The following is a 67850-nucleotide window of genomic DNA, read 5'->3' as shown; positions in this document are numbered from 1 at the left end:
AGGGCTTGGTGTCGGGCAGTTGCCTGTATTCTTACCTCCTATGGGAAGATGAGTTCCACAGGTTTGTTGTGGAAAGCAGGAATGACAGAGCGGGAATGGGCCTCCTGAGATCATCTACAGGAAATCCTTTTACAGAAAGAGAAAATGAGTCCCTGGGGGCTATGTGAACTGCTGAGGGTCCCAGGAAGCAGTTGGTGGCAGAAGAGGAAGTAAACTTCAAAGCCCCCCCCCCCCCAACACACACACACACACACACACACACACACAGACACCCCTTTCTGGGCTTCCCTCTGGGGTGGGGGAGGGGGTCAGGTCCACCTCATAGAGCCCTAGGCTAATGTCAATGCCAGTCAATTAAAGACACATGGCGAGTGCACAGAGCTTTACAGTTTACAACGATCTTTTGCAAACTTGGTCCAGTGGGAGCCTTACTCCAGCTGTAGATAGTGAATCCTGGAATGAATACAGGGTGGGGCAAAGTAGGTGTTAGGGTCGCTGAAGGAAGAACACACTCGGCCAAAAGGGGTAAAGAATTATGAGTTTATTAGGTCATCTGGAGACCAGATGGGCTGAGCCCCCAAATGGCGCCAGCATCCAGGGACTGGGGAGTCAGAGGTTTTAAAGGACTCCAGGTGGGCTTCTTCGGGGCAGAGAATTCTCTTGGGCGGGTCCTGAGGGGAAGGATAATGGTCTTAGCAGCTGGAATGTGGTCGAAGCAAAAAGGGACTGTTGTGAAGTGGCTAAAGGTCGGTGCGCAGGGGAGGGGGATGCACTCAATTGACTCATTATTTGATCAGACCTAACAGTAGGTTTACAGTTGTAAATACACGAAACCCAGAGTTTATCCTTTTCAAAAAATATATTTTTTATTTATTTCAGAGAGGAAGGGAGAGGGGAAAACATTAATAATGAGAATCATTGATCCGCTGCCTCTTGCAGGACCCCCTGGGGATGGAGGCCACAACCTGGGCATGTGCCATGACCAGGAATCGAACCGTGACCTCCTGGTTCATCGGTTGACGCTCAACCACTGAGCCATGCCAGCAGGACCGGAGTTTATTCTTGTATTATTTTTTATTAATTATTGTATTACTTTCCAGATGAACGACTGTAAATCTACTTTTGCCCCACCCTGTATTTCATTTCACAGAAGGAAACCAAGGCCCCCAGGGTGGGCTGGTACCCAGGCCTGATAAGTGGAGGCTCAGAAATGCCTTGACTCCTCTGGAAGGTGAGGGCTGTCCTCTTCAAAAGGGGGAAGTCAGGTTCCTGTAAAATGGCCGACGCCCTCTCTGCCTTTGGAAAAGTCCTTCAACTACAAAGAAGTTAACTATTAACTCCAAGTAGGGCAGAAAGGCAGGCGGTTGCTATGGCAACATCTTCGGCAGCCTATCTGTCTTCCTCCGGCTTCCAGCAGGCTCCTGGTGGGGGAGGGGAAGGCCTAACGCGAGCCCAGCCACTGCCAGCGGCCAATCTCCTGCTGGGTGTCAGTGGCCAGAGGACGGCGGCAGCCAATGAGAGGCCTGGAGCTGGAGTCATCGGCCTCAAGCCAGGTTGGAAGAACAAGGAGGCCGGCACACGTGACCGTTTCCATGGTGACCTCCCTTAGCAACTCAGGCTGGTCCTGTTTATGAGGACTGGAAAATTCCACCCAGCCTTCAGCCTGATTTTGTTACCTTCTCCGCCTCCTTCCTGCTTGAGGGGCCCAGGATGAAGTCAGGGCCGGTGCTTAACCCTTTCCTAGCGGTGCCTGGCCCCAGGGAGCGGGAGCATGCTCTGTCTGCACCGTGCGTGGTACTGGAGGGGGAGGAAGGCAGTCCATGTTGGTAGTGACGGCATTTATAGCGCAAATCTGAGCCCCGCACTGTACCAAGCGCCTGGTAGCCTCACACCCCTGACAGGAGGGTGGGGCATAGAACATTCCTATTTCACTGAGGAGTAAGCGTGGTTCAGAGAGGTCAGGGAACTTGCCTGTGTCACAGAGCATGTTGAGGCAGCAGGCTTGGAGGCGGGTGCGGCACTCCCAGGCCATTCTCTCCTTGATGGCTCTAATGCTTGCGGTGAACAGGACCAGATGAGGTGGGGGAGGGGTGCAGAGGGGGGCGAGAGCCATGGTTTTCAGGGGAGCTGAAGGGAGGCTTCACCAAACAAGGAGGGTGACTTTGAGGCTGAGGGGAAGGATATGGAGCTGAGGGCTGGTGGGTAAGGCCAGACCGGCCCAGTCCTTGTTTCATCCTGTAGAACTGGCTGTGCTGGGCAGGGAGGGAGTCAGGCCTACAGACATGGCTGCTGGCAGAGCCAAGAACCAGCAGCTGGAACCGGGGGTGAGGCCAGGAGCAATTCCCCGGGCTGGGTAAGCATGTGCAGCGCTACTCTGACCTGAGGCGGGGCAGCAGGAAGACCCCAACTCTGTTTTCAAGGATGCTAAATGACAATAACAAAGAACAGAAGTCATATGCCATAGCTTAAGGTCACAACAGATGAGTCACTGAGTGAAGGGTGTGGTCACAGCAGTGCTGTTGAGGTCACTGGACCACAAAGGCCACAGGCGTCTGCAGGAAGGACTGGCCGTTGAGCAGCCTCCTGCTGGAGGAAAGGGCTCTGACCTGGTTCGTGACGGGTAGGCTCAGGAACCAGTTCCCCATATCCTGTGAACTAGGGATCTGACAGCAAGCAGGGCTAGAAAGAGGGGACAGAGGGACAGGACTGGTTGAGCTTTATGGCCCTGGCTCAGGGTGGGACAGCAAGTGAAAAGCATCTGGGACAATGCGGAAGGGTCACTCAGTGTGACTTCGATGGTCTGTAGCCCACTGGTCTCTGTCTAGGCCAGAAGGTCTCAGCTGAAGTCTTTGCTGAAGCAGAACAGCCATGGAAATTTCCACCCAGGTTCTTTCCCCAGCGCTGTTCTCAGCTCCACCTTCCTCCCAGGCCCTGATGAGTCCAAAGTTCTTTTGCTTGTGTGGGCCGCAGCAGGCTGGAGAGGCGAGGGCTCCCCCAGGGACCGTGACAGCCACAGAGGTGGTCAGAGCTTCAGGCACTCAGGCACTGTGCCATCTGGAAACTGGAATTGTCACCCCAACTGACAGGCCCCAGGATTCCTGCTCCCAGGAAGGCAAAGGGAGGAAGGGCAGCTCCCACCATGTTGTCAGGATTCTGAAGCCAGGCCAGTTCCTGTGCCTGTGCCTCCCAGAGCACAAGGCCTCGGGCCCAGAACTAGCCCAGAGGCACCTAAACGGGGAGTGCACCACGTCTGCTCAGTTCTCTTGGGGGGAGCATTTTGTATATTTATTTCCCACAGCTCCCAAGTGGAAGAAGTGACTTTGTGTGAGAGGGGAGCTGGGAAGACACCAGGAGCTCTCCCCCTCCCCACCCCCACCTCTCCTTGCCCAGGATCTCAGCTCTGCCCACCTCCAGTTAGGTTCTCCCACCACAGCAACAGCTGGGGTGGGGGCCAGATGGAGCCCTGGCCTTAGGGCAATAAAGTGAGGTTACCAAACAAGACAAAATGACATGGCTATGGTGTCTGCATCCTTGTCCACAGCTGGAGGGAGGGGGGGGGATCGCCCTCAATGAGGTTGATATAGGTCACCTCTCTCATCTCTGGGCATGAGTGAGCCTGAGGTTTCTCTGTCCACTTTCAGGCTCCAGCAGTGGCACCTCATCCTCCCACCAACCTGGCTGCAAACCCCACATTCCCACTGGCCTTCAGAGGAGCCAGGAGACATGTTAACAACACAGCATCGTCCAGGAAAATAGAGGCTGTGCTGAGACAGAGGTGAGATAACTAAGGGGTGATGATGCCAGGGGACCGGATATGCTGGTCCGAGAGGCCCTTGGAGGGGAGTGCAGTCTAGGCTGAGAGAACGAGTCTCATCTGAAGAGTAGGGGGTATATTCCAAGCAGATGTGTCATCAAGAGTAAAGAACATGATTCTGGAAACGCCAGGGGTGCCACAGAGGCCAGTGTGGGAAGCTCAGAGAGCCTCAGGCAGGTTTTCTATACCTGTGTTCTGTCCCTTGTCCCATGGCCACTACCCACCCCAATCCAGGCCTCCATGACCTCTGGCCTGCCTGGGCTGCAAGAATGGACACACCAGTGCCCTCCCCTCTCCCACCTTCCCCCCCTCAGCCACCTTGCAAAGAGCAGACACGGCATTTCCCAAAGCCAGGCCCCCTCCCAGCTCAGGAGTCATCCTCTGCCCAAAGAGTCCAGTTCAAGCCCCTCTCCAGGTAATTCAGGCCCTGGCAGACCTCACTTTAGTCTTCCCTTCCTGCGTCCCCTACTCTCTAGTGGGTTCCCAGCACGTGATGAGCTTTAAGGTCCATTCCACCTCAGCCACTGTACAGGTCTACTGTGACCTTAGCCCCAGGAAGGACCCATAATGCTATGGGCTTCTGTTTTTACCTGGCATATGTTGAGAAATACACCACTGGCAAAGTTCCTGGAACTGGGTGACCTCTGCCCCCTTGTTCTACAGGACTTGTTTCTGTGGGGATGTGGGCCACAGTTGTGTTGAGAAAGAATGAACACATACGGAAGATGTGAAATGTTTAATGAGCTTCCTGCTGTGTGTGCAACGCGTATGTGATGCTGACACAAACATCTGCCAGGACCTCAAAGGGGGTGATTGAACAGATCACAGGTGGGGATACAAGAAGGTCAACATGATTCACTGGGGAGCCTCCCTATTCCTTCAGGTTATTTCTGAAGGTCCACTCAGCAGGCCTCAGAGGGTGAGTAACTAGAGGCCCCAGCACAAGTGAGGGCTGGACACTGCCTCCCCTCCGTGAGTCACACAGCGGAATGACAGCAAGGCCCAGCCTTCCCCTCGCTCCCCTCCCCTCGGGGTGAATGCCCAACTGGAGCTCCATGGAGCCCTGAGGCGGCCTTCGGGTCTTCTCTCCTGCCTTCGCGGATCACAGTCTGTCTAGAAGTTCTTCAGAGAGGAGCAGTTCCCCCTTTCTTACTCAGTACCAGCTCCACGCAGTCACGCCATCCTGATGGGCAGTGCGTTCATATCAAATCTAACTCACCTTGTTCCTGTAGAGTCACCTCAAATTGTGCCTCATCACTTCCTTCTTCCTTACGAGCAATACTCAGCACCATTCTCCAGGACTTAAACACCACAACAACCTGCTGAAACCTCCCTTACCACTGGGCTTACCGAGACAAGTGTCTCTAGGACATCCCAGGAGGGGGGACCCTGGTTCCCTCACAGCCCCTTCTGCGCTGGCTTTTGGGTCGCTCCGTCACGCTGCACCTACTGACATCAATCACCAGGCTCTCTTCACTGTTCTTCTTGGGTGTTTAATCTCAAGACTGTGCGCCCAGCACTAGTGATACCAAGACAGACCTCCTAGGCCTCCGGTTCCTCATCCCTCTAAGGCAGCGGTTCTCAACCTGTGGGTCGCGACCATCGGAAAACACATATAGCAGATCAGATATTTACATGACGATTCATAACAGTAGCAAAATGACAGTGATGAAGTAGCAACGAAAATAATTTTATGGTTGGGGTCCCCACAACATGAGGAGCTGTGTGAAAGGGTCGCGGCATCAGGAAGGTTGAGAACCGCTGCAGGGTAACAGCAGCGTCCCCTCACAGGGGGTTGGGAGGACTGAGAAGAGATCATGCACAGCGCTCTTTACATGTCACAGAACAGAAAGCTGTATGCTGGTTTACGGTCCTGCAGACACACCAGGGCAACGGAGGGGCCGAGGAAAGCCCGTGCACTCTGTTCTCTACTCGGGGGAGGAGGTCAGCAAAAGTCTCTACTGTGATGGGGCTAAAGCTGCTCCTCGGAGAGCCATGCTCTGGCCACTGCTGCCACTCTCCTCCCACAGCTCACGGTGCTACAGCTGCACTGCCACACCCAGGCCTTCTAGAAAGATCCACAGAGCAGGCTGCAGGGCCAGCGCCAGACACTTTCTGTGGGGAATAAACGAAAGAAGGGAACTAGCAGCCTGGAGCTCTGGGGCTGTGGGTGGGGAACTGCTCTTGCAAGATACCGTTGTCCCCTCCCCAGAAGTGGATCCTGTCACACAGAACCCTTCTTCTGAGTCTTAGGGGAGGTGCATTTAGAAGATGGATGCTTTTCTCAGGAAGATAAGAGGAAAATGTTTCCCTTATTCTTCTACCTAGTGCTGCCCGGTGTCTGTGTGGGAGAGGCCAGGGCTGCCTCTTCCTGGCAGCATTTTGGGGGAAGACCAGGGTTACAGCCACTTCTAGCCCCCCTCCTTCTTTTTCTGTTTCATGTGATTTATTTTGCTGGAGGGTACATTTGATTTTTTCTTCTTTCCAGATTCAGCTTTTAGAATGACTATTTTCACACATCAGTGTTTGTGTTCATGGTTAAAGGTTATTTTTAAGGGTGGAATTTCTAACACTGTACATTTCGATCATATTTAGGAATCCTTAACTTTTATCCCCTGGGGTAGAACAAGAAACAACGTCAAGAATTATTTCTGGACTCTTCCCAGCCCAACAGGCCCTAGCGTGTGTCAGTGTTTCAGCCAGTGAGGCAGTGAACTGTTGACTCCTGACATGGGTAAGTAAAATGGAATCTCTTTAACTTTTTTGTTATTAAAAGACGAAACTTCCAGGTCATTGTGAACGATATATTCTTGAGGTCAGGTATTCCTCGGCCGACAAAAGGTAACTTCTTACTTTCTATATCATCTCCCAGTGCTTCTGTGTAGTGGTTAGTCCCCCTCACCCTCTACTTCCTACGCAGCACTCAGAGGATTATACTGCCCTCCATCCCTCCCACCCCAGACCTGTTTTCCATAGCACTTTGTATATATCTTTGTTGTAGATATCACACATACAATGATCACATTGCACTGTGATTGGCTTACATATCTAGCTCACTGGACTATAAATTATTTGGGATTAAGGATGTTTCTCCTTTAGCCACTTCTAATTGCTGTTGATCTCTCTTCCGCATAATGGAGCTGTGAGCTGAGTCATCCCTGGGTTTTTTCCTGCCGCCGGATCTGGCTGCTCTGCAGAGGAGGAGCTGAACGTTTTGTGGTCATTGTTCCAGAGATCAGCTCTGGAAGGTGGGCGGCAGGAGGGGGCTGGGAACGCCGAATTCCTAGTCTTCAGAAAACAAGCAAGTTGTTTCTTTGGGACACCCATTGCCTTTTGAGACATGCATTTCTAGAACAGTCTCTGGTAAAGCAGGATCAGAAAAAAACCCCACAAGGATGAGATTAAAAGCAAACAAGAGGCCTGGAGGGGATCCAGGTGTAGCTGCAGCCTCACCCCTCTGGCCTCTGGACCCCAGACCCAAATACGAAGGGCCTCAGAAGCTTCTCTCTGGAGTAAGCCTGACTGAAGAGGGAAGGATCGGGCATTTTCTGGAGGTTTCTGGCCTTGGGGTGAGTCTGGGGGATGAGGTAGGGCCTTGCTGACAGGAGGCCCTGGAGCCCTCATTCTAAAATCTTGCTACTTTAGCCCTTTTCAGGGCCCTACCGCCTTGAAGCCAAAACCAGGATCTGAAGTCCCCCATGTTCTCCTCCCATCGCTTTGTTTACCGCATTTTATAGAATCAGCATCATCACTTCCGTCATCTAACCTCCTCGTTCTACACCTAAGAAAATTGCTGAGAAGGTATTTGGGCTAGTGCCCAAGGTCACACTGGCCTTCCTCCCTGGGGTGACTGCCAGAATCCAAGGACCTCCTATTTTTAGCCTCGGCTTTTGGGGGTGGGGGCAGGGAACAGGAGACGCCAGCCAAAATGGATTTGCCCTCTAAATTTGTATCTTCAGGCTCCAATGAAGACCAGGTTTTCAGGCTGAGGAGGACATGAAGTACCAGCGGGGAGAGCAGCGGCCATCAACCCGACACTGAAGTTAACAGGGACACGGGTGCAGGCAAGGGGGAAAAGCCTTGAGAAATGCAGTTTTATGCTAAAGATCTTCTTAGATCAGAGTTGAGGGAAGGCACATATTAATCTCATCAAAGAACATGGTGATTTTACCATCTTGTTTAAATCACTATATAAAGGAGAGGAGGGTGGGAATCAGAATATTTCAGAGACTTTTGTGAAGCAAAAGCTAGGAGAGATGAAGGCAATCAGTGTTTGAGCCCGAACAGTAAAAACAGGAGTTAGTGTCCATAATCATCTCTCAGATGTTTTCATTTACCAACCAGAAAAATTAGAATTTTCTCTCTGGCCCTGGCAAGCCATCTCTTAGCGCAGTGCTGAGCTGCATTCAAATCCTCTGTTCCTTTTCCCAAACCCCAGGAGAATTAATCAAATAATATACAGCATTTTCACAATATAAGAAAAACGCTATAGTCTGTAAAGGGGAGGGGACTAGTGTAGGGACAGTCTGACAATTATTTGAAGCTCTTTCGGGCTCCTGACATTCACCTCCTGGCTCCAGGGTGGGACCAGACCGCCGATCCCGAGGGGCCCGCGCCCTCCCGGGCTGACAGCGGCGCCATGAAGTCCAAGTTCTGGGATTCGAGAATAGGTTCCGGTACTAAGTAGCTGTGTCTGGTTTTAGGGAAATCACGAACTCCCCGGGCTGCCGCATCCCCATTGGTAAAATGGGGTGACCGTTTTCCTCCTTCCGGCCCCAGCGCAGACATCCGCCCGCATCTCAGTGGCACCCCCTGAAGGGAAGGGGAGAAGCTGAGGAAGGTTAGACCCGGCCCCGCTTGACTGGGTGCGGGCGGGGTCCCCGGAGGCAGCGCCCCCACTGCCAGCCCCAGGCGGCGCCCACCTCCACAGCCGCCGTCAGTCAGACAGGAGCCGAAGGGCTTTAATACACAGCTCCTCCGCGAGCTGCCATTCTAACCTGTATCGGGCACTAACCTCCATCTTCCCCTCTTGGAACGTCCTGCCTGACCTGGCGCTTTATAGACATTAAATCTGTGGATGGCTCTGACAAAGGAAGGAAAAGCAGGCCTGGGCTGAGAGCGGACGGCGGGGGAGGGGAGAGCAGCCCGCGTGCAGGGGAGGGGGGAGGGGCGGCCAGGAAGCCGGCCGGAGCCGCGCCCCTCCCCCAACGCCGCTTCCCGGGGCGCGCCTGCGCAGTGGCGCGCTGCGCCAACCGCCGGCTCCCGGAGGCGGCTGGAACCGGCTGGAACCGGCTGGAACCGGTGACGCCCGCCCGGAAGCCAACACCTCACAAAGGCAGGCGGCGGCTCACTGCCCGCGTATCCCTGCGCCGGGCGGCGTGGGTGGGTGCCGCGCCCCTCCCCCAGCCTGGTCCCGGGCCGCGCCGGGCCGCCGCAGGGTGGGGAGCCTGAACTACGGGGAGCGGGGCCCCCCCCTTCACCCTGGTTTTGCCTTCTCTGTGCAGCCCCGTTGGCTGCGTGGAAACTGCGGGGAGCCTCCGGTGCCGTTGTTCCCACTCCCTCAGGCCTCGTTGGGGAGGCCGGGCTCGTTGCTGCCTGGGCCCCGGGTTTGCAGGTTCCATGTCGGGAGCCTAACCCCGCTTTCCCTGTGGGGAGAGACTGAGGGGGCGGCCAAGAGAAAACCAGACTGAGGGAGAAAAGGCTTTGTGTGAGTGAGTGCTTTCCTCACAGCTCCAAGCCCGAAGGTGTTAGAAGGCAGCCAAACCGGAAAGGGTAGCGTCTGTACAACACGGGCCAGAAAAGCGACCCCTGAGCTCTGACAGGCCCGCCTGCCCGGCCGCCCCAGGTCGCTGTCTCCGGAGGCAAAACCCTCGCGGTTCGGGCACTTTACTGAGGGCGCGTCCCCCAGCTTGGCCAGCGGGTTTGGGTGTTGATAATGCGAGAAAAGCCTAGGAACACAGAAACCAGGCTTGATGAAAGGCTCAGCGGGCACCCAGAAGCATAGGGTCTAGCCGGCAGGAATGGCAGAAACCGCAGGGCGTTCAGCAAGTAAAACCACAGCGAGCCGAGCCGCAGGGCTGCCGCAGGCTGTAGGCGGCTTCTGAGACGGGCCGACTCCGTTGCGGAGACAACAGTGGATTGTGTCTACCTAAGACACGTTCTGTTAGTGGATTCTCACAGTAGAATTAAGCAGATAATCCAGACCACTGGATTTCTCAAATAAACGGGTAATCAAAACGTGGTGTAACCCCAGAATCCACTCACAGGACGTGAGCAGTTTGTGTGTGTGTGTGTGGGGGGGACCTCACCACTTTGCCACAGCCAAAATGGCTGCGGTCTCTGTTACATAATGAAAATTAAGGCCTTTAGCAAACCCGTATTAACCTGCCTCCAAAAAGCACTAACTGGTACCTACTGAACTTCGAGGAAAGGTATTTTCAAAGCTGCTAAAAGATTCCCCAGCAATGGCTCTGAGGTTTTGTGAGCTGTTTGATGGTGGACTCAAATGTGATTTCCATGGATTTTTGCCTAAATTTTCAGCTCAAATCTACTTGCTAATGAGTCTTAAATATTTCTGGGTATATGGTTTGCAATTATTTTGCATAAACGGTTAGAAAAAACCAGAAAAGCTTGTAAAACAGGTTCTATTTTTAACCTTTCCTAGGAACTACTTTTGCTTCCCTCACAAAGGCTGCGGAGGGTTATTGAATGCCAACAGCGTGAGTTGTCCTTCGCCCATAAATACGCCTCTCCCGGCTCTGCAGCAGGCATTCAGGCAGCGAGCGCAGAGATGACTGCTGAGACCGAGGCACTACTTGAGGAAACCAGATAAGTTTTTCTATTAAAAAGAGATAGAAAATAATATTCTTTAGGAAATGTAAATAGCGAAGGGAGGTACTTACTGAGATACTGCTTAGCATTAATATTTTAACTTTTGTAACAAAGATCTTATTTAAGGGAAAATATGATGAAGACTTACTTAAAAAGTAGTTTCAGAAAGGAAGAGAGAAGAAAAGTACTTCCAGAACATGACGGAGATTAAGAGATGAAACTTCTTTACGAAGTAAAATAATTTTCAAAGAAATGGCTGATAGGACTGCAAAGTCTGAACTCAAAAACGCCTTAACTAAATTGAAGGGCAAACTTTAAAAATGCCATTAAACCGTAGGTGACATAAATAGAACGTAATTGTCATTTAAAGAAAGTTGGAGGTGGTTAAACTATATATTAAATGCCGTATTTAAAAGAGAAAAATTGATTTAAGAGAGGCCTTCAAATTCATGGCGCAGTAAAGATTGTGTCATTTGAAGCCCAGTTGCTCTTACGGCATTATTAGCTTAAGATGGGCAATTGTTAATTTAGAAATCATAGGATAAAATTTTGGAGAAAGATTAGAAATTTGAAGTGGAACACTTGGAAGACAGAAGTGTACAGGAAGGTGAAGAAAAAGACTTAGAGAAGACAGGAAAATAGAAGATACAACATGCATTTTAGAAAGCCGAAGAGAAAATATTTAGGTAAATTAACCAAAGCAACTAAGGGCACAGATACAAATGTAGTAGAAAACCAGAAGATAGAAAACGAGAAGATACAGATTTAATAGAAAAGTAGAAAATAGAAAATGAAGATACAAATTTAGTAGAAAATAGAAGATAGAAAAAGATACAGATTAAGTAGAAAAATAGAAGATAGAAAATCAGAAGATACAGAAAAGTAGAAAAATAGAAGATAGAAAATGAGAAGATACAAGTTTAGTAGAAAAATAGAAGATAGAAAATGAGATACAGATTAAGTAGAAAAATAGAAGATAGAAAATGAGAAGATACAGAAAAGTAGAAAACTAGAAGATAGAAAATGAGAAGATACAAGTTTAGTAGAAAAATAGAAGATAGAAAATGAGATACAGATTAAGTAGAAAAATAGAAGATAGAAAATGAGAAGATACAGAAAAGTAGAAAACTAGAAGATAGAAAATGAGAAGATACAAGTTTAGTAGAAAAATAGAAGATAGAAAATGAGATACAGATTAAGTAGAAAAATAGAAGATAGAAAATGAGAAGATACAGAAAAGTAGAAAACTAGAAGATAGAAAATGAGAAGATACAAGTTTAGTAGAAAAATAGAAGATAGAAAATGAGATACAGATTAAGTAGAAAAATAGAAGATAGAAAATGAGAAGATACAGAAAAGTAGAAAACTAGAAGATAGAAAATGAGAAGATACAAGTTCAGTAGAAAAATAGAAGATAGAAAATGAGATACAGATTAAGTAGAAAAATAGAAGATAGAAAATGAGAAGATACAGACTAAGTAGAAAAATAGAAGATAGAAAATGAGAAGATACAAGTTTAATAGAAAAATAGAAGATAGAAAATGAGATACAGATTAAGTAGAAAAATAGAAGATAGAAAATGAGAAGATACAGACTAAGTAGAAAACTAGAAGATAGAAAATGAGAAGACACAAGTTTAGTAGAAAAGGAGAAGATAGAAAACGAGAAGATACAAGTTTAGTAGAAGATAGAAGGTCGTCAAGAAAAGTATTTCAGCTAGAAGATAGTACAGGAACAAAAGGAGGAAATTAAATTTTTAATAATTTAATAAGAATTTATTATAAAAGCCCGTAAGTTTAATTTCTGGTGGTGCAGAAGTTAGCTTTGAGAAGACGAGGATGTTTAAATTGCTGTAGAACAGGCCTAATTTAGAAGAATATCCGGAAGAAGCTAGAAGGGAAATCAGCTAAAAAAAAAATAGCAAAAACCCACTAAAAGGACTGAAGTAATTTTAAAACTAAGGGTAGGATGTTTTTTGGAAGACTTACAAAATCTTGAAAGGCCTAAATACATTAGCTTAGTTCTCTTTGGAAAATTTAAAGGACTTTCATAACTGAAGTAATTGGAGATCAAGAATAATCACCAACCTAAGGCTTTTGCTTTGGACTGAGCTCAGATGAAGTAAAACCTGAGGACTTAGCGTTAATTGTCAGCTGACCAGGTGCCACGCAGAAGTGGATTCAGTGACGCTAGGACGACAGGAGCGGCAGACAGGATGCCGGGAGCCGGTGCGGTGAAGCTAGGACTGAGCGGCAGCGGCGGTTGGCGAGTAGGCGAGGAGCCGGGAGCGGTGCGTGTGGAGGCAGCTAGCAAGAAGGAGCGCTTGGCGGTGAAGCTAGGAGAGGCTTCCGGGGAAGGAGGCGGAGCCCGTGCGGCGTGCTGACGCCAGCGTGCGACCGGGCGACCAGGCGACCAGGCGGAGGCGGCGAGCAGGCGGTTGCAGGATAGATAGAGGAGCCTAGAGCAGCGGGCGCCGGCGCGAGGCCGCGGGGCAGCCAGTGGTGGTCAAGTCCGGGAGCCGGCCGCGCCCTGGTTTTGGTAACGAGTATGGTAACCTTTACTTCACTAATGGTAATGGGGGCGCTGTCTTAAGCGGCAAGGGCTTTCTTATGGAATGTAGGCCGATTTCCGGGTGTTGTAGGTTTCTCTTTTTCAGGCTTATTTTCTCATGCATCTTGTCTGAAGCTTTTGAGGGCAGACTTCCAAGGCCCGGAGGAATGGTAGATGGCAAGTTTTATGGTTTTTGTCTTTTAACCAATTTGAGGGAAACATGAATTGAGACAAAATTAAGGCAAGTTTTTTAAGCGGCTGTTTTTTTTTTTTTAGCTTGGGGTAATGAAACATTTGAGTTTTGTGAATGTCAAGTTTGGGCGTGTATGGGGGGAAGTTTTGGGGGGGGGGCAAAATGTCTTGAGTTCTTTTCCCCTTAGGTCTGTCTAGAATCTCAAAGGCAAATGACTCAAGGTAACAGAAAAAAAGAAAATCCAGTATCAGGATAATCAGAACATCACAGGTTTACAGTTTCTAGAAATTAGAGCACGAGCAGTTCTCACTTTGAGGTCTGTGGAGGAGCGCTGTGCATTGGAGAAATGGCTGGTAGTTATTCTTTTTTTCCACCCCATAATCAGGTTTTAAAAGTATGTAATCCTTAAAAGTTTATTTGAAATATTTTGGGGTGTTCTTAACAGGGAAAAGGGTGGGGGGAGCAAAATGTTTTTTTCTAAGATTTTCCACAGATGCTATAGTGCTATTGACAAACTGGGTTAGAGAAGGATTGTGCCGATATGCTGTTGGCAACACCGCCGTTAGGGATTGGAGCTGCTTCTTCTCTTGGAAGAGTATTCCCAGTTGAAGCTGAAAGGTACAGCACAGTGCAGCTTTGGTTCACATTCAGTCATCTCAGGAGAACTTAAGAAGATCTTGGCTAGGCCAAATGTTAAAGTTAAGTTTTCAAATAATATGACTTTTAAAATAACCTTTTATTAAAAGGGGCGGGGCAAATTTTGGCAGCCTTTGGCAGTAGCTTGTTATGGTTGGGGTTGGGGGGGTTGGGTTTAGGTAATTGTTTAGTTTATGATTTCAGATATACTCATGCCAGAGAACTTAAGTACTTAGGATGAAAAAACTAAGGAATCTCAACTTCCATGTTGGCAAGTAACTCCCAATCTTCAAGTTTTTGTTTGCCCTCAATTTTTGAATTGAGCAGCTGGGAAGTTTCATGAAGATCCACTGGATTCAAAATGCAGGGCCTGGGGAAGGAAAGTGTTGGACGGGGTTGGTCTAGCCCACTGGGCTGACAAAGAGAATGCCTTGGGAATTTTTGAACACTAAAGTTTGGATATGGTAGTGTGTTGGTTCTCTTTTGGAATTTTTTTCAGGTGGTTTAATAAAAGTTAATACTATAGGAGCTTCAGAGCAGAGGAAGTGGCTTAATGATCCTGAAGGGATTTCTTCTGATGGTAGCTTTTGTGTTATCAAGTAAGATTTTATTTTTAATTGTACATGAGCAAGTGTGTGTGTTTTTTTAGTGTAGGGAAAACATTTTTCCTTTGACTGCAAAACAAGATGTTAAGGTATGCTTTAAAATTATTGTCAATTGTATATTTTATGTTTGCATCCTAAGTTTGTAAATCATAACTGATAAAAGGAAGGGTGGGCTTTGTTGACGAGGGAGGGGAAATCTTTTTTTCTGTAGACTTTTTTCAGATAACATCTTCTGAGTCATAACCAGCCTGGCAATAATGATGGCCTAGATGGAGAGGGAACAACTCCTTGGTGAATGATAAGTAAAAGCAGAAAAGATTATATTTCATACCTTCATTGGGGAAAAAGCATAACCCTGAGATCCTAACTACTGATGAAAACGTTGTCTGCATATGCCAAAAAAGCAAATGAAAGCTACCAATTTAAAGTTAATGGAATCTACCATTTTAAAGTTACGGCTTATCAAGCTATACCCACAAAAAAATGAATCGATGAGAAATTAAATAATGAATTGAGAAATACAATGAAGATCATATGTCCATCTCAAAATACTGCTTTTACAAAAGCAGAATGTAAATGAAATGAAATGAAAATGATAATACTACATTAATCCCGGAATAAAAGAAGCTGAAATAATTCAGAGGAGTTGGGATCAAGTGGATTCAGAGGAGAGGAGGCTGTGCTGTTTGCCAATCTTTCGTTTGCCTCAGACAGGTTCTCTTCGTTATCAGAAGAGTTGCTTCATTTCATCTGGGAGCAGAAAACAGCAGGCAACTGTTACAGATAAGTTTAATTGCATCTGCAGTTTTGCATGTTAGGGCTAAGTGCTTATTCTTATTACGAGCTGTGGAGGTCTTAAGTATTGAACGTGGCCTCCTTCCTGGTCCCTTCCCAAGGATTCCAGGATTGTGAGGAAGTTCCCATTCAGCCTTTTTAAGATTAGACAGGACTTTACCTGTGGGCTTCCATGATGGGATAGCACCTCACTCAGAGGCAAGTTAATTCTTCAAGCCTCTCCAGATCAGTACTTAATAATAAAACTGAAATTTTTGTTTAGCACTGAATTGAAAAACCCGAGGATAAGATAGGATAAGAATGTGCTGTTAATCAGATGTTAATCTTGCTAAAATTTAAAAGTTGTGTTGTTGTATGTTGTGCAGAAAACCATTAAATCATTCAAAATAAAACATTTTTAATAGAGAATGTATTCTTTTAGGAAGCAGTTGTCTTATTTAAATAAAGTACTGTTTGTTTTGTGGTTAGTGTTGGGCAATCTTGGGGGGATTCTTCTCTAATCTTTCAGAAACTTTGCGAACACTCTTTAATGGACAAGATCAGGAATTGAGCGGAAGAAGGAATTTAACTCTTAAGGCAGGAAAGACAAATTTTATTCTTCATAAATTGATGAGCATTTAATAATGCCAGGCACATGGCAATAGAGGGCCTCTAAATAAGGAATAAATACCTCTTAGGACAGGTGGGAGATAATCAGAAAAACAGGTAACTGCACCTACACTGTTTCCAGAAAGTCCAGGGGTCTGTAAACTTAGAGCAATAAAATACTGTCTACATTTCCAAAGTTTGCATGTTACTTAAATGCTTATGACCATCTCATCCAGTGTTAGCTAATGTCCACACGATTGGCCTTTTATGTAGACACGAGTTGGGGGGCATGTGGGTTTTTTAAGAATTTTCCTTTGCAGAGGCTTCATTTCATCCCTCATGAAGCTGTTCAGAACTTTGACTTGCATCTAGCGCTTGGCTCTGCCTTCTGTTCTCCTAGTGTGTGAGACCCTGCAGTGAGTTTATCAGCATACTCAAGTAACATTTCCCCTCTGACTCTCCAGGGATGGGAGGAGGGGGCGGGGCTTACTTGTCAGCTTTTTTTTTTACAGACTACACAGAAAGCGGTTGTCTTGACCTCAGGTCTGTCTGTTCTGTTGGCAAGTAATGCAGTACTGTTCTGATCCGCTGCTATTAGAATGCAATGTGAGACGACTGGAGTATGATTTAAAGTTGTGTTTCCCCCAATGCTTGGAGTAGTGATTGTTGAAGGAAAACCAGCTGAGTGCTAAAGGCTGAGTGTTGAGGAAATTTCTGCAGCTTTAAGTATTCGTGTTTGTGATTGAAGCCAAGTGCCTTTTGCTGTGCTTTAGGTAAAATGCTTTTTGTTCTTTCCTGGTAGGGGGGTGGGGAGGGCACTGAAGCCTTTAGTCTTTTCCAGATGCAACTTAAACTCAGTGACAAGAAATGCAAGTCTTCAAGAAATGTAACTGGCAAGTGGAAATGTCAATACAGTTCAGTGGTCTTACTTAGTGCATTGTGTTTGTGTGGGTTTCTCTCTCCCCTCCCTTGGTCTTAATTCTTACACACAGGAACATTCAAAACAGCAGACGTATGAGAAGGGCCAGAGAAGCCAGCCCCAGTAAGGAAAAATAGCTTATTTTCTTTAAACAAATATTCCGTATTGTATGTGGGGATTGGGAACCACTAGTTCTTTCAGATGGTATTCTTCAGACTATAGAAGGAGCTTCCAGTTGCATTCACCAGTGGACAAGGAGGACAACAGGTGACCAAGCCTTTTCTGTTTACACACCAAAGTTACGGGTAAATAACTTAGTGTGGAACAGACTTCAGCTTTATGCTGGAGCAAATAGCACATACATGAGCACGTTGTTGGCCTGGGGGCGGAGGGGTGAGGTGGGCGCTAAGCCTTTTTTTAAGATTTTTCAGGTATACCTCACTAAAGGCACCGAAGGCTTAAAGTAGGACAACCACGGAGCCTTCCTGTGGCAAGAGACAACAAAGCGCTGTTACCCTGAGGCCAAAGGGTGTCGGCCTCATAACCCCGTCCCCTGTCAGAAACGAGGACTTGCCTTAACACCTGGCAGACGCGCAGTGGTCCTCTTTCCTGGGGAGTGAAGCGCCCAAAGGAATGCCTGCGTACCTTGTAAACCCCTGGGCTTGTCCTAATAATGAATTAAGCTGTTTTTATAGCAGCTCTTAAAGCTTGAACAAACTTCAAGTGATGCTTGAAGGGGAGGGAAAGGGGTAAAGCGGGCAACCCCTTTTCACTAGCTTTTCCAGAAGCCTGTTAAAAAGCAAGGTCTCCCCACAAGTGACTTCTCTGCCACATCGCCACTCCCCGCCTTTGGCCTAGCGCAGACCCTTCACCCCTCACCTCGATGCTGCCAGGAGCTTGGATCCTTGGCATGGTCCTTATCTGTCGCAAGGTAACAGTGGTGCTGAGGTCTTGGTGGGTTGCACTACTAGAAAGGCCATTAATTTGCCTGCAAATGGTTGTTACTAAAACCACACTGAGCTCAAAATGTTTTAAATATTCAGCACTATTACCAGTGATTAAAACTGACTTCAACCAGTAAATGCAGAATAACATTTAAGAACTGGAATGTTGGGTGGGAAGTTGTAACTTTAAACTGAAGATAGGGTTTAGTGGCTGAGTGGGTGGGATTGCACAATTCTCTGCTAAGACTTTTGCAGGTGAGCAGACAGACTTGGCCACGCTAGCATCTTAGCTGAAGCAGACTCTCCAGTGCTCTTCACTAGGGCTTGTAAAGGTTTTTCTTTTCCTGAGAAAACAATCTTTTGTTTTCTCAGGTTTTGCTTTTTCGCCTTTTCCTAGCTTTTTTAAAAAAAGCAAAAGATGCTGGTGGTTGGCACTCCTGGTTTCCAGGACAGGGTTCGAGTCCCTGTGGCGTCTTTGCTTGAATAACTCTGCCTTAAGGATTCTCCTCCATTTCCTCTTCAGGGGCTAGCTGGGCTCGAGTTGGGAGTAAGTAGCTTTTGAAGTTGACAGAATCCTGAATCAGTTTGTATTTACATGGAGACATAATGTAACTGCCTTATTTTTTATTTTCAGGTATTTTCCATGCATCTAGTGTTGAGAAGCCTTACAATTAACTTCTTAAAAAAATGATTTCTTAATTTTTTAGTGAGAGAGAGAGCTGGAGCCCACAACCCAGGCATGTGCCCTGACTGGGAATCGAACCAGCAACCTTTTGGTGCATGGGACGACCGATGCACAACCAACTGAACCACGCTGATTATGGCTAAAAACTTTAAAGATTTTATATTAATAAAAAATTAAAAGGTCTTCTTGGTGTGATTCTTTTGAGTAAAAACCGAGTTTCTGTCCCTGAGTAGAGGGGAGAAATGGGCGTTCTGTGGGGTCCCACCTTGTTCCTGTTGAACTTATGGTCTAATAACAAGTACACATCACTGTGATACAGCACAATCTTCAAGTAGGGGAGGGACATGGACCCAATAACATCCCCAGAAACCAATAGGAGCTTCTTTAAGCAGCCTGTTTCTGTGCATTGGCTGTGAGCTGGTGGGGTGGAGAGACAGCTGGAGGACAGGAGGAGGAGGGTTCCCATTGCTCCCATGCAAGCCCTGAAGAGGCGCCACTGCAGCCAGCGAAGAGCCATCTGGTGTTACCTCTGAAGTCCCGGGCTGGTCACATTGTCATTTGTCAGCTGCCCTAACAACTGGTCACGTCTCCCCTGTTCTGTGCAACCGCGTGAGCTTCAGGTAGTATTTCCTCAGTTGCAAATGAAATAATTAAAATGACCCACGTGGTTCCACCCTGGCCACTACATATCTGAGGTGTCTGCTTCTAATCAGCCTGTTTAACTGGGAGAGGCTCAATCCCGTAAAGCCAGCCAGGCCTACGAGAATGGGGACCCAGGACCAAAGAGGCTGCACCTGCAGAGGGATCCTGTACCCAGCCCAGTGGCGGGGCCTCAGTAAATGGCTGGGTTCACTGCTGCAAAGGGGTCACTTTGCCAGGCAGCAAGGCTGGGATTTGAACCCTCGTCAGTTTCAAACACTTCAATGCTTGCCGTTTCTTCAGTGCAGGAATGTCCTCACAGAGGAAGCAGCCATGCAGACTGGGACCAATAGACTCAGGCCGGGCGGCCCCGGGGCGGGGGGCTTGCTCTTGAAGTGACCAGTGGGGGCAGAGGAAGGGAGAAGCGGCACTAGACCCCATGGTCTCCTTGATGCTGAGTCACAGCGTCTTAGGAGCCTTTTATGGAGAAAGGTCTCCCATGTTTGTCTAGAGCTGGAAGGCTCCCTGAGGCACTACCAGGGGTGGGCAAACTTTTTGACTCCAGGGCCACAATGGGTTCTTAAACTGGACCGGAGGGCCGGAACAAAAGCATGGATGGAGTGTTTGTGTGAACTAATATAAATTCAAAGTAAACATCATTACATAAAAAGGTATGGTGGGCCGGATCCCGGCCGTAGTTTGCCCACGGCTGCACTAGACTTATTAGCAGAGAAGTGAGAGAGGAGTGGAGCCTTGCCAGGGGCTACTTTGTTTCTTGTGTTGCACAGGCTCACAGTCGGCTGGGACCGGAAATGTAAAGGCACAGAGACAGAAATGTAGGCCGGAAGCCACCTTCCACCCTCTGAGCACCAAAGAATGGAGGAGGCCAATGTAAAATTTTCCTGAAAGTTATGTCCAAGTCAAGAGTATAGGTCTTGACAACATACACCCCCAGCATGTATGTCTTCTATACATGTTTCCTGGGATTTCATCATCCCGGCAATCCCAGAAGTACAGGGGTAAACAAACCTGAATCCAAGTGGTAGCTCCCCCATATCCCAGCCTTCCCAAGGTTCCCCTCAAGCACCCAGGCCCAGGACTAGTTGGTATGGACTTGGACAGCAGGTTTTTAAAAATATACATATACATTTTTTTATTGATTTCAGAAAGGAAGGGAGAAGGCGAAAGAGAAACATCAATGATGAGAGAGAATCATTGATCGGTTGCTTCCTGCACACCCCACACGGGGGATCAAGCCAGCAACCTGGGCATGTGCTCTTGACTGGAATCGAACCTGGGACCCTTCAGTCTGCAGGAAGATGCTCTATCCACTGAGCAAACTGGCTAGCTTTGTGACTTCAGTAAAGGACTGAGACTAGGAGAGGGAGAGGACATGGGGGTGGGCCTCCGACAGGGTATGGGTGGAAAGTGAGTTGTGAGAGTGTCTCCCTGGGAAAGGTAGATTTGGAAGCCCAGAATATCTAGGAGACATGGGTGAGATCTTGGCTCCTGGCTCTGACAAGTTGGCACACTTGGAGTGTCGCCTGCCTTCTCCAGGTCTGAGTTTTTTCTCAGGTTAAATTTGGGGTAATGGCCGGCCTTCCCTGCTCAGGTAAGGAAGAGGAGCCACAGACTCAGATTGACGGAACTGGACATAAGTTGGCCTTTGCCGCCATCTAGTGTGCAAATGGAATACTGCATACACCGTCCTTGGACTACTTTGTAATACATTCAACAAACATTTAAAAAAAAAAAAAGTTTTTATTTCCTGGCAGGCGTAGCTCAGTGGTTGAGCATTGACCTATGAACCAGGAGGCCATGGTTCCATTCCTAGTTAGGGCACATGCCCAGGTTGCAGGCTCAGTCCCAAGTAGGGAACGTGCAGGAGGAACGATGATTCTCTCTCATATTGATGTTTCTCTCTCTCCCTCTCGCTTCCTCTCTGAAATCAATAAAAAAATATTTTTAAAAAATGTTTTGCCGAAACCGGTTTGGCTCAGTGGATAGAGCGTCGGCCTGCGGACTGAGAGGTCCCAGGTTCGATTCCGGTCAAGGGCATGTACCTGGGTTGCGGCTGATCGATGATTCTCTCTTATCGATGTTTCTAGCTCTCTATCTCTCTCCCTTCCTCTCTGTAAAAAATCAATAAAATATATTTTAAAAAAAAATGTTTTTATTTGCCAGAACCGGTTTGGCTCAGTGGATAGAGCGTTGGCCTGCGAACTGAAGGGTCCCAGGTTGCGAGCACATCCCCAGTAGGGGGCATGCAGGAGGCAGCTGATCGATGTTTCTCATCGATGTTTCTGGCTCTCTATCCCTCTCCCTTCCTCTCTGTAAAAAATCAATAATATATATATATTTTAAAAATGTTTTTATTGATTTCAGAGAGAGGAAGGGAGAAAGAGAGAGGGACAGAAACAATGAGAAAGAATAGCCCTGGCCGGTTTGGCTCGGTGGATAGAGCATCAGCCTGCGAACTGAAGGGTCCCCAGGTATGATTCTGGTCAGGGCACATGCCTGGGTTAGAGGCTCGATCCCCAGTGGGGGCGTGCAGGAGGCAGCCACTCAATGATTCTCTCTCATCATTGATGTTTCTAACTCTCTCTCCCTCTTCCTTCCTCTCTGAAATCAATAAATATATTTTTAAAAACATAATAAGAAATAATAATTGATTGGCTGCCTCCTGCACACACCCCACTGGGGATCAAGCCCGCAATCCGGGCATGTGCCCTTGATCAGAATCGAACCCGGGACCCTTCAGTCCGCAGGCTGATGCTCTATCCATTGAGCCAAACCAGCTAGGGCAATTTTTTTTTTTTTTAATTAATTTTTGGAAAGCAGGCAGGACTGAAGGTCTGGGGACCAGGGTGTGGAGGGAGTGAAATCCCTAGGCCAGGACTGAGGGAGAGAAGGGCTTTGAAAAAGGCCCCCCGGATTCCGGTTTCAGGGCCACAGAGATGGATATACCATCTCCAAGACAGAGCGGGCAGGAAGGAGAGGGTTGGGAGGTTGGGGGTCGGCGGGCAGATGAAAACAATGAGGGGAGTGTGGGGATGTTGAGTTTTGAGGGGCCTGTGGGATGTCTGAATGGAGATGTCTGGCCGGTGATCTGGTTCATAGGCCAGCGCTCAACCACTGAGCCACATCAGCCACAGGCTAATTTTTAAGTTAATAAACTTGTATGGCCCAGGGATGATGTTATAAAACCCAAATGGCCCTGGGCAGAAAGATTCCCAGCCCTGCGAAGGAACTACCAACGCCCCACCCACAGCCCTCCACTGGCTCATTCCCCCTTTCTGGAATATTCTTCCCCCCTCCCCCATCTCCAGCGAAAATCCCGCTCCTTCCAGGTCCAGCTCAGATGCTTCCCAGGGAAACCCGATGCCTGACTGCCCTCTGCCGGCGCTGCCGCCGCTCTGCCTCGCACACGCTTTCCCAGGCCTGTGCTCTGGCTTCCTGTCCAGGCCTGGCTCGTCTGACCGCAACCGGAGGCCATGCTCTGTTCACGCAGCCAAAATAGGAGAACCACACCCCGCTACCCCCGCGGGCACGGGACAGCCCTGGTCACAGCCCCCTGTGCTGCTGCACACTGGCCACAGGAGGACTGGCTCTACGAAGTTAGGCCGCCTTTGGACAGACTCCTTTTTCACCACAATTGCTCCCCTTATCCCGTCCCTTTCTTTCTTATTTATTATTTTTTAAAATATTTTTTTAAAGGGGGAGAGAGAGAAGCATCGATGAGAGAGAGAGAATCATTTATCAACCGCCTTGTGCACGCCCCCTACCGGGGATCAAGCCGCAACCCGGGCACGTGCCCTGCCTGGGAATTGAATGGGCAACCTTTCGGTGCACGGACGATGCCCAACCACATGAGCCACACCAGCCAGGGCTATTTATTTATTATTAGCATTTCATTGATTGATTAATTGATGTGAACAAGGGGGGGGGGATACACTGACTTGCTCCACATATTTATGCTCGTTGGTTGACTCCTGTATGCGCCCTGACCTGGGATCAAACCCGCAACGCCAGCGTATCGGGCGACTCTCTAACCAACTGACTACTCAGCCAGGCTCGCTTTTTCACTTTAATAAACTTTAGTTTATAATGTTTTTAGACTTACAGAAAAGTTGCAAAAATGGTCCAACAAGTTATAATGATTTCTTTTGTTTTTGGTGCCGAAACCCCAGGATGTATAATGATTCTTCCGTTTACTGGGAATCGCGCCAAATAGATTTACTGTTACAATATGACATTCCAACATCGTGGTTGCAGAAAAGACACTCATATGAACTCAGCACGACAGCGGGGAGCACCTGGAGCAGGCAGGGTCGGGGCGCATCGCGTGAACCGGAAGTGCTTTGCTTTGGAGGCAGTTCCGCCAGGCGGCAGGGTGGGCAGGAAGGAGACCGGAAGCAGGCGGCTCTGCAGGCCCAGGGCAGGGTCCACCCTCACTGAGTGAGCCCGGGGCTTTGCAAGGTGAGCGGCAGAGTCAGGTGACCCAACTTCCGTTCCCTACGGATCCCTGGGGGGCTGTGAGGACAGGAGACTGCGGGGGGGCAGAGGGGGAAGTGGGGAGACGAGTGAGGGGGCCGCCAGGAGGCGGGCGGCCTGGCAGTGGGGAGGCGATGGGGGGGCAGGTGCTGGGAGCCCCTGCGTGGGATGGGATGGCCCTGGCTTCGGCCTGGGAGGGCGGAGTTGCCGTTTTCTGCTGGGCGAGCCTGAGCAGGTCATGGGGATGAAGAGCTCCGTTTGCGGAGCCCGCGGCACACCCAGGCGGAACAGCAGGGGCCGGGCCAGGCCCAGGGACGGGCGTTGAAAGCCCGGCCTTTACAAGGCGACCAGGCGCGCCATGCTTTGGCCAGACCACCTGCCCTACCGAGGCTCAGCTCCAAAGCCTCTGACCGGGGCACTGCCAGCGAAGGCCCAGCGGAGTGTGGCCAGGACAGCAGCCTGGAAACCCCGCACTTCACACCCCCGTGACCCTGCCCACCCCAGCCCTCTGCTCTCCATCCTCCTTTCTCCACCCCTACCCCACCCCTTCGTTTTGTGGCCTCTCCTCTGAGCCCCGGTTCCTGGCCAGGGCCTGCCTGGGACCCGGGGCAATGGCAGAGGTGGGGCCAACAAGCCTGGGAAGGAAGATGAAAGGACACAGGGCAGGGAGGGTGAGGGGTTCCCACTGCTGCCCTGACCTGGGCCGCCTTCCCCAGAGAAATGATGTGTGGGGGGCAGAGAAGGGGGGGTGGAAGTCCGCGGGTTCCCAGGCTGGCCCCTTCGGAGCAGAAATGGGTCCCCTGAGGACCCGGTGTCCCGGGAACCAGGCTAAAGACAGGCAGACAGGTGTTTGGAGCTGGACCCATTGCCCCCAGTGGAGCCAGGGTTAGGGGAGTCAATGCTGTCCCTCCATCCTTCCACCCACTAGGGCAGCAGTTCTCAACCTGTGGGTCGCGACCCTTTTGGGGTCAAACAACCCTTTCACAGGGGTCGCCTAAGACCATCAGAAAACACATATATTGCCCTGGCCGGTTTGGCTCAGTGGATGGAGCATCGGCCTGCGGACTGAAGGGTCCCAGGTTCGATTCCGGTCAAGGGCATGTACCTGGGTTGCGGGCACATCCCCAGTGGGAGGTGTGCAAGAGGCAGCTGATTGATGTTTCTCTCTCATCGATGTTTCTAACTCTCTATCCCTCTCCCTTCCTCTCTGTAAAAAATCAAAAGTATTAAAAAAAAAAAGAAAACACATATATAATTACATATTGTTTTTGTGATTAATCACTATGCTTTAGTTATGTTCAATTTGTAACAATGAAAAGATATCCAGCATATCAGATATTTACATTACGATTCATAACAGTAGCAAAATTACAGTTATGAAGTAGCAACGAAAATAATTTTGTGGTTGGGGGTCCCCACCACATGAGGAACTGTATGAAAGGGTCGCGGCATTAGGAAGGTTGAGAACCACTGCCCTAGACTGTCCCACCTGCCCTCATGCGTCACTCATCACAATAACAGGCAGGCCATCAACAGTCCTTCAGGGAAGACAGGCGAAGGGCCTGGCTGGTTTGGATCAGTGGACAGTGTCGGCCCGGACCGAAAGGTCACAGGTTCAATTCTGGTCAAGGGCACGGTACCACAGTTGCAGGCTTGATCCCTGTTTCTCTCTCTGTCTCTTCCCCTCCCTTCCACTCTCTCTAAAAGTCAATGGAAAAATATCCATTGAGCCCTGGCCGGTTTGGCTCAGTGGATAGAGCGTCGGCCTGCAGACTGAAGGGTCCCAGGTTCGATTCGGTCAGGGGCATGTACCTTGGTTGCAGGCATATCCCCAGTAGGGGGTGTGCAGGAGGCAGCCGATCAATGTTTCTCTCTCATCGATGTTTCTAACTCTCTATCCCTCTCCCTTCTTCTCTGTAAAAAATCAATAAAAAAAATATTTTTTAAAAAAGAGAAAAATATTCATTGAGGATCACAAAAAAGTGAGGGGAATAATTATTGAATTATTTTGTGTTGGTGGCTTTATATGTATAAAATGAAACATTCACCTTCCTCTCTCTCTCTGGAACCGAACCTCAGACCCTTCAGTCCGCAGGCCGATGCTCAATCCACTGCGCCAAACCAGTCACAGCTGTTCACTCTTCTTTTTCCCTGGTACAAGGAAAGTGGAAAGGCAGAGGGTTGTGAATCCATACCAAAAGGAGGGATAAAGAACTCTACTTGGACACAGAGCAGTCTAGGTAACACCCCAGAGTCTTGACATAGTGTACAAGTTGGGGAATTATGATGTGTTCCAACCATAAAGTGAAAGAAAGGATGGAAGGAGGTGAAGTTGGAGAAAGGGGTCCCAGGCTGTCCTCACATGGAAGTCATTACAAAGCCTCTCTTTCCTACACTCCCTCCTCACTCTCTTTCTCCCTTTCACCAGGTTCATCTATTTGCTTTAAAATAACCCCTCAATTGAAAATTGAAAACAATTCAGAAAGGAAGACTTTGCAACATAAATGGCATCTGTGAATGCTCTGGAAATTCATCCGTTATATACATCATTCTTTTTGAGGTTGTTTTATCTGCCTTCTAAAGAACTCAGAAACTCACTGGCAACTTGAAACAGAACCCAATTTAGTCCTGTCATTAGACCAAGAGGGTTTTATTCTCCCTGGTCCTCGGTTTTATTCCCCTTCTCATCTAATACTGGAACATATCCACCTACAGCAAGATCTCACTCTTAAATGAGGTTCTTGTATTTCAAGAGACCTTTTACAGGGGAAAATAATAGCTCCCCTCTACACACAGCTCATGGCGGGAAAGTGAGTCTATTTATCTCCAAAGATTCAACAAATTCTCACGAAGTGTTGGGCCCAAATTCTTGGTGGCTAGAGGAGGAGGTGGGGTTCAGAAGGGGGACATGACTTGCTCAGAGTCACATAGCTAGGTTAGCTTGTCACCTGTGTACCTTCTTTCTTCTCATAGCTATTGGGCACTTTCCCTCGAAGTGAGACCCAGACTCTGGTTGGAACAAGAATTCCTGTCCTGTGCTCCTCTGAGATATAGCACCCTAGAGAATTAAAATGTTCAGCTGTTGCCATTGTCCGGTGTAAATCGCTCTCTATTCACCTGTTTCCCTTGGGAGAGAGTGACTCACTGGACCATGGCTGGAAAGCCCACATAGTCCAAACCTTGGTGATCTGTTTGGTTTATTCTCTCAATGGACCTCTTCTCTGTAGCCACACACCCCCTCTGTCCATTCCTTGTACTGTTTATAGTACCGCCCATCACAGGCTCTGTGTACATTATTTCCCACATTCAATTAACTGGTTTGGCTCAGTGGATCGAGCGTCGGCCTGCGGACTGAAGGGTCCTGGGTTTGATTCTGGTCAGGGGCATGTACCTGGGTTGTGGGCACATCCCCACTAGGGGGTGTGCAAGAGGCAGCTGATCATTGTTTCTCTCTCACCGATGTTTCTAACTCTCTATCCCTCTCCCTTCCTCTCTGTAAAAAAAAATCAATAAAATATATATATATATTTTTTAAAAAGCTGAGATTTGAACCCAGGCAGTCCCACTGGCACATGCCCATCACACTCTCAACACACGTTCCCCCGTGGGCGGGTGGGTGCGTGTGGGCCCACCCAGTGGCAGAGCGGACGTGGGCCTGGGCCTTGGGGAGCTCGTCATCAGCCCTGACTTCCGCTCATGAAGGCGGGTGCCCAGGAGTCAGGACAAGGGTCCTGGGGGCTGGGAAACGGTGGGTTCCAGGAGGCCTCTGAGCTCACCAGCTGCTTGTTTCACCCCCACATGATACACTCTGACTCTGCCCCACACAGACTGGCAGCCTCCTTCCTGCTCCACAACGCTCCCCCTCCTCTGCTCCTGTCCTCTTGTGACCTCCCTCCTCCCACACAGCTTCTGCCCTGCCCCCCACCTCTACGCGGGCCCAGCCATGGCTCCCTCAGTGACACCCACAACCCTCCCAATGTCCCCTCGGTAACGCTCTCCTCCTCCCCCTCCTCAGACTGTCCCCTGATGGATGCTCTCATCGTGCCACCCTCCTCGATAGCCTGTTTTCTCCATGACCCGACCAAGGGGCCTTCCAGGGTCTGCCGTGCCCACCTCCTGGCTCCCTCTTTCGACCTTCAAATAAAGGGCTCCTTCCAAGTCTCCCCACAGGCATCACCTGTTGGGGAAGATTTTTATCTGCAAACAGGTGTTGCCAGGTAAGCCAAAAGTAGAGAAATTGGCACGTTGTCCTACACCACAGTCTGCTGTGGGCACGTGTGAAACTCCTCGGGGCTGGGTGCAGTGCTGAGCAGCCTGTGCTTTGCAAAGGCTGCTGTGTTTTGGCTTTACTCTTTGAATCAGGAGGCATGTTCTTTTTAAAAAAATCCTCCCTATTGTTTACATACAATACAATTTATGTCTTGTAAGTGTACAGGTTGATGAGCTCTTATGCGTGTATGTACCGTGTAACCTCCACCACAATCAAGATAGTACAGCACCCCTAATTCTAGTCTGTTTCTCTATATGTTTATCCTTATGCCGGCACCACACTGTCTTGATTACTACTGCTTTGGAGTAAGTCCTTCAACTCTGTTCTTTTTCTTTTTTTTTTTTTTTTTTTTTTTTTTTTTTATTTTTTTTTTTTTAATTAAATCTTTATTGTTCAGATTATTACATTTGTTCCTCTTTTTTTTCCCCCCATAACTCCCCTCCTCCCAGTTCCCGCCCCACCCTCCGCCCTCACTCCCCACCCACTGTCCTCATCCATAGGTGCACGATTTTTGTCCAGTCTCTTCCCGCATCTCCCACACCCCTTTCCCCCCCAGGAATAGTCAGTCCATTCCCTTTCTATGTCCCTGATTCTATTATAATCAACAGTTCATTCTGTTCATCAGATTATTTATTCACTTGATTCTTAGATTCACTTGTTGATAGATGCATATTTGTTGTTCATAATTTGTATCTTTACCTTTTTCTTCCTCTTCCCCTTCTTAAAGGATACCTTTCAGCATTTCATATAATCCTGGTTTGGTGGTGATGAACTCCTTTAGCTTTTCCTTATCTGTGAAGCTCTTTATCTGACCTTCAATTCTGAATGATAGCTTTGCTGGATAAAGTAATCTTGGTTGTAGGTTCTTGGTATTCATCACTTTGAATATTTCTTGCCATTCCCTTCTGGCCTGCAAAGTTTCTGTTGAGAAATCAGCTGACAGTCGTATGGGTATTCCCTTGTAGGTAACTGAGTTTCTTTCTCTTGCTGTTTTTAAGATTCTCTCTTTATCTTTTGCTCTTGGCATTTTAATTATGATGTGTCTTGGTGTGGTCCTCTTTGGATTCCTTTTGTTTGGGGTTCTCCGCGCTTCTTGGACCTGTAAGTCCATTTCTTTCACCAGGTGGGGGAAGTTTTCTGTCATTATTTCTTCAAATAGGTTTTCAATATCTTGCTCTCTCTCATCTTCTGGCACCCCTATAATTCTGATGTTGGTACGCTTGAAGCTGTCCCAGAGGCTCCTTACACTATCCTCGCATTTTTGGATTCTTTTTTCATTTTGCTTTTCCGGTTGGGTGTTTTTTGCTTCCTCGCATTTCAAATCATTGACTTGATTCTTGCGCTCCTCTGGTCTGCTGTCGGGAGTCTGTATAATATTCGTTATTTCAGTCCGTGTATGCTTAATTTCTAGTTGGTTCCCCAATATAAGATCGAGGGTCTTATTAGTTTTCTTGTAGATCTCATTAAGTTTATCGACGGCTTCTAAACAGTTCTTGAGAGACCTTAAAAGTGTGGTTCTGAACTCTATATCTTCCATTGACAATTTTGTCCTGTTTCTTTGTCTCCGCATTTTGTTATGCTTCCTTGGTGCACCCCCTAGTGGTCTTTGTTCACAGTCTTATAGTTAAATCTTGATTGTTGTAGCTAATTCCAGGGAGGGTTTGACCTCCAGGCCAAGTGGCTATGAGAATCAGCTGTGTCAGCAGTGAGAGAACTTCTGTCCTCTAGGGAGGTGCTAATCTAGCCTTTGCCTGAGGCTATCCGGCAAATGCCTGTGTGCAGGGCTTGGGCGGGGCGGGTCGCACAGGATCAACAGGGTGGGCCGGAGAGAGCAGTTATGGCGGCTCTCAGTCCTGTCCCCAGGGTCTCTGCCTCTCTGAGTCCCAGCACCCGCTGCAAAGCTCAGAGAGAAAGCTGCACTCGCTCTGACCGAAGCCAGACAGTCCCGCTTCTCCCGTTTGAGTCTGGGTCCCTAAAGACTCGCCCGGATCTGGAGCTCAGAGTCTGCGACTCCCTCCCGATTGAAAACGCCAACCGCGCCCTCCGCCGCCAGCCCGCTCCGCGCACTCCGCACCTCAGAATTTGACTTCAGCACTGCGCCTCCTCTGAGTGTCCGTATGCGTTTCTCTTTCCTCCTAGTTGTAGGACTTCCACTCAGGCAGCGTTCCTGTGGTTCTGGGTGATGTCCCTTCCGTTTTTTGGTTTCACTTTTGAAGTAGTTGTTCAAAGCAGCAAACTCCAGCGTTAACCTATGCCGCCATCTTGGTTCTCTCTCTGTTCTTTTTCAAGATTGTTTTGGCTATGCTGAATTTCTTGTGATTCCATGTGAATTTTATTTTTAAAAATGTGTTGATTTTAGAGAGAGGAAGTTGTGAGTACGCACAACAGTTTATTCTCGTATTGTTACTTGTTAATTATTGTGTTATTACCATTAACCTGCTCCTGCCCTCCCCTGTATGCTCTGCTAGGTTGGATCTTTCACTTTCAAGGGCTGATGATTGCGGTCCAGTGGGCCCACCTGGATAACCTTGGATACTCTCACCTTAATCACCCCTTGTCACGTGACATTCACAGGTGTTGAGAATTCGAATATGGACACTGGGGGTTCATTATCCTGCCGACCACAACAGGCCAGAGTCACCCTTTTGTTTTTTTGAAAGGCAATTGTATGAAGGCAAAGTAACTTTACCTTAAAGTCATTCTCATATGTTTTTGCAGACATTGAAATGTTTTCTTTAACTCTGAATATTTAGATTTTGGATGAAGCACGATTCAAATACTTTCTAAAATGGAATCTGGTTAACTGCCACCTGAGCTCCACCATTGTTTAATAGCAGTTTCTCTGTTTCGTGACTTAAATCTCTTAAAATAAGTAAAAGGACACACATGACAGTTTTTTCAGGTGGTGGGTTGTCCAGAAACAGAGCGTGGACCATTAGCAAGTCGTGCAGTGTGTTGAGCACATATTTCCCCTGAAGTCTTGAACCCCGTCAGCTCAAAGTTTCTATTGTTTTGGAGGAAAAGGTCCCATCACAGGCAAAAGACAGCTGGAGGGAGGACTTTCCAAAACATACCTATATACATGCTACACACATTGATTGTGTGTATAAATAAATATGTATACATACATGTATGTGTGTTAGTATACATGTACATATATATCATTTATTGTTTATAAAAGTAATTTACTCTCATTACATCGGATATGAATATGATGCTGAACTGTATGAAATTGCCAGTTATTTCACTATTTTTAACTCCAAACAGCAATTTCACACTGTTCAACCTAATGGGATAGCACGGAGAGCTCCCCGCGACCCCAGGTTCCGGAGGGAACCGCTGGGTTTGGCGCGTCTTCCTCCAGGCGGAGAGGATGCCCGTGGGCGTTTATGGCTAGTGGGTTATCACCATGGGGATGGGACACGGGCTATTTTGCAACCTGTCTTCTTTTAAAAAAATATATATTTTTATTGATTTCAGAGAGGAAGAGAGAGGAGGGATAAAAACATCAATGATGAGAGAGAAGCATTGACCAGTTGCCTCCTGCACACGGGGATCGAGCCTGCAACCCAGGCATGTGCCCTGACCAGGAATTGAGCCGGTGACCTCCTGGTTCACAGCTCGATGCTCAACCGCTGGGCCACCAGAGCGGGGCGCACTAGCTTTCCAAACGCTTTGCGAGCTCAGCAAACCCTAGCCCTGGCCGCGCTGCTTCCCTCCTGGGGCCTGTTCGCTCATTTACTGTCTCTCAGCTCTGAGTCACGTTTGCGTCTCTGTGAGAACGGCCCTCCGGCACCGCTTACGTTTTGCCAGTAGAGGGCGCAGACAGCGTTTCCTGAGGAAGAACATTGAGTCCCCAGCCCGATACTCTATCTACTGAGACAAACCGGCTAGCAGCGGTTCTCAACCTGTGGGTCGCGACCCCTTTGGCGGTCGAACGACCCTTTCACAGGGGTCGCCTAAGACCATCCTGCCTATCAGATATTTACATGACGATTCATAACAGTAGCAACGAAAATAATTTTATGGTTGGGTCACAACATGAGGAACTGTATTTAAAGGGCCAGAAAGTTGAGCACCACTGGCTAGGGCATATTCCTGTGTTCTTTAGAGCTCTCTTACTTCTTCTTTTTTTTTTTTTAAATATATTTTATTGATTTTTTACAGAGAGGAAGGGAGAGGGATAGAGAGCTAGAAACATTGATGAGAGAGAAACATCAATCAGCTGCCTCCTGCACACCTCCCATTGGGGATGTGCCCACAACCAAGGTACATGCTCTTGACCGGAATCAAACCTGGGACCTTTCAGTCTGCAGGCCGACGCTCTATCCACTGAGCCAAACTGGTTAGAGCTCTCTTACTTCTTACTAGCCAATCCCTTGTTACTCCAGTCTCCTGTTATCATTAATAGTTCCTTAAATTTTTTTTTTAAAAAATAAGTTTTTATTGATTTGAGAGAGAGAGAGGAAGGGAGAGGGATAGAGAGATAGAAACATCAATCAGTTGCCTCCTGAACCTATTGGGCATCCAGCCCACAACCCGGGCCTGTGCCCTGACTGGGAATCGTACCAGTGAACTCTTGTTTCATATGGCTCGATGCTCACCCACTGAGCCACACCAGTTGGGCAATAATTCTTTATATTAGACTTTCCATGTCCAAGTTCCTTAGTGGTTTCTCAGATTGAAACAGAACCCGCATATTGTCAGGAGGATCAGAAATGATGATGCAGGGAGACTGGGAAGGCAGCTGTGACATGGCGATCGTGAGCACTTCCACCTCAGTGCCTGCAGGGCAACCTCGTTTGCTAACTGTTGCTGCGGTTCCAGAGTGTGGAGCGAGTTTTCACCACTCCACTGCCGATGGACATTTGGATTTTTCCACATTCCCATTATTACAAACAGTCCTGTGATCCACATGAGGGCTGTCATTTATTGATCACTCACTATGTGCTAGAGCTAGACACTGAAGCCCTTACACATGTTAACTCAGGCATCCTCACAACATGCCTCCTGTATTGGTTCCTATGGCGACTGTAACAAATTACCACAAATTCAGTGGCTTGAAACAGTTCTGGATGTCACAGTCCAAATGCCGGTGACACCAGGGCTGTGTCCCTTCTGAGGGCTGTTTTTTTCAGCTTCTAGAGGCCGCCAGCATTCCTTGGCTCATGACCCCTTCCTCACATCACTCCACCTTCTTGTTCCCATGTATGTCGCCTAGCCTTCTGCCTATGACCTGCATAATCCAGCGTCATCGCCCCCTCTCTAGACCCTTAACTTAATCAGAACAGCAAAGTCTCTTTTCCCTTTGACTGTAAGGTAACATAATCCACAGCTTCCAGGGATGAAGAGGTGGACATCTTTGAGTGGACATTATTCAGACAGCCACATCTACGGTGCAGATACGATTATTCCACCCATTTTATAGGTGAGAAAACTGAGGTACAAAGAGAGAAAGTAACTTGGCCAGGGTTGAGCAATTCATAAACAGCTGAGCTGGGATACCTGGTCTGGCTCTGTAATCCAGGCTCTAACAACTATGCAACTTTGTCTGAATCTTTGCATATTGAATGAGGGTTTGTGCAGGACACATTTCTAGAAGTGGAATTCCTAGAGCAAAGGGTTAAACAGGGATTGCACCTTGTCCTTCACTACAGCGGTGCTAGTTAATTCTGCCAGAGCGCCTGCAGTCCGAATTCCTCCTCATCCAACTCTTGTGCTGTTGAGGGCAGAACGCTACTTGCATACACAAAACTAAAGGATTTGACAACTTTTTATCAATTTAGTAAATGAAAATGTTTCTCTTTCACGAAAGGAGAGGAGTATCACTGATCTCTGCATCCCTCCTGGTCTGCCGACTTCCTCTTCGTGTGTCTCCCCATCTCTCCTCTGCGCCTCGGTTTCCCCATCCTGTCCCTTCTCAAGCTCCCGTCCTTGTAAAGAGGCTGGGGAGTGGACTCTATTACCACCACGTTTTAGACCTCAGGACGCAGAGGATTGGGGACTCTGGGTGACCTCCAGCGCCTCGCAGCTAGTGACTGGCCGCGTCCGGCGCCCTCCGACCTCGCCCCGCCCACATGTCAAGCCCCCGACACGCCCCCGCTCCACACCCTCTGCTCCGCCCCTGGCCCCGCCCCTTGAGGCCCCCCGGCTCGCCCCTGGCCCCGCCCTGTACGACTTCCCCGCCCCGCCCATCTGCCCGCCCCCTCCCGTCCCTCTGCTCCGCCCACGTGCCCCGCCCCCTGCAGCCTCTCTGTCCCGCCCACCGGCCCAGGCCCCGCCCCCTGCCCGCCCAGGCCCCGCCCCGCCCCGGCTCGGGCTGCCGAGGACCCGGAGTAGAGGCGCCCGAGCCCGCGGCGGCGGGGACGATGTGGTTCTTTGTCCGGGACCCGGTCCGGGATTTCCCGTTCGAGCTCAGCCCGGAACCTGCCGAGGGCAGCCCGCCGGGGCCCTGGGCGCTGCACCGCGGCCGCAAGAAGGTGAGCGCGGCCCCGCGCTCCGCAGGCCGCGGCGGACCTCGGTCTCGCCTAGTCAGCGCCGCCGGCCCGCCGCGTCGCGCCCCGCCTGACGTGGCTGCGGAGCCGCCGGGACAACGGGCCGCGGGAGGGGGACGGGCAGTGCCGACGTGGCGGGAGGAAGGACCGAGGACTGACAGGCGGACGGAACCGGGGTCACTTGGGCCCGGCTCTGTGCCTGAGGACCGACCTGGGGAGAGACCCGGCCGGCGCTCCCGTCGGGCCGCTCTGGGGCCGCCGGGGAGCCGAGTGGTCAGCCCGGCCCGGCCCGGCCCCACACCCTGAGGCCCCTGTGCCCTCCCCAGGCCACCGGCAGCCCGGTGTCCATCTTCGTGTACGATGTGAAGCCCGGCGCCGAAGAGCAGACCCAGGCGGCCAAAGCTGCCTTCAAGCGCCTCAAAACGCTCCGGCACCCCAACATTCTGGCCTTCATCGACGGGCTGGAGGTACTTGCTGCCCCATCTCTGCCCCCCGCTTTCTCCCAGTGCCCACCCTCCTGCCTCAGCGCCGGGATGCGATCCCCCTTTTCCGTCTCCCGCCCCCCGTGTCCCCCCTCAGACAGACAAATGCGTCCACGTAGTGACAGAGGCCGTGACTCCGCTGGGCGTGCACCTCAGGACGCGAGCAGAGGCTGGTGGCCCCAAGGAGCTGGAGCTGTCCTGGGGGCTGCACCAGATTGTGGTGAGGCGGGGGCATGGCCGTGGGAGCGGGGGTGGGGGCTGCGGGTTCTGGGCTGTAATGGCTGCCTCTGCCCCCAGAAAGCCCTCAGCTTCCTCGTCAACGACTGCAGCCTCATCCACAACAACGTCTGCATGGCCGCTGTGTTTGTGGACCGCGCCGGCGAGTGGAAGCTCGGGGGCCTGGACTACATGTACTCGGCCCAGGGCAATGGCGGGGCGCCCCCCTGCAAGGGGATCCCCGAGCTCGAGCAGTATGACCCTCCAGAGCTGGCTGATAGCAGTGGCAGAGCTGTCCGAGAGACGTGGTGGGTGCCCCAAGCTGCTCTGTTCCGGAAGTCCCTGCAACCTCAGGACCCCTAGACTGGCTGGCATGCACTCCCCTGGCCCGTGCTGTCCTCAGGGGGGTGTGGCAGGATGAACGCAGGCTTTGGGGTCAGGCAGCTCTGATTTCGGAAGTTGTGTGACCTGAGACAGATGCCCTTGTTTCTCTGAGCCTCGTTTTTTAACATCTGTCAAATGGGCTAATGCAACCTGCTTATTGGGGCTGATGGGGAGGATCAGCTGAAGGACACAGCCCAGGGTCTGCCATGCAGTGTGTGCTGGTGCCCAGGGCAGGTTGGAGGCCTCTGCTGGCAGGTGCCAGGGCCTTCAGCAGCTCTGGTCACTGTCTCAGGTCAGCCGACATGTGGCGCTTGGGCTGCCTCATCTGGGAAGTCTTCAATGGGCCCCTACCTCGGGCCACTGCCCTGCGCAACCCCGGGAAGGTGAGTGTGGTCTTCCCCAACCCCTCCCAGCCAGCCAGCCAGCCCTGCCCTGCCCTGACGCTGACCCTTCTCCCACAGATCCCCAAATCGCTGGTGCCCCATTATTGCGAGCTGGTTGGAGCCAACCCCAAGATGCGTCCCAACCCAGCCCGCTTCCTGCAGAACTGCCGGGCACCCGGTGGGTTCATGAACAACCGCTTTGTGGAGACCAACCTGTTCCTGGAAGAGATTCAGGTGAGCCACCCCACCCTGGGCTTTGGGCCTGCACTCCTCACTCCGTCCCCTCCCCACTTTGCCGGCTCCCTCATAATTAGATCTTTGGAGACCACAATGGGCTGTGGAGCGAGGCTCTCTGAGTTCAAACCCTAGCTCCTGCTCTCATTTATGTGTGATCTCCCTTGGCTAAAGCTCAGTCCTAATAACAGTAGCTTCTAGAAGGGTGTGGTGAGGGTTCAGTGAGTTTAACGTGCATAGGATGGTGCCTGGCACGTAGTAGGTGTGTAGCGACTGCTCCTGGCCATGAACTCCACTCATACATGCTGGCTCTATCCCTGATGTGTGCCATGCCCGTGCTGGGCTGCAGTGTGCGCAGGAGGGCGGAGGAAGGAGTCAGATCCCTGCTCTCAAGGATCCAACAGGGATCAGGTCTCTCCTTGGGAACTCTCGTTGGAGAAGAGGGACAGGAAACATACGTGAGGAGGCCTGAGTTCCCTGGGAGGGGATGAGCGCCAGGGAGGAAAATAGCAGGGCAGGTGCTCAGGGAAGGGCTCTCTCGGGATATTTGAGTGGAGACCTGAAGTGTGTGAACGTAGGCGGGATGGTAACTGGGGAAGAGTGTTCCAGGCAGAGGGAACAGCAAATGGAAAGATGGTGAGCAGGGAGCCTTTGGCTTACCCTCTTTGAACCTGTTTCTTTATCTGATGGGGGTGACAGTACTGTCTGCTGGCCCATAGAGTTGTAAGGAGTGCAGGAGAGAGGCTCTACTCTGGACAGCTGCTCCGACCGGCTGTGGGGGGCACACAGCGGTGCCTGAGACTCTGGAGTGGGGAGGCGTGGCAAGCACTCCCATAGACCTGCATGGAGGATGGAGAACCTGAGCTGGAAACACCCGAGTCCTGCTGCCTCCTGGGCAGCGTGGGGGCAGCAGGGCCTTTGTTCCGTGGAGTTCTTCTCCCATGGCTGGGTCTGCTGGGCTGCCCTTCTCCTTGAAATGCTCTCCATAGCAAAAGGGCTGTTTCTGGCCAGTAGGAGTGGGTGGCCAGTGGCCAGGTGGCGGAGCGGTGGAGAGAGCCCAGCTGTGACTCTGGATGTGCGACCTTGCATGTGGTTTGGCCTTTCTCTGGGCTTGGCTCCCCCAGCACCCTGCTGTCAGGGCGCCAAGCCTGCCTCCCATGCTGGTAGAGCCCCGGCGAGCCAATCAGGTCCTCTTCACCCCCAGCCGGAGACCACCGCTCCTGGGCGAGGCAGTGGCTGTGGGGTGAGGGTGCAGCAGGGAGCACAGGAGCCTTGGAGTCATGTAGGACTGGGTTAGAGTCTCAGGAGCTGATCTTGAACCTTAGCCTCCTCGTTTGTGAATAGAATGACAGCACCTGGGTGCAGCACAACCGAGGTCCCAGACTGTTGAGTCAAACCCACTCCTCTCTGATTTTTTTTTTTTAATATATATTTTATTGATTTTTTACAGAGAAGAAGGGAGAGGGATAGAGAGTTAGAAACATCGATGAGAGAGATCGAACAGCTGCCTCCTGCACGCCCACAACCCAGGTACATGCCCTTGACCGGAATCGACCCCGGGACCCTTCAGTCCACAGGCCGACGCTCTATCCACTGAGCCAAACCGGTTCGGCGATTCTTTTTTTTTAAAAAATAAATTTTATTGATTTTTTAACAGAGAGGAAGGGAGAGGGATAGAGAGTTAGAAACATTGATGAGAGAGAAACATCGACCAGCTGCCTCCTGCACACCTCCTACTGGGGATGTGTCTGCAACCAAGACACAGGACCCCTCAGTCCACAGGCCAACGCTCTATCCACCTAGCCAAATCGGTTTTGGCTTCTTTTTTTATTTTTTTAATATATTTCATTGATTTTTTACAGAGAGGAAGGGAGAGGGATAGGGAGTTAGAAACATTGATTAAAGAGAAACATCGATCAGCTGCCTCCTGCACACTCCCTACTGGGTATGTGCCTGCAACCAAGGTACCTGCCCTTGACTGGAATCGAACCTGGGACCCTTGAGTCCGCAGGCCGACGCTCTATCCACTGAGCCAAACCGGTCAGGGCCTGACCGATTCTTAGCGTGTGAATTTGGACAAGCTCCTTTCCCTCTCTGTTCTTCAGCTTCCTTGTTCGATTAAAAAAAAAATGGTTGGGTTTTTTTTTTTTGGTTTTTTTTAATGCCTTGGCCAGTGTGCTCAGTGGTAGAACATTGACTCATGTACCAAAGAGTTGCAGGTTTGATCCCCAGCCTGGTTGGGGCACGTGCAGGAGGTAACCAATTGATGTGTCTCTCTCACATCGATGTTTCTCTCCCCCGCCCACCTTCCCTTTCACCCTCTCTAAAAATCAATGAAGCCGAAACCGGTTTGGCTCAGTGAATAGAGCGTCGGCCTGCGGACTGAAAGGTCCCGGGTTCGATTCCAGTCAAGGGCATGTACCTAGGTTGCGGGTACATCCCCAGTAGGAGATGTGCAGGAGGCAGCTGATCGATGTTTCTCTCTCATCGATGTTTCTGACTCTCTATCTCTCTCCTTTCCTCTCTGTAAAAAAAATCAATTAAAAAAATATATATATATATAAATCAATGAAAAAATATCCTCAGGTGAAGAATAACAAAAATAAATAAACGAATAAATAAAATTTTGACTTAAAAATATTTTTATTGATTTGAGAGACACATTGATCAGTTGCCTCCCATATGCACCTCGACCAGGGATCAAACCTGTAACCTGGATATGTGCCCTGATCAGGAATTGAACCTTGACCTTTTGGTGCATGGAACAACACTCAGCCAACTGAGCCTCACTGGACAGGGTGCTTCCTTGTTGGAGTAAATGTGGATGCTGTTGGTGCCGTTATAAAGCTGGGAGGGGGATTATGCAATCTGTGTAAAGGTTTAGGACATAACCCTGCCTGGCATGTAGTCTGTCCTCCAGAAATGCAAGTTGTGGATGTTATGGCCTCTGAGGGGTTAGGACTAAAGGAGACTGATTTGACAGCCTGGCTCCTTGGGCTCAGTGAGTGAAGGACCAGGTCTGGGGGTAAAGTAAGCCCTGTCTTCCCACGTGAGCCCCACCCAGCGTGGGGCTGCAGCTGTGCCCAACCCAGCCAGGGTCAGGGAATGGGTAAGCCTCTTCCCCTGTCTGAGCCTCAGTCTCCTCATCTGTGTGATGGGGTTAGTGGTACATTTTGGGTTGTTGTGAGTAGAGGCAATGCTGATAAAGGGCCCGATCCCCACAGTGGCTGCTTTTCTAGCAACAGGTCAGGCGGCAGTGATGAGAATGACACTGATTCTGTGATGTGCCAGGCGCCATGCTGCCAATTGTGTCATTTTCTGGGGGGTCCTCAGAACAGCCCTGGGGGGTGGTATAGTTATTCTCCCATTTTACAGATGCAGGAACCTTGCCCAAGGTCACATGGCTGATAAATGGGAGACCTGGGATTTGAACCCAGGCAGTTGGACTCACAAGCTTAAGTTCTTCAGGCTGTGGTGACCCCCTGTCCTTGCCTGTGGCTGGGGAGGGCCATGACCAGGCTGCTTTCTCCTCCTGCATCCTGTCCTGTCCGCACTCCTGCAGATCAAAGAGCCGGCTGAGAAGCAAAAGTTCTTCCAAGAGCTGAGCAAGAGCCTAGACTCGTTCCCCGAGGATTTCTGCCGGCACAAGGTGCTGCCCCAGCTGCTTACTGCCTTCGAGTTTGGGAATGCGGGGGCTGTGGTCCTCACCCCCCTCTTCAAGGTGAGCGGGGCCAGGGGCCTCAGTGAGGGGAGACGGCAAGGCTAAAAGCCTCAGGAACTGTGGGGCCAGAGACTGGCTGGGATCGGAACCACAAAAGAGAAGGCCCCATTTTGGGGGCCAGCCCCGCGGAGCCATTCTAGGGACGGGCAGGCTCCAAGCCCATATGAGGAGTTGGTTAGGGCAGACCCAAGCCCATTTGAGGAGTTGCTTCCTGCCGGCCAGTTGTCAGGGAGGCTGAGGGGACTTTTGGTCTTTGGGGAGGGGAAACCTTGTGCCTCCAAAATTCTTCTCCAAAGACCTCTGGCTTCAGAGCCCTCAGTCCTTCCTCCATGTCACCAAGACAGTTCTCCTGTTTGACCTGTGATCCCATCCTGGTTCCCAGGGCCCAGGGGATCACCTGCTCACCACCTCACTTTACATCCTCCCTCATGACCACGTGATCTCCTTCTGTGGGCTAGGTCTTTATCCCCTTCCTCAGACCCCAGTCTGCCCTTAACTGGGCACCAGAACGCGTTCTCCTGAAGGGACTTGGTGTGCAGGGCGTAGTAAGTCCTGTGTCACTGGGAACCCCCAGAAATTGTAGGCGGAGATATGTGTGCATTTGGCTTGTAGGTACCTGAGTTTAGGGAGGGGCGCAGCACTTCCATCAGCCTCCTAAGAGAGGCTGACCCAGAAAGGTCAAGGGCAGGGCTGACTGAAATGGAATATGGGCAGAGTGGCTGCTGAGGAAGTGACTGCCCCCCCCCCCCCCCCATCACTCCATTCCCACCCTGGGGATCAGCAGGAGTTAAATAAGCCTACTGACGACAACTCCCATCCTGTGGCCGTAGCTGAGCCCTTTTCTGCTCCTTCCCTCAGGTGGGCAAGTTCCTCAGTGCTGAGGAGTATCAGCAGAAGATCATCCCTGTCGTGGTCAAGATGTTCTCATCCACTGATCGGGCCATGCGCATCCGCCTCCTACAGCAGGTAGCCCCGGCCAGCCCCCTTCCACTCCACCCAGACTCCACCTTGGTTGCTGGGGAGGCCCCTGCCTTACCACCAGCCCTAGGCAGGTGACTAGAGCCCCTGCCCTGGCACTCTAGAAACCCCTTCCCAAACATACATGCAGGTAAGGGACCAGTGAGGCTGTGCTCTCTGGAGTCGAGATCATCACAGGGCTGGCTCATTGGCAGCTTTGGGAATGCCCAGCCAGCCCTAGCTGCAGGGCTCAAACGCTCCCATCTCCAGCCTCTGTTCAGTAGACACTGGCTGAGCCCCTCACTGGGATACGGTAGCACTTTAGCCCTCTAGAGAAGGGATAATGTCTCCTGCCAACTCCAGGGCAGCAGGGAGCATCAGACAAGATGGATGAGATGGAGGGTGGGGGCCCCTGTGAACTAGGACATACCGGTGGCTCTCAGGCATTCCCTCTCCAGCTGACAAATGTACCAGCCCTCATCCAGCCAGTGGCTCAGAGGCTGAGCGTCCACCCATGAACCAAGAGGTTGCTGGTTTGATTCCCAGTCAGGGCACACACGGGTTGCAGGCTCGATCCCCAGTAGGGGGCGTGCTGGAGGCAGCCAGTTGATGATGTTTCTCTCTCATCAATGTTTCTATCTCTTCCTTCCTCTCTCTCTAAAAATCAATAAAAACAGTAAAAGGAAATGTACAGCCCGCCTCACATCCCTTGTCTGGTTGGGGATTATGCCCCCTTTTACGAAAGAAGTAGTGGGGAGTCTGAGAGGGGGCGTGACACAGTTGGCTTGCTGAGGAGGACCAGAGTCCAAGCGCTCCCATTCCCAGTGCCTAGCTCTTCCCAGCATCCTCCTGGCCTCTTCTCACTCATTAGCTTGAGGCCAGATTCCACATGGAGGCTCAGGAGACTCACTTGGCTGGCCAGTGCCTGCCAGGTGGAGAAACCAAGCCAAGAGTGGTCCCGTGGCTGGGGTGGGGGATGGAGGGACTGACTGGGTTTTCCCACTTCCCACTTGGCCAGATGGAGCAGTTCATCCAATACCTTGATGAGCCAACAGTCAACACCCAGATCTTTCCCCACGTCGTGCATGGCTTCCTGGACACCAACCCTGCCATCCGGGAGCAGACCGTCAAGGTGGGTGTGGCCAGGCCCAGAGTGGCCACCCTGGTTTTCCAAGGGTTGGAGGGGGCTTACCCCAGGACACAGAGGTCTTGATTTTGGCCTGTGAGTCTGAGAAGGTTATGGGATGGGCAGGCACCATCCTGCATGTGGATCCAGGCCATGGGTGCAGCTGAGCAGCTGTGGGGGGAGAGGTGGGCATAGCCTATAGTCCTATGTTCAGTAGACACTGGCTGAGCACCTCACTGGGATACGGTAGCACAGGCAGACCGGACTCCCTGCTCTCATGGAGCTTCTTTTGAGGGGATGGGGTGTGGGCTTGGCAGACAATAAACAGAATTTCAAAATATGTATTACATTAGGAAGTAATAGACTGTGAAGAGAAGGGTTTTACAAATAGTAGTCAGGGTAGACCTTGCTAAGGAGGTGTCATTCAAGGAAAGGTGAAGGATCGAGGTACATGGAGATCTGAAGGAAATGTGCCGTCTGCAGAAGGAATAGCATGTGCAAAGGTCCTGAGGCTGGCAAGTGCCTGGAGTATAGAAGTAGCAGCAAGAGATTTAGTGTGGCTGAAGGGATCTGGGTGTGGGAGTGGGCCCTGAGAGGTTGGTGGGGTTGGGGGCCAGGGCCTCATAGGGTGTGGCAGGGAGCTGATGCATTCGATGGAACAGGAGCCGAGCACTGACCTGGTCAAAAGAACCGCTGTGTTGTGTGGAGAATGACCCTCAGAGCAAGGGTAGAAGCTAAGGCGCTGTTAGGGCCTGTTGCAGTGGCCCAGGGGAGAGGACAGAGGCTGAGATGTGAGTGGTAGCGGCAGGAGGAGAGAGAAGGGGCCACATATTGAAGGTGGAATCTGTGGTATTTGCTGATGGGTGGATATGGAGTCAGGGAAGTCCGAGGCTTCTGCCCTAAGCAGCTGGAAGGTTGAGTTGCCATTTACTGAGAAGACCGGGAGGGACAGGTGTGGGGGAGGAGTTGGGCTGAGTCTTGGTCATGTCTGTTAGCCAGTGGCGATGTCCTCTGGCTATGCATGTGTGCAGTTTAGGGAACGAGTCTGGGCTAGAGGCGCGCATCTGGGCATTGTCGGCTAACGGGCATTCAAAGCCCTGGGAGGGTGAGATCGCCTCGGGTGAGGCGTGAAAAAGACGTGGCCTGACGGGTGGCTCTGGGGTCTGAACAGACAGAGCTCAGCAAAAGGAGGCCAAGGAGGCCAGCTGGCCGGGTCAGCGGGGAACCAGGACAGGATGGTATTCTGGAAGACCAGAGACCGAAGTTTCAAAGAGGAGGGAGAGCTCAGGGGTGTCAGAGCTGCTGAGGGTTGAGTTCAGAGAGGATGGAGATTGACCATTGGATTTAGCGACATGGGAGTCACTGGTGCCCTCCACCTGAGCCGACTGGTAGAGAGTGTGGGGTGCAAGTCCGAGGAGGGTTGCACGCATGCCAGAGAGAGCAGATGAGAGGTGGGAGACAGGAGTGCAGACAAACTTAGGAGGTTTTGCTGTAAAAGGGAGAGCAAAGTGGGGTCCCTGTCCTCAGCACTGTGGGTACAGGACCAGGTTGGGAGGTAGGTTTGGGAGGGCTTTGGCAGGTCAGTGCCCAGGGCCACCGGTGGCCTCTGCACCCTCCCAGGAGGCCCTTCTTCATGTGACCCACAATGTCCACTGTCCCTGACCCTGCAGTCCATGCTGCTCCTGGCCCCGAAGCTGAACGAGGCCAACCTCAATGTGGAGCTGATGAAGCACTTCGCTCGGCTGCAGGCCAAGGACGAGCAGGGCCCCATCCGCTGCAACACCACCGTCTGCCTGGGAAAAATCGGCTCCTACCTCAGCGCCAGTGTGAGTGCCCTGCACAGCGGTCAGGAGTGCTCACTGTCACAGGACCGCAGCCTCCTCTGGGGCCAGGCCTCCTTGTTTGTGAACCATCTTCCTCCCAGAGACCTCGGTCCTAGGTCCTCCCAGCCCTGATGTCTGAGGGTGGAGTGCGTTGTGCCAGGTCACACAGCCAGTAGGGGGTGGATCTGGGAACCGAACCCAGGCCTGCTGGCCCCCACAGCCTGTGTGCACCCTCTCAGCCAGGTTTTGTAAATGCAGACACTGCAGTGTCCAGATAGTTGACAGGAATGAATGAATTGGGTCAGTGGGGCAGGTAGGAAGGAGGCACAACCCCCACCCCAGGGCAGCTGCTGCTCCGGCCCCTGTCACCTTGTTAGTCCAATGATCTGGGAGGAGAAGCCAAGATCCAGAGTTTTAAGTCAATTCTCCCCCACTTGTTAGTGACTAACCCATTTCTTAGCCTCTGGGAGCCCTGTGGACGGCCGGCCTCTGCTCTGGGAAGTGAGGCCTGGCAGTTCTGGGCCCCAGGACTGACCCTACACTCGGGGGCCCTCTCTCCTGCTCCACCCCAGACCAGACACAGGGTCCTCACCTCTGCCTTCAGCCGGGCCACTAAGGACCCGTTTGCACCGTCTCGGGTTGCCGGTGTTCTGGGCTTTGCTGCCACCCACAACCTCTACTCGATGAATGACTGCGCCCACAAAATCCTGCCCGTGCTCTGTGGCCTCACTGTGGATCCCGAGAAATCTGTGCGGGACCAGGTGAGGCATAAATGGGGCCTGGCCCTGGAGCTGGGGCTTGGGGGGTATGTGGGCCCTAGCTGGCCTCTTGGGGCTCACAGGAGCCCTGGAGGCCCCAGCTCTGCCCCTTGCTACCCCACAGGCCTTCAAGGCCATTCGAAGTTTCCTTTCCAAACTGGAGTCTGTGTCAGAGGACCCCACCCAGCTGGCCGAAGTGGGTGAGTGGCCCGCACTCATGTTCCCTCCTGCTACATCCTTGACTGCTACGTGTTTTGGCCCCTCCCACCTCGTTGGAGTATCTGAAATCTGGAAGAGCCTTAGAGAGCAGACTTGATACTGCTCTCCCCACCCCCATCTTGCAGATGAGGGAAGGCAGGCTGGAGAAGGGGTGCCCACTCTAGATCCCTCTGTTGCCCTATCACATTCCCCATGGACCCCTGAGGCGCCTACACCTGTCTCTCTCCTATCACTGCCCAGAGAAGGATGTCCATGCCGCCTCCAGCCCTGGAATGGGAGGAGCCGCAGCCAGCTGGGCAGGATGGGCTGTGACAGGGGTCTCCTCGCTCACCTCCAAGCTGATCCGTGCACACCCCACGGTTGCCCCAGGGGAGCCCAATGTCTCCCAGAGACCCACGCCTGAGGGTGAGTGTCTCAGACCGGCTGCATCAGTGGCAGAGGCTTTGGAGGTGCTGGCACCCAGGAGCTATTCTTGTCTGACTCCCCCTGGGGCAGTGACATAGGGGACAGGGTTGGATCTAGTCCCGTTAAGAGCCTCCCCTCCCTACACTCTGCCCCCACCCCCAGAAACCTCTGCCCTGTTCTGAGACTTTTCTGGGCCCCAGTGTGTGGGAACTCAGTGAGTCTCTGCTTCCCAGGACTTCCTGCCCCGGCTCCTACCCCTGCCCCTCCCACACCCGTTACCTCAGGACACTGGGAGGCACAAGAGGAGGGCAAGGACACAGCAGAGGACAGCGGCGCTGCCGACAGATGGGATGACGAAGACTGGGGCAGCTTGGAGGTGAGTGGGGCTGAGGGGGCCTCCCAGGGGGCCCCCAGCTTAAAGGCCACAGGCTGCCATTCAAGGGGCTCCTGTGGGCTTGGCTTGTCTCAGGCCTGTCCTCGCCTGCATCCCTGGTGAGTAGACATGGAGCGGCCACTGTGGCCAGAGCTGGCAGATGAGCTCCCACTCAACTCTAGGGAGCACAGTGGGCAGTGAGAGGCTGGAGGGCACGGGTTGGAGCAGCCCAGTGAGCCTCCCTCTCGCCTGTCCCTGTCCCTCCACCTGCTTCAGAGCCCAGCTAGCCCCAGTGCTCAGCAAGGAGAGGCCACTCCCAGGCCTAGATCCAGACCAGTCCTCCCTGGGGGAGGGGGGTTCAGGACAGGCTGAGGATGGAGTGGGGCTTTGGGCCCAATTTCCCCATCTGCCTGACTGCAGTTTTGGGGAAGGGGTGGAACTCTGGACCTCATTCCCAGCCTAGAAGAGTAACGGAGGCCAGGTTCAATGTGTGCACCTTATAGCTGTGAAGCAGGGCTTGAGGAGCAAATGAGGTGAAGGCAAAAGAAAAAACGGTGGAACCCATGGCTAGGAAGGGGCTGGAGGGCTTCCTGCCCTTTTGGGTTGGAGGTGGGGGGTGGTCCTATGGTCTTTCTCTCCTTTCCACACTGTAGCAGGAGGCCGAGTCTGTATTAGCTCAGCAGGACAACTGGAGTACTGGGGGCCAAGCCAGCCGCGCTGGGCAGGTGAGCTGGATGGGACAGGTGTGTGTTTGCATGGAAAGCTGCGCCTGGCCCCTCCCTGTCTGGTGCTACCTCCCCCTTCTCTTCTGCAGACCAGAAACCCTGACCACAAATCTCCCGAGTCGGACTGGAGCAGCTGGGAAGCTGAGGGCTCGTGGGAGCAGGGTTGGCAGGAGCCAAGTCCCCAGGAGCCACCCCCTGAGGGCACTCAGCTGACCAGCGAGTATAACTGGGGTGGACCAGAGCCCAGTGACAAAGGCGACCCCTTTGCTGACCTGTTGGCGCGTCGGGAGGTTGGCACCCAGGTACTCAACTCCAGTCCAGTGGGAGGGTGCAGACCTGGGAGGGACCTCCACAGGGAGCTGGTCTCCAATTCAGGCCATGCTTCCTTTTCAGCCAAGACCTGATTCGTGGGGTGATGACAACTGGGGTGATGATGGCCTGGAGACCGAGAGCCGTAAGTGCTTCCCCAAGGAGGGCTGGCACATCAGGGCAGTCCTCGCCTCCCCCTCCAGCAGGCCTGGGCTGGGAGTCAGACCCACTTGTCCCGAGGCCTCAGCCTGCTTCCCCTTCCTGTTGCAGGGCAGGCGAAGGCTGAGCTGGCCCGGAAGAAGCGGGAAGAACGTCGGCGGGAGATGGAAGCCAGACGTGCTGAGAAGAAGGCCGCCAAGGGCCCCATGAAGCTGGGGACCCGGAAGCTGGACTGAACTGCTGGTGTGGGCGCTTCCCGGCCACGGGGAACAGCCCCATGGATGTATTTATTGTACAAACCATGCCAGCCCGGCCAGCCCGGCCAGGCACATCTCACATGTACATAATCAGAGCCACAATAAATTCTATTTCACACCCCTGTGCTGGGCTCCATCTGCCCCTCCGAGGAGGCTGGGGTCTGGCACTGCCCTGCGGAGTCCATGCCTACCACGGAGGTGAACATACAATTTGCTTTAAAAGCCAAGAATAAAGAGACAGGATCTGATTTATCAGTTTCTAGGAAACACCCTCTGGGAGGAAGGCCGACAGGCCCGGGAGACCCAGCATCCACCTGTAAACCAGGTGGAGCCAGATGGGCACCCTCGGAACACGGGCCCTGGAAGGGGTCTACAGGCCTGGGGGTCCCTGGGTCCCACCCCGAATCTGGGCAGAAGGTAGAGGCTGAGCTCGCCCCCGTGTCGGGCAGAAACCGCTTGGTGATCGCTGAGGTCCCGGTTGAACGTGGTGTCAGCGGCGACGCTGGGGACGCTGGGACACGCAGGCCCCGTGCGGGCGGATACGCGCGTAGCCAGGTTTGCAGACACAGCGGAAGGAACCGCTCGTGTTTACGCAGCGCTCACTCTTGCACAGCAGACCGCGCTGGTTCAACTCTCGGCACTCGTCGATGTCTGGAGGTGGGGACGGGTGTGGACTTTGCGAGGGGACCGGAACTGCACAGCCCGAGCTTCTGGTCCACGCAGATGACACATGGCCCCGCCCCGCCGCCAGCCTCTGGCCCCGCCCCCTCCGCCCAGCTCACCCACGCAGCGCGCTCGGGAGGCGTCAAGCTGGAAGCCACCCGGACACTCGCACACGGCGCCGCCGGGCCGCAGCACGCAGCGGCCGCTCACGCAGCGGCACTCGTCCGAATCCTCCTCGGAGCTGTCCTCCTCTGCGCAGCCAGCAGAACAAGACGTCAACACCGCCCGCCCGGCGATGGCCTGACTCCCGCCTGCGCCCCTCCCTACACTCACCGCGCGGTGGCTTCCCCAGCAGTAGGGGGCTCGCGTCCCAGAAGGAATTGCTCTCACTCTGCGATGTGGGGCACTGAGATCCTGGGAGGGGCAGGCAGCGGTCAGCGCGGTCAATGCACTCAGCTCCTGCCCCCAATTCCCTCTGGGCCAACCCTTCCCTGGTCGGCTCACCAGCTCCGCGTGGCGGGCACGGGCGGCATTGGGCACCCCAACCGCGGCCCTGGCGACAGCAACAGTCCTCAAAGGTGAGGGTGGGCCCAGCCAGGGCGCCCGCACACATGCCATCCTCTCCGCGCTGGGCCCAGCACACGTCCCGCTGCTCCGGGGCACGCTCTGCGGAAGGGGACCTGTCAGGGAGAAGCCCAAAGCAAGGACCACCCACCTGCGCCCCAAGGCTTCACACAGCAGAGGGCCCTGGAGTCCGTGCGATGACCCTCGCCCTCACCAGCCGGGCTCTCGGGGAGCTGGCAGTCTCGGCCAAAGGGCCCGGGCACCCAGGGCGGGCGACACTCGCAGCGGTAGGAACCCGGTAGGTTGACACAGCGGCCAGGGTGGCAGGCTGCGGGGTCCTGACACTCGTCCACGTCTACGGACAGTGAGGGTATGGATGGGGGGAGGTGTCACAGCTCATCCCAGGCCACCGCCTTCCTCCTGTTTCCCCAGCCAGCAGGCCGGGCCTCACCCATCTCCTCGGGGCTCAGGCACTGTCGCTGGGCAGGGCTGTACTCGGCGGGGGGCGTGCAGGCGCAGCGGTAGCCGCCCCGTGTGTTCTCACACACTCCGTTCCGGCAGTTGGACTCGTCCAAGCACTCGTCCACGTCTGCAGGGAGGAAAACCCAGGCGGTAGCAGCCGGCCCGGCGTCATGCGTGTCTCCTGGCCGCCGGGCCGTCGGCACTCACCCACGCACTCCAGCAGGTTCCCGTCGTAGTAGAAGCCCTGCTTGCAATAGCACTCGTAGCCGGGCTGGGTGTTCACGCACTTGCCCTCCTTGCAGATCTCCGCCCCGAACAATATGCACTCGTCGATGTCTGCGGAGTGACAAGCCGTGAGCGCACAGCAGCCTCTACCTGCGGGGCCACTGAGGCCTGGCAAGCCCGGGCCGCGAGCCAGGCTGACCACCGGAGCAGAGCAGCTCGGTGGGACAGGCTTTCCCCGCCGCTCCGTGAGTGATGGGGGCGGGGCTTGGGGGGCGGGGCCGGCGATGGCGGTGTGGGCGGCGCTTACCTCGGTGGGCCGGGATGCCGTAGTTGACAATGTTGTTGTCCTGGGTGTAGCCCTTCCCATCCGGGCAGAGGCTGTGGAACTCAGCTGCGGAATGAGAGCGGAAGGAAGGAGGCAGGGTTGAGCAGCAGGTGCGTGCCTGCCTGCGTGCTGGCTGCCGTTTCACCTCGGAGCTCCCAGCTTCGTTCCCCCCAATCCATTTCCTAATGAAGAAACAGGTTCTAGGAAGGGGAGGGCTGCTGGCTCCTGACCTGAGCTGTAGACCGGGCAGGGGTAGATCTCACAGTGGTCTCCCCAGCCCGCCCCCAGCGAGCAGCAGCACTCCTGCTGGGTGACGTTGGTGGCCAGCACACTGTCGCAGAACACCGTGTCATCGAAGTTCAGGTAGCACTCCTTCTTGTGGTGGGGCTGCTCCACCTCTGAGGGGAGGGAAGGGCAGCTCAGGGTGCTGATACTGTATTTTCCTGTCCACACGGCCCGCCAACCTCATCCCTCTGCGCCCCCACACTCCCTGCCTCCCCAGAGCCACCCAGTGATGGCCACCCTCCATCCTCAGCCAGGTCTGGCCCCACTGGATTCTTCCAGGCAAAAGAAATTTCTCCCTGTTCCCCGAATTCCGGAGGCTGGGACCAGGATGCATCTCTGAACCCCAGCTGCAGCTCAGAGGAGTCATCTGGTCAGAAGAGGGAGCTGGGAGGCACTCACCCTCACAGCCGTGCTGGTCCTGGGTGGGCGTGAAGCCCTCATCACAGACGCAGACATAGGAGCCCTGCAGGTTCTCACAGGCCCCGTGGGGAAGGCACAGGCCCGGGTCCTGGCTGCATTCATCTATGTCTTCAGGGAGTGAGGGGGACAGGAAGAGCTGTTCAGAGGGAAACCAGCCCCTTCCCCTGGGGGTGCGCCTCAAGGGCCTCACACAAGTTCAGAACCTGAATTTCCACTTTGATCTCGAAGTGCACACAACAGGAGTCCTCTCCTGTCTGCATGCGGGGAGATGTGTGGACACAGGCAGACTTTATGAACCCTAAAGTGAATCTGCAACTCTTGTGAGCAGCTGGTCAGTCCCACTGACAGCAGAATGAAGTCCTAACTCTCAGGTCAGCACTTGAGAACGTTTTCATTTTGGTCTCCCAGTATCTTTAAGCCCCATCGCCCTTTAAACCACCAGCACCTCTACTCTGTGTTTAGGGTACAGGGGTCCACTCCCTCCTAAACACACAACTAGCTCCTTCCAGATCTCTGTGCTTTGCAAATACTGTTCTTTGGGTCTGGAATACCATCCCAGGCTGCTCTCTCTGCCGAGAAGAGAGAGGGAACATGGTTTGCTTCAGGGAATCCTATTTATGCTTCAGGTTCTGATTCAGCTGTCGGCACTCCTTGCAATTAATCACTAGCTCAGACCACTTTTGGCACCCAGCACCCTGAGCGGTAAGAATCAGTTTACACACCAGCCTCCCCAAGCTGGGAGCCCTGGGTCACTGCTCAATAAATAGTAGGTTCTCAGTAAACTCTTGTTGGATGAATACATGTCAAGGTGATTTGACACATAGTAGGCGCCGCGTAATTACTGTCATCGTTGCTGTTATTCTAAGTAAAAGAGTGGAAGGATGACTGAGTGGATGGATAGACGAAAAGACAGACAGATCAACAGTGTGCCTAGGAGATGACTGCTCCCTGTCATTCCCCCTCAGGAGCTCACACCCAATCCCCCCATACCTTGACACTTCCTGCCGCCTACCAGCCGGTGCCCCTGGGGACAGAGACATCGGTAGGAGCCATTGGTGTTGATGCAATCACCCCCAATGCAGGCTGCAGGGAAGTCACACTCATCAATGTCTGTAGGGGATCCAAGAGGTGGAGCATCTCAGGGGCTGCTCCGCACACAGCTGAGGCTGCCACGGCTTCCCGCAGAGCCCCAGGTGTGGCCCACACGCCATGTCCCATCTTGGATGAGGATGGGGGCCAGACCAGGGAATGGTTGGCTTGTTTACACATAGCTCCTGGACTTGGGGCTGGGCAGTGGAGGTTCTGGGGGAGGGAGGAATAGGCCAGCCCCCCAGCTGTAGGCGCCTCTTACCTTCACAGCGGCTCCTGTCCCTTGACAGATGATAGCCAGAGAGACACTGACACTGGAAGGAGCCTGGCGTGTTGGTACAGATGCCATTGTCACACACGTCCCCGGCCTCACACTCATCCACATCTGCAGGGCACAGGGTGGGGGTGGGGGTCAGAGGGCCAGGGTGGAGGCAGTGTCGCAGGCCTCTACTACCCTTTCCCACTCCTGCCCTCAGCCTGGAGGTAAGAGCTGAGGCCAGCAGAGCTCAGGAGAAGCAGGGGACCGTCACCCCACTCCCAAGTGGGACACGGTGCCCCGGGGCCCAGGCCAGGTGCTGCCAGGGAGCCTGGCCCTGTCTGATTCCAAAAGTGCGGGCCTTCCTCTCCTTTGCTCATCCTCACCAAACAAGAGGCATCTTTCTGCAACCCCTCTTCCCATACTGCCCTGGGCTTCCTCTCATTTCTGCTCTTATCCTTCCCCCACCTGCCATGGCTCCCTTTCTTCCCGTGTCAGTAATGCTTCCTGCATGTCTGTCCTTCTCACAGGAAGGGAAGGAACCTGGCTCCCCGCTGAGAAATGCTGCTCCACAGTCCCCTCTGGGAGAAGACTGATGTTGCCCACACCCCAGGCTCCTTCCAAGCCATGGAGGTGCCCCTGGCCCTATGCCAGCCTCCATTCTCTATTCTATGGCTCTCAGCACCCACCTTCCTAGTCCCTCTCCCTCTGTCTTCCCCCTCATCCTAGAAGCTTTCAGCATCCGTGTGGACAGCCAGCCCAGCCTCTGACCTTGATCCCTCGGTTTGTAACCACCTCAGAGGCAGCCGCTCTCTCTCGGGACAAGGGGCTGGAATCTGCCCCACCTGGGGCATCTGTCCCAGAGGCTGCTTCCTCCCACTGCCTCGGCTGTTCCAGTCTCCTCTACACCCTCTCCCAGGGGCCCATGACAACCTCTCCTCTCTCCACTGGTCTGGCAAAGACAGAGCCACGGCCTGCCTCTCCGCCTCCGGATCTGAGTGCTGAGCGGGGCTCGAGCCAGCCACCAAGCTGAGTGCACTGGGCCACGGCCCCTCCCTCTGGCCAGGTCCTGTGTGGCTATGGCCACCCTCTCCCCTCCTCTCCAGCCTTGACTTCTGGAAAGCCCCTAGGGCAGTTCCAAACCTTGACTGTTCCCCAGTCCCCTACTCAACTCTGGCCCTCACGTTTACTTGAGAGAATTAAGGGTGATTTTTAACCTCCTGAAAATCATTATCTCCATCCATTCCTTCTTGGTCCCATTAGAGCAGCGGTTCTCAACCTGTGGGTCGCGACCCCTTTGGGGGTCGAACGACCCTTTCACAGGGGTCGCCTAAGACCATCCTGCATATCAGATATTTACATGACGATTCATCACAGTAGCAACATTACAGTTATGAAGTAGCAACGAAAATAATTTTATGGTTGAGTCACAACATGAGGAACTGTATTTAAAGGGCCAGAAGGTTGAGAACCACTGGAGTAGAGCAAGAGATGGTCCTCCTACCCATGGCTCCTCTCCCAGCTGCCCCTGTTGTTCCGTGGCTCACCTTCCTGGCATCTCCTCTTCAGCCTAGAGCCCTAGAACCCACCCAGCGACCCCAGCTCCTGCTCTCCCTCGGTGCTCCCTGCGTCTCCGACTCCCATCATGCCACAGAAGCCTTCTGCCAAGGCCACCAGGGACCTGATTAGGTCACCAGTAAGTAAGTTTACAAGAACCTCTCTTTCATTTAGCTCCTCCTCCTCTCCCTGGAAGCCTCTCCTACCCAGCTTCTCAGCTGTGCTCCTGGGCCATCCCACCACGCCTTCTCCCCCACTTCCCGCTCCTATTCCCCTGCCTGCCACTCATGTGGCAGTGTCCCCAAGGCTCTGCCAAGCTCCCCTCACGGGACCCACCCCCTTGGCTGAGCATGCACACCCTAAAGTCCCACAGCCCCCAGTTCTGGGTGGGTGTGGCTGGCCCAGGCTTCCAATCCGTATGGCCCACCCTTTGCTGGCATCTCCAGCTGAGAGGCCCACAGGGACCACCCACTCAACCTGTCCAACATGAACCTTAGCGTCTTCCTTCTCAAACATGCCCCAGTCCTGGGGAGCCTCTCCCAGTGAGAAGCATACCCACCGAGTCACCCAAACTGGAAATCCAGAGGGCCCTCCCGCCCTTCTCTCCCTCACCTGGACTCCAGTTAACTCTCTCTCTAATATCACACCATCTCATGACCACCCGAGGCCACCACGCTTCTCACACCCACCAGCATCTCTGTCCTGAGTCTTTCCAACAGACCAGCCACTCTCCACCTTGGCATCAGGAAACTGTCTAAAGCAGCTAGTGAATCCTGTCATTCTTCCCCTTAAAATGCTTCAGGCGCCTCTTACCCTCAGGATGAAACTCAACCTCAGGGGGATGGAGGGGCAAGGGATGGGGACCTGCCCCTCACCAGCCAGACTCCCCCCTTCTCCTGCTGGTACCTTACAGCTCCCTGCACACTCTGCCCCGTTTTTCACCTCCGAGTCCCTCTGCCTGGCGTGCTGTTCCCTCACCCGCCTTTACTTGGCTAATTCCTATCGATCTTCTAAGACAATTCAGGCCTCCCCCGCCCCCAGCCCCGCTGCTGTTTCCCAAGAGCACCCAGGCCGCTTCCAGGCGCGCAGCCCTGCGCTCTGCTGTCTGTGTCTCCTGTCCCCAAACGGCTTCTTGGGGCATAAGAAACACTAGTGCAACGGGGGCTATTAGTTACCCGGCCCCTCCCTTCTTTTATCTTTTTTCTCCTCATTTAAGTAACGTGTTTTGCAAAAGCAGTTCCGGAGACCCTTCCTAGGTGGAAATTCTGGGGGCCCTTCCACGGCCAGGCTCTCTGAGAAAACGAGTGAACAGGTCAGTGAACGGAGGGGTGACTTAGTCACCGCCTGCCCACCCGTCTGAGACCCAGCGACCCAGTCCCCGCCCTCGGGCTGTGCGCGTGGCAGGCGGCGTGCGGGGCAGGGCTGTGGCTCACCCAGGCAGCTGCGGCCGTCGGGGGCGGGCGCGTAGCCCTGGGCGCACGTGCAGCGGAAGGAGCCCGGGAGGTTCTCGCACCAGCCGGGCGAGCAGGGGCTGCCCTCGGCGCACTCGTTCACGTCTGCGGCAAAGAAGGCTCGGCTCGGATCCCGCCCCGCTGCGCGGTGCCTCGTGCGGGCGTGGGGTCCCCTCCGCCGGCGGTGGGGGCGGGGACCGTCCAATCCCGGGAGGCCCCGCCCCGGAGGGGGCGCTCACCGCCACGAGCCCCGCCCCCGCCGCATCAGGAGCCCACGCGGACCCTCGTGGGAGCAACTCCGAGACGGCTCCCCCGCCCTTGCCCTCGAAGCCCCGCCCCCTACCCTAAAGGGCGGCCCCGGCCCCGCCCTCACCGCGGCAGGCCCCGCCCCCCTGGCTGCGGTAGCCGGGCTGACAGGCGATGCACTTGAAGCTCCCGGGTTTGTTCTCGCATTTGCCGTCGGGGCAGGAGCTGGGATCCCGGCACTCGTCGATGTCTGCGCGGGAGAGAGGAGGGCCCGTTTGGGAACAGCTGGCCGGCTGGGCGCTCAGGGCTGCAGCAGGGCCGCCTCCGTCCGTCACAGATCAACGGGGCTCCCGGACCCCAACCTCAGAGAGGCTCTGCGCGGGGCAGACAGTTCCGGTCCCCCGTCCCCACCCCAGGTCGAGGGACAGCCGAGGACCCCGGTCGGTCTGATGGCGTCTCCACACCTTCGCACACGGGCGGGCGGGAGGCTTTGAGTCGGTAGCCGGGGTAGCAGTTGCACTTGTAGTGACCCGGGAAGTTGATGCAGAAGCCGCCGTCGCCGCACAGGTGGGGCTTGGCGCACTCGTTCAGGTCTGCGCGGAAGGAAGGGGGCGCGAGCGGAGTGCACCGGGGGGTGGGGGGCGGGGGTCGGGAGGGCGGCCCCCCAGGCACTCGGCCCCCGCCCGCCTTGCTCACCCACGCACGAGCGCCCCCCGGCGCCCACGTGCAGGCGGTAGCCGCGGTTGCAGTGGCAGTTGTAGGAGCCGCCGGTGTTCATGCAGATGCCCCGGCCGGTGCCGCACGGCTCCGACTCGCACTCGTTCACGTCTGAGAAGGGCAGAGACGTCAAAGCGGTGTCGCGAGCCAGGGCCGTCCGCGGCCACCCACCCGCCCCGCTCACCCACGCAGTAGTGGTGCTGCGGGTGCGATCGGTAGCCCGGGTTGCAATGGCAGGAGTAGCCGGAGGAGCCCTGGACGCACTCCCCGTGGCCGCAGATGTTCTGGTTCAGCCGGCACTCCTCGGTCTCTGCGGGCGGGCGGGGGAGGGGCGCTCACTTTCCGCCGCGTCCCTGGTAGGGACCTCGGAACACCCCCCCCCCCCCCATTCCTAATGATTGGGAAACTTGAGCCTGGTCACACCGTGACCTTCGGTCCCTGCCCACCCACACTCCAAGTCTTAGACTTTCCTACACCTCCTTCCCAGTTAACCCCAAACCACACCCCAGGCCCTGACATCCCTACCTCCTCCGCTCAGAACCTCCACTCACCGTACCCTGACCCGTTACCTCAATATTTTAAACCCTGCAGCCTCAGTCACCAATATCCTCCAGCCATGTGACCCTCACCCCCATTGCCTAGGGACCTCAGCCCTCCCCCTCCCAAGGCAGGCAGGAGCGGGTTTCCTGGGAACTGTGGCTTGCCTCATGGTGGTGCATAAGTGGCCAGATCCAGGAACCCCTCTCACCCTCTTTGTCACCATTCCCAGGACTTCCCGACTCCTACCTCCTCCTCCTCCTTTTGGTCCTACCCCTGACTCGCTTCCCCTCCTCCATCTCCATGCAGCCCAGGCTTTGATGCTGAACTCTGCCCTACCCCAAACACACCTGGCCAGTGGGCTTTTGCGGGTTGTTTTCTGCCTTGAGCGCCTCTCCTAAGCGTTCTTAACATCCCCTCTGAGAACCCTCCCAGGTGCCTCTTCCTCACACTCCACAGTCCCCAGGGCTGTCATTGGGTTTTCCTAGTCAGTGCAGGCCTCCAGGGCATCCATCATCCACCCAAGCCCTCACCCAGGAGCAAATCTAGCCTCCAGGTTTCAGTCAGGCTGACAGCTCCCTTGTGGCTTTGGAATCCACAAACACATGGGCTTGAATCTAGCTCAGCTGTGTGACCTGAGGCAAGTTACTGAACCTCTCTGAGCCTCAGCTTTCTTATTGGAAAAGGAGGCCAACAATGCCCACTTCACAGAGTGTGAGAGGCTAAATGTTATTTAGCATGTAGATCTCTTCAGTGAGTGCCCGGCACAGGGCGATTGCTCAGCTACAGCTAGCAATTATGATGCCCAGAACCCTGCAGACACTTCCCACAGCCTTTGGGATCAAACCCAAGCCTCTTAGCAAGGCTCCATGTGCCGGCCCTGCTCTGGTTCAGAAACACTGATCTGTGTGTGGTTTCTCCCTCTTCCACCAGTTTCATGTTTCCATTGGCTTTGCCCAAACTTAACTTCCCTTGGAATGTTTTTTCACCAACCTCCTCCTCTTTAATTTCTAACAATCTTTAAAGCCCTGCTCAGAAAGTCTTCTCTCATTGCCTGCTCCCTGTTATCACAACCCCCAGATTCCTTTCTTCTCCTCTGGCTTATTATTTTTTTCAAGCATTTATGAGACAGACTAGATTTTTATTCATTAATCTGTTTGTCGTCTGCCTGCTCTGCAAGGACAGGGAATTTTGGACTGTTTTGTTTACTGCTGCATCCCAGCACTTAAACCAGGGCCTGGCACATAGTAGGTGCTTAACAAATATCCGTTGAATGAAGGAATAAATGCTTCAGACGGGGCTGATCATAATACCTGTATCATTATATGGCAGAGTGGGGTCTCTGCTGCACTCAGAGGGGTCCCCATGGCCTGGTGCACAGGACGCCCCAGAAAAGTGTTCTAGCTCCAGACTGACTGGAGGGAGGGAGGGACAGAGGTAAACTAAGCGAGGGGCAGGGCTTACCCAGGGCATGGACTAGGTGGACGGGTCTTACCTGTGACCTGAGTAGGGGCGATCTCTAACGGGGGCAAGTCCGGCAGGAACCAGCGAACGGTGGAGGGCGAGGGCCGGGAGATGAGCTCTGGGGGCAGCAACACAGCCATAGAGGGGAGGAGGGTGGGAGAGCGGCCCCACTCTCCACAGGCAGTCAGCTGGAAACTTCACAGCCAGCGTCACCCCCCCGCCCCCCGTGCCTCAGCTGTGACCTTCCCCCAGCAGTGACAGCCCTTGAGGACTGGCTCCTGCAGTGCCCATCTCACCAGGGTAGGGCCTGGCAGGAGAGGCGGTGGCGGTCGGGTGGCTCTGCTGTGCTGACTGCTCCTCGAGCCCTGGCTGCAGGTGACAGCAGCATAAGCCCGCTGTGTCTTCTGTGCCTCCCTGTCCCCCCCGCCTAGGTTCTCATACTCACTGAGTCTGTGCTCACCCCTAAAAGGGAAGAAGATGGGGCCATTCAGTGCTGGGCTGGGGGAAGGGAGTCAAGTCTGGGATCAGCCGTCGGGTATTTGTAGTTACGGCTCTAAGAGTTTAACAGTCATGTCTCTGGGTCAAGTGTCAAGGGTCAGATCCTGGGGTCATGGAGTGCTTGCATCACACGTCAGGGGAACAGATAGGGAGAGTGATTGGCTGGTCAAGGTCTTTGGGTTATAGAATAAGGTGTAGGAGGTTACAGCTAGGGTCAGATCCTAGGTCAGGGTCAGAAGGTCAGATCTAGGGCCAGCATTTGGGCTGAATCAGGGCCCTGGTCTGGAAGTCAAAGGGGTTGTGGGGTTAGAGGAACAGAACTGGAGGGCAATGGATGGTCAGATCCTGTCGATCGGGGGTTAAGTCCTGGGATTACAAGCTTGCTTAGGGTGAGAGGGGCAGCTCTGGCGGTCAGCGGTTAGGACCGGGATTTGGTGTTAGAAGTTACACTCCAAGGTCATGTCCCTGGATCAGGAGTCGAGGGGTCAGGTCTAGGGGTTCAGTGTCTGTCAGAGAATAGAAAGGGTCAAGCCAGACCTCTCTCTTCCTCCGTGTTCTCAGGCGGTGGCCCCCGGCTGGGGCTCTCAGGCAGCTGCTGGGGCTTGGGTGGCCCGTCGGGGTGCAGGAAAAGGGAAAAGTCACTTTCGCCCTGAATGGTGAGTGTCTGGTGGGAAGTGAGGATGTGGTAGCCCTTTCCAGCTGGACAGATCTCCTTGAAGGCAGCTGTGGCCAGAGCAAGGGGCAGAGAAGTGAGTATTTCCTGGACAGGCACACAGCTAGACAGCCCCCTAGCCCCAGAGGCCCCAGGCTCACCCGTGCCATCGGCGGGGCAGCGCTGGCACCTCGCACCCCAGGCCTTGCCGACGCTGCAGCAGCAGAGCTGGCGGGTGAGGCGCGTGGTCAGCGGGTGCTGGCACTGGTGCTCGGGGCTCACCAGGCGGAAACACAGGCTCTTCTCCTCTGGCTTGTCTGCTGCAGGGGCGGGTGATGGGCATGGGCATTTGGGCCTGAACGCTGCCCACATCCCTCCTCCCAGCCGCTCCAGACCTTGCCTCTGGCCAGCCTGATCCTCATGTGGCCCCTGACCCCATTTGACCCTGAATATACGTGACCCCTGGGCCTGTTACTCTGACCTCATGAGACTCCTGAAACCTCTGTGACCACTGAACCCACTGACCCAATTCTAGCTGCTCTGGACTTTCTCCCTCCTACTCAAGTCCATGTTCTCATATGACCCTGACTCCATATAGTCCCTGACCCCATGTGACCTCTAACCCCAGATCTCCGGTGACTCTTGGCCACTCCTCTGTGTCTTGTTTCTCCAACTTTGGATTCCATTCTGACCTCTGACCCTGCTGCTTGTAGCCTTACCCCTCTAGCCCCTGCCTTGTGACCTCCCAGGAACCCAAGCCCCAGTCTCACCAATGCACTGTGTGCGGGAGGGGCCCAGGCTGTGGCCCGGTGGGCAGACGCAGCGATAGGAGCCCGGGTTGTTGAGGCAATCCCCGTGGCGACACATGCCCGGCATTGCACACTCATTGATGTCTGTGGTAAGTGGGAGTTTGGTCCCTCTAGTCTGGGCCATAGGGTGACAGCAAGCTGCTCCAAGAACCTCAAGGTCCTGCCCCATCCCCACCTCCTCCCTCCAACACCTTGGGACCTCCCCCAGGGACAACTGGCCCGCCCTCCAGCCCACAGAATCTCCCGGCCGGCCCTACCCTGGCAGTGGGTGCTGTTGAGTCTCTTGTAGCCCTGGGGGCAGTCAGCGCCCACTTCCCCACGCACAGGCCCTGGCTTCTGCACCCCTGTGTCTGCAGAGAGAGGAGAGAGTGGCAGGGGAGGGCACTGAGGGCCTGCTGGGGGGGAACGGGGAGGGGCAGAGGAGTTGGATGGGCGGTGGCTGGGGGGTGGGGGTGCAGGAGGAGTGTGTGTGGGTCCCATGCCTGAGCCAGGCACTCACACTGCAGCTGGGGGCACTTGTGGCACTTGCTCTGGCCCCAGGCGGTACCGATGCTCCCGCAGCAGTCCTCCTGCTTGGTGAGGCCTGGCAGGGGATTGCTGCCGCACTAGGGGGGGAGTACGGACCGGGTCACAGGGCGCCCAGCCCCCACCCAGCCTCCCTCCTGAGGCTCTTCTCCTCCCTCCTCACCCCCCAGACCCCCAGTTTTGAGCAATCCCCTTGGGTTGGGTCAGGGCAGCCTGAGAGACATAGAGACTCACGGGCTGCTTGGGCAGCGTGTCCTGGAAGCAGCGGCCCAGGGGCTTCTGGGTGGGTGGCCGGGGGTGCTGGGGCTTGGGGTGCGGCAGCAGGTGCTGGGAGGGGCCTGGGCCCTCGGCATTCAGCCCCTCGATGCGGTGAACTTGGACCGAGGCCTCCGGCGGGTGGTGGACACGCACGTTCACCATGGGGGGCGGGGCCTGCACTGGGGGCGGGGCACGGTGGCCTCAGGACTGCCCCGCGCCCGCCTCGGTGGGCAGCCAGGAGCTCCTCCAGGGCTAGCCTCTGCCGTCCCGCCACCCTAGCGCCCGCCCGCTCAGGCCGGTCTGTCACCCGGTACCTTCTGCAGAGATCTGTCCCGGCCCCAGGGGCACCAGGAAGGCCGCATGCTGGGCAGGGGGCCCCTCCCCGGGCCCGGGCGGATCAGCGATCACCTGGACTGCGTAGATGGCGTGCTTGCTGGCCACAGACTCGCTCTCTGGAGCCAGGGGCGGCAGCGCGCCTGTGGACAGGGCTCCGGCCCTGCCCAGCCCAGGGCCTGAGCCCCCCGTGCCCCCGCCGGCTCCTCCGGCAGGCACCTGGCAGAAGCGACCCGTGAAGTCCGGAGGGCACAGGCACTGGTTTCGGGAGGAGCACTGGCCGCCATTCATGCAGGGCAGAGGGCACACCACTGGGGAGGGAGATGGGTCAGGGCTCAGGCAGCCCCACCCCAGCACCCAGGCCCAGTCCCTCACCCACATCCTGTCTCCCCCCTCATTCCTACTTCCTTGCCACCCACTGGCTCTGTCCTCCTGGAGAACCCACATCCATGGTTTTTGTAACACACAAACACACGGAAACTGCCCTCTAGGATCCCCGACATCCTTCTATCCATGTTGGCTTCTGAGCCTTAAGTCTTGGACTTAAATCCTAGCTAGGAGGCCACGGGACCACTGCGTGGCCCTAAGAACTTACTTCCTCTCCCTATGCCTGTGTCCTCATCTGTAGGATGTGTGTCTATGAAATTAGGTGATGCCTGTACAAATGCTTAGCACAGCCATAGCTGGTCTGGCTCAGTGGATAGAGCGTCAGCCTTTGGACCGAAGGGTCCCAGGTTCAATTCCGGTCAAGGGCACCTGCTCCGGTTGCGGGCTCAATCCCCAGTAGGGGGCGTGCAGGAGGCAGCCAATCAATGATTCTCATCATTGACGTTTCTCTCTCTCCCTCTCCCTTCCTCTCTGAAATCAACAAAAAAAATCATAATTTTTTTTAATGCTTCGCACAGTGCCTGACCCAGGGTACTTAGTAAGTAGTAGCAAATGGCGATGGAACAGCCTCTTCCTCTTCTGGCTTTGCTCTGCCTTTCCTGGAAAGCGATCTGTACCTGCACTCCTTCTTCTACAGCCTCCTTTTGATTCAGGCCTCGGCCCCCTCTGGGCTCTCCTGTCCCTCTCCCTCCCTCCACCTTGCCATCCCAGGGCCCGCACTTCACCACTGCCAACCATGCCCACATCTGTAGCTACAGCCCCCGGGACCTCTCTGGGCCCCTCCACCCAGGGGACACTGTCGGAAATCATCCCGACTGCCCACCTCTCTGACCTTAGGCCCCAGCACTCCCTGCCTGCCCTGGTCACTCACAGCTGAGCCTGGAGGCCCATCTCTCCTGCTCCCGCCCCGCGCAGTTCTGGCCTCTGCACTGCCTCAGAGTCCATCTCCCCTCTGCCCCATGCCCTCTGCCCCTCCCTTGCTTTGAGCCTTGCCACAAACTCCTTGGCTCCCTGCTTCTCTCCTGCCTGTTCACATCCCAGCACCCCTCTCTTCCCCCTCCTCCTCCCCTACCTCAAGCAAAGCCCTTGCATTGTCACACCCCTGCTCAAGGCTGGCTTCCTTGCTGGGACATTTAAGGCTCTCCATGACCCAGAACGAACTTTCCTTCAGCCCATCCCCTCTGCATTTTCCGTGTGTACCCACCCCATTCCACAGGACTCACTCCCACTACAAAGAAGCCACATCCGCTCCCTCCAGGGATGTATTCATGCTATTCCCTCCACTTCAGAGCCTGTCCCCCATCTCTGTATATTCCCATCTTATCCTTCCAGTGTCAGTTTCTCCTCCTCACATCCCAACCACCCCTGTGCCCTCTCCTGAGTTATCACCCTCCGCTCCAGCTCTGCCTGGCACTTGACTTGGCTATTACTGTCAGCTCTGTCTCCCACACAATAAAGGTGCTTTGAAGTGCAGGGCCAGGTCTGCCTCAGCTCTGGGCTCCAGATGAGGTGCAGGGGGCATGAACGGAGTGACTGAGTGAGAGGATGGGGCCTCGGTCTCTCTACCACACACACGCACATCCCAACCCGACATCCAGCCTGGGGCCCTGAGCTCACGCACGGACCCAGCCCCCCTCCTGCCTGCCCCATGATGCCCTCACTGTCCAGAGGGGAAGGTGGGGTGCTGCTCTCCTGGACGCCTGGAGGGCCTCAGAGGGTCAGCTCACATCCATGGCCATCGGGGCCTGGCCAAGAGCATCCCAGCCCAGCCCATCCTGCCTGGTCTCTTGGGGCCAGGACTTTCAGGGCCGAAGGGGTGTGTCTGGGGCCGGGGGAGGCAGGATCCTCTCCTTCCTGCCTCCCAGTGAGTCACCCATAGCGGTGAGGGTGACCTCCCAGTGACACCCGCCCACTGAGGCCTGGGCACCAAGCCGGGGGGATGTGGGCAGCAGGGAGGGAGACAGCAGCTTGGGCAGGATGGCCAGGGGGCCTGGGAGGTCTGGCCCACATACACTCATGCACAGTCATCTTGTCTTACACATTCACAGACGCGTTCTGACACCAACACAGGTTCACATCAACACTCCCACGGTGACTGGAGACACACACCCAGGAGGACAGCACGGAGAAACATGTACTTAGTCACTGCGCCACACCGGAGGCCATGTGTGGGCCTGTCTGCCATGTGCACACACACGCATGCACACACCTCATGGGAACTGTGAACCATGTCAGGGAGTGGGACTGACTGAGTACAGGCATGTGTAAGAGGGGCCGTTTTGCTAGTGCCATCCTGGGCCCAGCCTAATTACCCTGTCCAGGAGGTAATTACTGCCGGGACACCTCCCTCCGCCCGCAGGCCCGGGGGAGGAGAGCTGAGCCCCGAGCCCCAGGCCTGGCCTTTGAAAAGAGATGCCGGGAAGGGGTGGGCTGAGGCGGAACTGGGGAGTCATGAGGGCTGGTTGGCAGAGCCGCGGAGGCAGGGCTGTTAGAGCTCATGTCCTCCATAACGGCACAGATGGGACACCAGGGAAAGGAGGGATGAGGACCAGCCCAGCCCCTGCCCCAGCCCTGCAGCCCACTTGTTGGGCCTCAACACCCTCCCCCTCCCAGACTTCCCAGGAACTAAGTCTCTCAGCCGAGCCCTGACCTTAGCTCCTCCCCGCAGAGAATGCAGGTGTCTACCCCTGGCAGGCCTGACTTGAGACATTTTTAATGACTTTTCCTGTTCCTCCAGCAAATCTGCTTCTTGGGGGAGTATGTACCCCTCTCTGAGGTCTCCTGCCCCCGCTCACATCCCCCAACGCCCCTGTGTGCCCACCTGACTCCTCTCAGAACCCAGCACCTTCCTAGAGTCTGTGCCATCCAGGGCCCCAGCGTCCCCCCACTCCTTACTCAGGCCTCAGCCCTAGCCCAGCGCTGCGAGGAGGTCCCCGCATCCTGCAGCCCCCCAACTCTGGCCCCGGCCTCCCAAGCCCCCTGACGCCCCTGGGGCCCAGGTCCCCAGAGAGCTGCTCTCAGTGGCGATGGCCTCCTCTGCCACGTCTCCCGCATTTGTCCCGGTGCCGGCCTGGCCCGCTCCCCCAGCCCGTGCCCCGGGCCCTCACCCACGCGGAAGCCGGAGCCCGTGAGCGTGTCGGTGCTGTGGCCGTTCTCTCCGATGAGCGTCATGTTGGAGCCCTGCTGACAACTGTCCCGGCACTGGCCCTTGAGGCAGGTCCGCTTGCAGATCACCGGCGCAAAGACCACCTTGAAGCGCTCGCGGGCCAGCGCCCCGCCCCCGCCGGCGCCCCGCTCCCCCGCCGGCCCCCCCTCCGCCCCGCCGCCGGGGCCCAGCAGCGGCGGCAGCAGGAGCAGCGCCAGCAGCCCCGCCGCCCCCGCCCCGCGCATCTCAGGGGCCAAGCCGCCAGCAGCCCCTCGGGGCCCGGGCATCCGGGGCCGCAGGACCCGGGCGGCGCGCCTGGACGGGGGCGATGGTCCCGGCGCCCGAGGCGGGCGGCCAGCCCGGAGCCCCGGGAGCGGGTCGGGAGGAAGCGCGCGGGGAGCGGACGGCAGGCGCGGCGGGGGCCCCGGAGAGGCCCGGAGATGGAGGCTGGACGCGGGGAGCCCCAAACTCCCACCGCCCGGCCGGCTGCCCCGCCACGAGCCGGGCCCGAGCCTGCGGAGGCCGCGGACGGAGGCAGCGCGAGGCGGCGGCGGAGAGGAGGAGCGACGGCGGCCGCCCGCTCCGCGCCTCGGGCCGGGCCGGACTCGGCGGCGGGAAGCGGCGGCGGCGGGGCGAGGAGAAGTGAGCAGTTGTTTTCCCTGGCTGCCGCCGGCGGCGAGGGGGCTGGGCCGCTGGCCACCGGCCAGGGAGACGGTTTTTTCTGCTTAAAGCGTCGCCGCTCCCGCCTGGAGGAGCGAGGAGGTGCGGGCGAGTGGGGCTGGGGCGGTCCCCACCCCGGTGCCCGCCCCGCCGGAACCGCGCGCTGGGCCCCGTCCAGAGGGCCCTCACCTGGGCCGCGGCCGGGCCACCGGATTCCTCCGGGCGGGGCGGGGGCCGGCCTAGACCTCGGCCCGCCCCATCGAAGCGGGAAACCGAGGCTGGGGCGGCGGAGGGGAGTCAGTCCCGTGCGGCTGGATCCCAGGCCTCAGCCCAGCCCTCTTGCACATGGGGGTCCGATCACCCAGCCACTCCCCGGGGGTACTGGTGCCCTCTCCGGCGGCGGGTGGGGCTCAGTGAGGGGTCCCTGAAAAGGAGCCAGAAGGACAGAGCTGGAAACCAGCTTTCCTGTCAGCCCCCCCCCCCTTTTTTTTAATTTATTGGGACCTAGGGAGTGAGGAAGGTAATGGTGAGGAACAGGACTGGGGGTGAGGACAGGAAGGGGAGGGGGACGGTTCAGGTGTGCTCCTGCAGGGAGAGTGCCCAGCCCCCCTGTAAATGGCTTCCTGGTGCCCACCCTGTACCCCCTCCCCCTTCTGCATGTCTGGCCGGGCTGGCGGGGCTGGCTCTGGGCCTCAGACACTCTGGAATCGCCAAGGTCTGAGCTCAGGGTCTGGCCCCCTTCCCAGGCTAACAGCCGGGAGGAGGGGGGTGCTGCCTGAGGGCCCAGGGGCCCGGGGAGGGGCAGAGCAGGGCCCCAGGGCAGGGGTTGGCAGGGGCTGGGGCAAGGCCTTGAGTTTGGTCAAGGCTGGAGGGGAGCCAGGCCTGTCCACCGGTCTGGAAGGGAGGCCTGGAAGGCTACGGAGTCCTGGGGCCCAGGCCATAAGGGGGAAGGCCTGGCCCGGACACCCCAGGATTCAGTCTCTGACTCACAGAACTCAGCAGGGGGTGGGTGTGACCTGGGTATATCCAGAGCAAGACACGACCCAGTCAGGGTGGCACCAAACCCTCTCCTGCTGGGCAGCGGGGATGGCAGTCTGGCTGAGGAAGGGGGTTCGGGATGGGTCCTTCAGGCACACCTGTCCAAGAGCTCATGGCGCTTACTTTGAGGGTAGATTTATTTGGGTAGTTTGGGGAGGACTGAGGGAAACCCTTTCGTGGAGACCCTGCCTGAACTGCTCAGGCTGGTGTTGCAGGGCTGGGGCAGGAGCTATCCCTTGTCCCCAGGGCTTCCCAGCTGCTGGGATCCAGGAGAGGGAGGGAGGGGCAGCCCCGCCTGCCCTCAGGGCTCAGGTCACACACTCAGCAGGAATAATACTGAGTGCTTACCACCTGCCAGGTGGGTGACTGAACATTTTTTAAAATATGTTTTTACTGCCGAAACCGGTTTGGTTCAGTGGATAGAGCGTCGGCCTGCGGACTGAAAGGTCCCAGGTTCGATTCCGGTCGGGGGCATGTACCTGGGTTGCGGGCGGGCACATCCCCAGTAGGAGATGTGCAGGAGGCAGCTGATCGATGTTTCTCTCTCATCGATGTTTCTGACTCTCTATCTCTCTCCCTTCCTCTCTGTAAAAAATCAATAGAATGTGTAAAAAAAAAAAAAGTATTAAAAAATATGTTTTTATTGATTTTAGAGAGACAGTAAGGGAGAGGGACAGAGAGAGAAACACAGGCGAGAGAGCCTCCTGCACACCCCTCCTGGGGACCAGCAGAGCCCTCAGCGGGGACCTGAGCCTGTCGCCCTGCAGCCCGCAGGGAGGGAGCCAGGGAGAGGATACTACCTAGTCTGGTCCTGGCCCGGAGAGCCTGGGTGGATACAGCACACATTAGCCTGTGGCACGGAGCAGGGAGACCAAGGGCGCACAGTGGGTCTGCAGGCAGGCTGCGACAGTCCACACGTGCTGTCGGTGGCTCGACCACCTTTTCTATCTTCATCTCTGTGCCACCCCCCAGCCACCCCATCTTCCTAGAAGCTACTGGCATGTTTTCATGCCTCCAAGATGCACGTTTTCCTGTAAGTCCAAGGAGACCATGACCTCTGTGGTCATCCCAGATCCTTTCTGCTGCCTCACCGGTCTCCCCACCACCATGTCTACCTGTTCTGGTCGGTCCCTCCTCCACCTGGTGCCGTAGTTGCCTGATTCCAGCCATACTACTACTCTGATTGAAGACCTCCAATGCCCAGTCTGGCATGGCTCAGTGGTTGAGCGTCGACCTATGAACTAGGAGGTCCATGGTTTGATTCCTGGTCAGGGCACATGCCTGGGTTACAGGCTCGATCTCCAGTGGGGGGAGTGCAGGAGGCAGCCAACCAATGATTCTCTCTCATCATTGATGTTTCTATCTCTCTCTCCCTCTCCCTTCCTCTCTGAAATCAATATATATATATATATATATTTTTTTTTTTAAAAAACAAAAAACAACAAACAAACCTCCAATGGCTTCTCATTGCTCACCTGTACCTACAAAGTTTGGCTCCGTGGATAGAGTGTCGGCCTTCAGACTGAAGGGTCCCGGGCTCAATTCCGGTCAAGTTGCAGGCTCCTCCCTGGCCCAGGGCCCTGTTCGGGGCTCCTGTAGGAGGCAACCAATCCTGTTTCTCTTACATCGATATTTCTCTCTGTCTTTCCCTCTCTTTTCTTCCACTCTCTAAAAATCGTTGGAAAAATATCCTCGGGTGAGAATTAAAAAAAAAAGCCGCTGAGCCCAGCCAGTCCTTTGTCTGAGTGATGGCTGTCCTGAGTGATGGCTGTTGGGTTTCTGCCTCTGGGAGGTATTTCTTTTTTTTTTTTTTTTTAATTTTTTTTTTTTAAATATATTTTATTGATTTTTTACAGAGAGGAAGGGAGAGAGACAGAGAGTCAGAAACATCGATGAGAGAGAAACACCGATCAGCTGCCTCCTGCACACCTCCTACTGGGGATGTGCCCGCAACCCAGGTACATGCCCTTGACCGGAATCGAACCTGGGGCCTTCCAGTCCGCAGGCCGATGCTCTATCCACTGAGCCAAACCGGTTTTGGCCTCTGGGAGGTATTTCTGTGTGGCTTTTTCTAAAGCAGCCATGCTGGCCCTCTGGGTCACATTACCTGTTTGTTTCCTGCTGGAAACCACTTGAAACACTGTGAGTTTGACTACGTGCTTATTGTCTGTCTCACTGGCCTCCCATGAAGGCACAAACTCCAGATCTTAGCTTATTGTCTGTCTCACTGGCCTCCCATGAAGGCACAAACTCCAGATCTTAGCTTATTGTCTGTCTCACTGGCCTCCCATGAAGG

General features: G+C 54.2%; 2 protein-coding genes and 3 long non-coding RNA genes across 18 annotated transcripts; 3 read left to right on the top strand and 2 right to left on the bottom strand.

Annotated features, from left to right (window-relative positions):
- The first annotated feature begins 2137 nt into the window (after positions 1–2137).
- On the top strand, positions 2138–11460 carry LOC118665309. 3 transcript variants are annotated; one of them, XR_004970615.1, is made up of 5 exons: positions 2138–2620; positions 3642–3775; positions 6439–7615; positions 7774–8654; positions 10479–11460. It is a non-coding gene; the product is annotated as an uncharacterized LOC118665309 (long non-coding RNA). The 3 variants fall into 3 exon arrangements; XR_004970616.1 differs by lacking the exons at positions 2138–2620; positions 3642–3775 and having other exon boundaries at positions 5513–7383; positions 7460–7615; positions 10479–11455; XR_004970614.1 differs by lacking the exons at positions 2138–2620; positions 3642–3775 and having other exon boundaries at positions 5513–7615; positions 10479–11455.
- Positions 4536–5494, bottom strand: LOC118665310. The gene is made up of 2 exons (XR_004970617.1): positions 5165–5494; positions 4536–4997 (listed from the first exon to the last, which is right to left on the bottom strand). It is a non-coding gene; the product is annotated as an uncharacterized LOC118665310 (long non-coding RNA).
- Positions 11461–23572: 12112 nt separating the features above from the next.
- On the top strand, positions 23573–34050 carry LOC118665308. Of its 2 annotated transcripts, XR_004970612.1 has the most exons (4): positions 23573–23678; positions 27709–27910; positions 33299–33391; positions 33779–34050. It is a non-coding gene; the product is annotated as an uncharacterized LOC118665308 (long non-coding RNA). The 2 variants fall into 2 exon arrangements; XR_004970613.1 differs by lacking the exons at positions 33299–33391; positions 33779–34050 and adding an exon at positions 30432–30816.
- A 202-nt stretch (positions 34051–34252) lies between these two features.
- On the top strand, positions 34253–47106 carry SCYL1 (SCY1 like pseudokinase 1). Of its 2 annotated transcripts, XM_036326677.1 has the most exons (18): positions 34254–34442; positions 34784–34924; positions 35037–35159; positions 35237–35463; positions 35832–35922; positions 36001–36156; positions 39719–39877; positions 40736–40843; positions 41853–41966; positions 43631–43786; positions 44356–44544; positions 44666–44741; positions 45001–45165; positions 45399–45541; positions 46192–46263; positions 46353–46565; positions 46657–46717; positions 46843–47106. In XM_036326677.1, exons 1-18 carry the CDS (start codon positions 34332–34334, stop codon positions 46965–46967), a joined length of 2430 nt encoding a protein of 809 aa, XP_036182570.1. In that variant the 5' UTR covers positions 34254–34331; the 3' UTR covers positions 46968–47106. The 2 variants fall into 2 exon arrangements, with proteins under 2 accessions (XP_036182571.1, XP_036182570.1); XM_036326678.1 differs by lacking the exon at positions 45001–45165 and having other exon boundaries at positions 34253–34442.
- Positions 47107–47217: 111 nt separating this feature from the next.
- On the bottom strand, positions 47218–64636 carry LTBP3 (latent transforming growth factor beta binding protein 3). Of its 10 annotated transcripts, none has more exons than XM_036326666.1 (28): positions 63819–64635; positions 60306–60635; positions 59968–60170; positions 59708–59813; positions 59466–59558; positions 59170–59292; positions 58561–58719; positions 58285–58470; positions 57695–57711; positions 57546–57618; positions 57281–57367; positions 55433–55558; positions 55228–55359; positions 54996–55124; positions 54659–54781; positions 54268–54390; positions 51284–51406; positions 50923–51042; positions 49912–50040; positions 49458–49625; positions 49210–49293; positions 48885–49013; positions 48667–48804; positions 48430–48570; positions 48156–48317; positions 47985–48065; positions 47771–47902; positions 47218–47639 (listed from the first exon to the last, which is right to left on the bottom strand). In XM_036326666.1, the coding sequence occupies exons 1-28, from the start codon at positions 64141–64143 to the stop codon at positions 47479–47481; spliced, it is 3903 nt and encodes a 1300-aa protein (XP_036182559.1). In that variant the 5' UTR covers positions 64144–64635; the 3' UTR covers positions 47218–47478. The 10 variants fall into 10 exon arrangements, with proteins under 10 accessions (XP_036182559.1, XP_036182561.1, XP_036182560.1 ...); XM_036326668.1 differs by having other exon boundaries at positions 59968–60165; positions 60400–60635; XM_036326667.1 differs by lacking the exon at positions 57695–57711 and having other exon boundaries at positions 57546–57619; positions 58284–58470; positions 63819–64636.
- Positions 64637–67850: the final 3214 nt, after the last annotated feature.

This window comes from Myotis myotis, unplaced genomic scaffold (genome assembly GCF_014108235.1).
Source record: "Myotis myotis isolate mMyoMyo1 unplaced genomic scaffold, mMyoMyo1.p scaffold_m19_p_10, whole genome shotgun sequence".
Classification (NCBI taxonomy): domain Eukaryota; kingdom Metazoa; phylum Chordata; class Mammalia; order Chiroptera; family Vespertilionidae; genus Myotis; species Myotis myotis.
This window is presented reverse-complemented; position numbering and strand designations above follow the sequence as displayed.

Excerpts from the sequence above, each read along its gene's own strand:
- LTBP3 (XM_036326666.1), bottom strand. The coding sequence starts at position 64,143 with ATGCCCGGGCCCCGAGGGGCTGCTGGCGGCTTGGCCCCTGAGATGCGC. Across the intron at positions 48,571-48,666 it reads CCTGAGCCCCGAGGAGATGG|ACGTGGACGAGTGTCAGGAC; the intron begins GTGAGGCCCGGC and ends CACTGTCCGTAG. Across the intron at positions 47,903-47,984 it reads GCTGGGGAAGCCACCGCGCG|AGGAGGACAGCTCCGAGGAG; the intron begins GTGAGTGTAGGG and ends CTGGCTGCGCAG.
- SCYL1 (XM_036326677.1), top strand. The coding sequence starts at position 34,332 with ATGTGGTTCTTTGTCCGGGACCCGGTCCGGGATTTCCCGTTCGAGCTC. Across the intron at positions 39,878-40,735 it reads TCCTCACCCCCCTCTTCAAG|GTGGGCAAGTTCCTCAGTGC; the intron begins GTGAGCGGGGCC and ends TCCTTCCCTCAG. Across the intron at positions 46,264-46,352 it reads AAGCCAGCCGCGCTGGGCAG|ACCAGAAACCCTGACCACAA; the intron begins GTGAGCTGGATG and ends TCTCTTCTGCAG.